This window comes from Arachis hypogaea, chromosome 8 (assembly GCF_003086295.3).
Source record: "Arachis hypogaea cultivar Tifrunner chromosome 8, arahy.Tifrunner.gnm2.J5K5, whole genome shotgun sequence".
NCBI lineage: Eukaryota > Viridiplantae > Streptophyta > Magnoliopsida > Fabales > Fabaceae > Arachis > Arachis hypogaea.
The window spans coordinates 8,444,504-8,516,592 of record NC_092043.1 but is presented as its reverse complement, the minus strand read 5'-3'; the positions used below and the strand labels follow the sequence as shown (position 1 = coordinate 8,516,592).

At 30.2% G+C, this 72,089-nt stretch overlaps 4 protein-coding genes, 3 long non-coding RNA genes and 1 other non-coding gene across 8 annotated transcripts; 2 read left to right on the top strand and 6 right to left on the bottom strand.

The window, feature by feature from the left end:
• Positions 1 to 12,939: 12,939 nt before the first annotated feature.
• Positions 12,940 to 13,619, bottom strand: LOC140174576 (uncharacterized). Its single transcript, XR_011864309.1, has 2 exons — positions 13,330 to 13,619; positions 12,940 to 13,205 (listed from the first exon to the last, which is right to left on the bottom strand). It is a non-coding gene; the product is annotated as an uncharacterized lncRNA (long non-coding RNA).
• A 5,468-nt stretch (positions 13,620 to 19,087) lies between these two features.
• Positions 19,088 to 19,725, bottom strand: LOC140174575 (uncharacterized). Its single transcript, XR_011864308.1, has 2 exons — positions 19,472 to 19,725; positions 19,088 to 19,344 (listed from the first exon to the last, which is right to left on the bottom strand). It is a non-coding gene; the product is annotated as an uncharacterized lncRNA (long non-coding RNA).
• A 4,591-nt stretch (positions 19,726 to 24,316) lies between these two features.
• On the top strand, positions 24,317 to 25,791 carry LOC140174647 (uncharacterized). Its single transcript, XM_072200131.1, has 2 exons — positions 24,317 to 24,623; positions 25,613 to 25,791. Exons 1-2 carry the CDS (start codon positions 24,317 to 24,319, stop codon positions 25,789 to 25,791), a joined length of 486 nt encoding a protein of 161 aa, XP_072056232.1.
• Positions 25,792 to 28,314: 2,523 nt separating this feature from the next.
• Positions 28,315 to 29,059, bottom strand: LOC140174574 (uncharacterized). The gene is made up of 2 exons (XR_011864307.1): positions 28,650 to 29,059; positions 28,315 to 28,528 (listed from the first exon to the last, which is right to left on the bottom strand). It is a non-coding gene; the product is annotated as an uncharacterized lncRNA (long non-coding RNA).
• A 1,170-nt stretch (positions 29,060 to 30,229) lies between these two features.
• Positions 30,230 to 33,650, bottom strand: LOC112705949 (uncharacterized). Its single transcript, XM_025756991.3, has 3 exons — positions 33,430 to 33,650; positions 31,129 to 32,834; positions 30,230 to 30,595 (listed from the first exon to the last, which is right to left on the bottom strand). The coding sequence occupies exons 2-3, from the start codon at positions 32,739 to 32,741 to the stop codon at positions 30,415 to 30,417; spliced, it is 1,794 nt and encodes a 597-aa protein (XP_025612776.1). The 5' UTR covers positions 32,742 to 32,834; positions 33,430 to 33,650; the 3' UTR covers positions 30,230 to 30,414.
• A 202-nt stretch (positions 33,651 to 33,852) lies between these two features.
• TRNAH-GUG (transfer RNA histidin (anticodon GUG)) lies at positions 33,853 to 33,924 on the bottom strand. The gene has a single exon. It is a non-coding gene; the product is annotated as a tRNA-His (tRNA).
• Positions 33,925 to 60,780: 26,856 nt separating this feature from the next.
• LOC112705948 (transcription factor SPEECHLESS) lies at positions 60,781 to 63,576 on the top strand. Its single transcript, XM_025756990.3, has 3 exons — positions 60,781 to 61,393; positions 61,610 to 62,203; positions 63,131 to 63,576. The coding sequence occupies exons 1-3, from the start codon at positions 61,073 to 61,075 to the stop codon at positions 63,194 to 63,196; spliced, it is 981 nt and encodes a 326-aa protein (XP_025612775.1). The 5' UTR covers positions 60,781 to 61,072; the 3' UTR covers positions 63,197 to 63,576.
• A 3,883-nt stretch (positions 63,577 to 67,459) lies between these two features.
• Positions 67,460 to 69,336, bottom strand: LOC112705947 (probable WRKY transcription factor 53). The gene is made up of 3 exons (XM_025756989.3): positions 68,611 to 69,336; positions 68,401 to 68,529; positions 67,460 to 68,280 (listed from the first exon to the last, which is right to left on the bottom strand). The coding sequence occupies exons 1-3, from the start codon at positions 68,937 to 68,939 to the stop codon at positions 67,707 to 67,709; spliced, it is 1,032 nt and encodes a 343-aa protein (XP_025612774.1). The 5' UTR covers positions 68,940 to 69,336; the 3' UTR covers positions 67,460 to 67,706.
• Between the last annotated feature and the right edge of the window lie 2,753 nt (positions 69,337 to 72,089).

Below are 72,089 nucleotides of genomic sequence, written 5' to 3'. Positions count from 1 at the left end.
ACAACATTCAATCTTATCTTAGGGTCAACTAGGCTAAGTATCCAGAAACATTACATATTACATAAAGCAAACCGAAACCATACCTTGGCCGATTCCTAGACGCATCAAACACCAAAACGAAACCACCAAGCTTGATCCAAAGCCTCAACCAACTCCAACAAACACCAAAGCTCAAACTAACAACAAATATTTCACCAAAATCAAAATCTAAGATACACAAAATAACTAAACACAAGGGTTTAGTAGAACCTTACCTTATCCAACGAGAATAGAGGTAAAATTCAATAATTACCCGCTACTAGAGATCACCTAAACAACCAAAACTACAAAATCTACTCAAAACCATAACCTCAAAAACAAAGAAATCTAGGGCACGAAACTAGGAGTTAAGCTTCAAGTTCTTACCAGGTTTTCTTGGATAGAAACATAGAGCTCGACAAGAGCTTCGCGTGGCCATAAACGGCTCGTCAATCAGAGCTCCGGATCAAAAGTTATGGAGCTCGGAAGGAGGGGGTAAATAGTAACCAACCCTCACCTCTCCTCTCTTCTCAATCTGTGCCCCTCTCTCTTTGTGGGGAGGAAAATAAGCTGAAAAGCTCGTTAAGTGAGCTTATATATGTTGGACCTTAGGTCTGGTTTGGGCCCGGTTCAATCCGTTAGTGTTTTTGGTCTGTTTGGCCCACTTTGGACCAAAACCTTTAAGATTAGTGCCCGGTTTTCAATTCTAAATTATTTTTGTCCTTTTAAAATAATAATTTTTTTTAAAATCTTATTTTCCAAAATACGTGGTACTAGACAGATTAGAGCTGGTATTGCCAACTCAAGTGCCAGTACACATTTTTACAAAAACTTTTCGAAAAAGATACATTTTCCAACTCAGAAAAATTCACTTAAATCAAATCTCATATTTATATTTTCAAATTAAAACTTCTGAATTTTGAATCTACTCTGGGCACTAAAATTATTTTATTAAAACAGTTTTACGTGAAAATACGGGTTCTTACATGAATAATTACTAATAAAACTTATTTGTTAAAAAATAATTTATTTATACTAAAAAATATTAAAAGTATTTATATTTTAATATTTACTTAAGTCTTAGTCTATTTTTGTTTAGGCTTTTGATAGTTATCTATCCACTACTGCTGCCACTTTTTTGTTCGGCTGCTCCTGTGGTAATATAATAATCTGCTGCTGCTGAATAGCTGTTCGCTGCCATTGCTACCTCTCTAATTCTGCTTCTTCTGTGCTACCACTTTGCTGCTGTTGTGGAACGGATTAAGACAGTAATTAAGGTTGGTTTATGCAAATTTAAATACATCTATTAATTTGTTATTGATGTTATGCGTGCAACTTAGTGCTTTCTTGAGGCACTCATCACTTTAGGCCCTTCTTTATGCGTTGCTAAAATTCAATTTTTTCTATTATTTTTATTAGTTTAAATTTTTCAGAGATATAAAAAAAATTTCCAAAATGATATACTGGCTTACCCATTGAACCTGCAGAATTCATCAAAGAAGTTAGGAAAATTTCCAAAATTAGTTTAGTTTACTACATCATCCATTTTTCATTTGTAGTTGTTAATTTGTGTTTTTTATTTTGCAGGGCACAGGTCAAAAGAATTTCTCTTGCAATGATGATACATGAAGTTTTTATATCTTGGCATGAAGTACAAGAATTAGATGTTATGACTTTGATTAGGAATTCTAATTCATGTATTAGGAATCTATGAGTAGTTGTTATACTTTGATTTTTAGTATTTTGTTAGAGCATGTTGTTATGTGATCACACACTTATTTTGGTGACTTTATTAGAGCATGTTGTTATGTGATCACACACTTATTTTGGTGACAACTTTATGAAAGTTGGATTACTTGATTTAAAATTATTGGTCATTGACTACATTATAAAATTATCTATGAATTTATGTAAGATTTTATTTACGAAGATTAAAAAGGAATTAGGTTACTGACCATCTTTTTTGTCACGCTTTAAAAGCGTGGCCATCTGGCCATATCTCTGTTTATTGCCACGCTTATAAAGCATGGCCATATCTCCTCTATTACCACGCTTTAAAAGCGTGACAATATTTCGTCTACTGTCACCTTGTAAAAGTGTGGCCATATCTGCTCTATGGCCACGCTGGTAAAGCGTGGCCCTACCCTCCACATACGGTCACGCGTTAAAAGTGTGGCCATATCTCCAACCTACAACCACGCTTTTAAAAGTGGCAATTTGTAAAAAAGTGTGACAAAACAAAAGCGTGGCGACAAAGCAACTGCCACCCTTTCAGAGGTCACCGATTCAAAAGCGTGGCGGTAGCTCAAAAAGCGTGGCAAAATGCTATCGCCACGCTTTTTTTAATTTTTCACCACGCTTTAAAAGTATGGCAATAGAGTGTTTTCTTGTAGTGTAGATGAGACTTTCCATAACCTTATAATTCTTGCCTTTATTTTTCATACTTTCTCATCACATAATCTATCATAGGTGATACTATTAATAAAATCGTAGCTAATGACTACTAGATATGAAAAAATAAAATAAAATAAAAACTATATTTAAATTATGAATTTTCTAAATGACAAACATAAAAAAAAACTTTACTATTATTCATTACAAGTTTTTATTCATTAGTTATGGCTATACTTGCCACAATAATAAAGTTTTTTTTATGGCGATACTTGCCACAATCTACCATATTATTTTTATTCATTAGTTATGGCGATTCTTGCCACAATTACGTTAAAATTCTACTATTATATTTTATTATTAATCTTTATGATTAATTTAATACAGATACTTACTCAGTATATATATATATATATATATATATATATATATATATATATATATATATATATATATATATATATTAATTGTGAATACTTGTTATAATTATTAAAAATTTAATTATTATTTTAAATAAATAAAATAGATAATAATTAAAATTATTTTTTAGTCTTTTATATTCAATATTTACTGTAAATATAAAGAGTACAATAACTAATGAATAAAAATATAAAAATATGAGTAGAAAATAAGTCATATCAATTAAAATTAAACTTATTAAATGATTGAAAATAAATAATATTTGGCAATTATTTTACTATTTAATTAAAATTTATTCTTTTGTAATGAGATTGACCAATGACTTTTTAATTATTTTTATCGTATATTACCTAATAAATTTTAATGAATAATATATAAAATAAGTAAATCAAATAACAATGATTGAAAAGATATTTTTAACAAATTAAATATGAGAAATAGAAATAAAAAAATTGATAAAGAATAATAATTATAGATAAAAATAGTGTTTTTTATTTTGAAGGAAAAAAACACATGAGAAATTATTTAATAACCCGTGTCATGCACGTGATAATGAATTATTTAATAACTCGTACTATGCACGTGATAAGGTTGAAATTATAATTTTAAATTATTTTATTAAAATTAATTTGAATTGTAATAATTTGATTAATAAAAAAATATATTATACGTTCGTTTTTTCTTAATCTAGTGTTAAGTGTGTCAATTCTAATATAGTTATTAATTGTTTTTGTTAATCTACTTTCTCTTTCTAAATTTATGATTGAAATAACAATTATAATATTAATAATTAAACAAATTACTATATTATAATTATTTACGTTTTATTCTTAAAATAAAAAACGTACTATTTCTTTTTTATTAAATGGTTTTCTTATTCATGCTCCCCGTATATATTGATTGTTTAGTTAATGGTTTTTTTTATTCATATGATATATGTATTTATTTTATTTAAATAATTTTAAATTTTTCTTTATTTAAATATACATATATATTAAATCATATATGTTAATTATTTTTTTATTTTTTTATTATGAATATTTTTCTTTGAGCCTACAATCATTCAATAATTTTATTATTCCATTAATATCATTGTACACGTAATAACCTTCATAAATCATAATAATTTTTTTATTTATACATATGTATATATTAATTGTTTAGCTAATAGTTTTTTTATTGTCAAAATATATTTATTTTGTTAAATAATTCTAAATATTTTTTTATTTAGTTTATACATATATATTAATTGTATGCAAATATATTTAAGTCGTATATATTAATTATTTTCTGATCATGATTATTTCTTTTTGAGCCTACAATCATTGAATAATTTTTTTATTTTTTATTATTAGTATCATCATATGTGTAATCTTCATAAATTACAATAGTTTCTTTATTTAGATATATGTATATATTAATTTTGTTAAATAATTTTAAATATTTTTTTATTTATACATATATATATTAATTATGCATAAAAGTATTTAAATCATATATATTAATTATTTTTTGTTATGATTATTTTCTTATATATATATGATTATTTTTTATTCTACAATTATGCAATAATTCTACAATCTGAAATACAAAAAAAGGTTTTATATATATATATATATATATATATATATATATATATATATATATATATATATAAGAAAGAAAATAAACTTAAAAATCAGGAAAAAGAAATTTTATATTAAAAAAATTAAAAATAACATATCCAAGAATAATAGTTGTAATATATAAATTGAGGTAAAAATTTAAATTTCTCTAAAACTAATTTAATCAAATACTAATATTAGAAATAAATTATTTAAAATAATATTTAATCTATTGTAGTCCTTTGATACGTATAGCTTAGAGTCATTTTCGTAACGACAATCAACTGAAAGAATATCATAATTTTGAACATTTAGAATTCATGCCAATTCAGGCCATCCCCTTATTAAATAAGTTTCATCATCCGTTATTCATGAAATGTGGCAAGGTATAAAATTGCCACGCCGAAAAACTAAACAGACCTTTATTTTTCTCAATGGCATTAAATTGATGTAAAAGAAGGCTGGTAATTTTTGAAAAAAATCGCAAAATGTTATAAAATTATTTTAATTACGAAAAGCTTAAAATAAGAAAATTTGAATATATTACCAATCGTTGAAATTACATCTGAGTTTGACACAAATTTACCAAAATTAAACTTAAATTGAGGAAATTCAATCTCATTATGTGCTCCACTTTGAAGATTTCGGGCAGATGTAAAAAGCATGGAGGGAATGGAACTTGAACTTGGCCTACAAAGCTCCATGAAAAATTTCCTCAATTAAAAATTAATCTCCTCCCAAGAAAACTAACTTTACCCACATTCCATTAAGTTGGTCATAATATGTGAGTAGATCCAACAATTCTGTGAATACAACTTGAGATGGTATTTGATGGATGTGGTGCATTGTAAACGATTGCAGCAAAAGACAATCACACTGAAATATTAGATGAAAAGAATAAGTTGGCGTAAGAACAATCATTAAATTATCAAAAGAATAATATATAATAGAATGAGTATATAAAAAATGCTATAAAAAATTATAAATTGTACCTTAAAAGGATCAACTTCGATGCAAAACGAAAAATAATTCTTATTCTATGAAGTAGTCAAGGAAGAATAATAAATTAAAAAATCTGAGTTGACTCTCAGATTTAGGCTCACGAACCACAAAAAATACTATATATATAGCCTTTATTAGGACAAAAATAATTATATAAATAAGTTATTATTAAGTTAATTTTTTATTATTTACATTATACATCATATATTTATCATGATTGAATAAGTCATTATCATATCATATACATTTTTATCATCATTAGAATCATATATTTTTGTTTTAATTTTTTAAGGTAGATTTCAATATTAACTTGGCAGAAATTATGATTAATTTAAAATTATATTACAATGATTGAAAATTAAAATGATTGACAATTAACATAATTATGTATTAAGTGTTGATTTGATGTATAATTATAAAAAATTATTGACAATTACCATAATTATGTATTAAATACTAATTTGATGTATAATGATTGACAATTAATATAATTATACAGAAAATAAAACATACCAACTAAAATTAAATTTGTTTACTAACTGAAACTAGATAGACAATGTTTGACAATTATTTTAATATTTAGTTATTATTATTATTATTATTATTATTATTATTATTATTATTATTATTATTATTATTATTATTATTATTATTATTATTATTATTATTAGTGAGTCATAAACAATTTGTCATTAATTAATAAAATTATTGCATAATGAATGAAAATAAAATGGTATCAATATAATTAAAATGATTAAAAATATTTTCAATTGATAATTAGTTTAATAATTATTAAATATTAATTTTATATAATAAAAATATTTTTTAAATCAGTATAATTATGCATCATTTATTAAATCCTAATTGTAATATAATTGTAATATTGTAATATAATTATAATAAAGATATTTTTCAAAAATAAATTTAAAAGAGAGAATAGTGCTTTTATTTTGAAAAAGAAATAAATTGATGAGAAATTGACACCTCACTTTCATTAGTTGATAATGTATTAAATATTGATTTTATATAATTATAATAAAAATATTTTTTAAATTAATATAATAATACATTATTCATTAAATACTAATTGTAATATAATTATAATTAAGATATTTTTCTAAAATAAATTTAGAAGAGAGAATAGTGCTTTTATTTTGGAGAGAAATTGAATTCATGAAGAATTGACACCTCACTTTCATTAGTTGAAAAAAATCCAATTTTAATATATTAAGTAGATTATTACAAAAACTGTAGTGTTTGATGTCATTCATGAAAGAAAAAGTAGAACAAACCAAGACAGAATAGAGAATATAGCATATTCTAGATATAATAAAAAAATATTAAAGAGTCAATAAAAATTATTATTTTTGTTAACAGATAATGAATAATATTTAAAAATATAGACTAAAAATATGTTGTTTGTAAAATCCGAGAAATTAGTAAATGATTAGTCAATAAATTAATTATTAATTAAGATAATTAGAAATGTGATTTTTATGGTTTAATATGATAGAGAAAATTAAAATAACAATTTCGACACTAATTTAAAAAAAAATTGGCCTAAAATTAAGCCAAATGGGCCGAACCGGACCCGTATTGAGCCCAGGGCCCAAACCCACCTACTCTACCCTATATAAAACCATGCTTTCAGACACTCCTCCCTTCAAGAACAGGGAATCACGCTGAAATGGGGGTATGGGGGAGCAAATAAGAACCCTAAACCCTTCCATTGATTTCAATTGGCCATAACTTTCAATCTGTAGCTCCGATCGTCGCACCGTTTGTGGCCACACATCCGCAGTGACGAGCTCTACAAAGCTCGATATCTTTCAAGATGATAAAATCATATTCTCAGCTCCTATTCTCTCTTCTTCAGTTCGAAAATGTTGAGATTTTGGAGTATTGAGATTTTGGTTAATTTGATGTTTTATGATCAAATTGACTTGAGAAATTGGTAGGTTTTGACTTAATTGAAACACATATATAGTAAGGATCACTACCCTAGTTAATTCCTTAAATTTGTGTATTGTGTATTGAATTTGGGTATGTATGTGTGATATATGTGATATATATATATATATATATGTGTGTGTGTGTGTGTGTTGGAGCTTTAATTGTAAGCTTTGGAACTAGGTGGAGTTTGGGTGACGTGCGTTGGTGATTTTGGACCTTCTGGGACTATGTTTCGTGCTTTGGTGGTGTCTCAGATTATTCGAAAAATCGGCCAAAGTATGATTTTGGTTTCTCGTATTTAATATATAATATTCTGTGAAGACTTAGGCTAGTGGACTATAAGATAGGGATGACAAGCATGTAAATTGATTAGTGTTTGATGATATATATTGAGTTTTGGTTTAAATTGTTGATGCTGAATTTGGAATACTAATTAAAGATTTATTGGTGCTTGTAAAGTGGAGAAGGTGAATGAATATGAATTGTAGTGGTTTAATGGTGATTATTGTGACTAGAGGAATGAGTTATTGGTAAAGAGTTTATGTATGTATTGATGTGTGATTGACTAAAGTAAGGTGATGGAAGCTTTAGTATTATAATTGGTATGATTGTTGTGGTTGGTTATATGTGCAAAGGAAGGAAGAGTTGAGGTTGTTTTATGAAATGGAGGTTTGGATCATTTATGTAAATTTGATTTTTGGATCGAACTTCGGCGAGGTATAACTTGGCTTTCGGACCCTTGAATTATTTGAAACCTATTTTAAATAAAAATCGGTCCGTGAAGTTTACGTCATTCGAAGAACGGAGAAAAATGTTTAAAAAAAAAATTATGCGCGTCGGAGGTTTGGACTTGAAATATGGAATTCTGCAGCTTTTTTAAATTTAGCAAAGTTTTTGGAAAAAACTACGCCCACGCGTATGCGTCACCCACGCGTACGCGTGGCCCCTGTTTCATCAAATCTGGGTTTTTATATTTTAAAGCTAAATTTCAAACTTCTAAACCTTTATTTTCAATGTTTTAGCCCCTAAAGATTAGTTTTAAGTATAATGCTAAGATTAGGCTATGGAAAGCAAAGTTACTTGGAAGTAAAGGAAGGTCTAGAGTAACTGAACTGAGAAGTTAATGATGAGATTGGAGATGACTGTGTGTGGCCGGAACAGCCGAGATGTGTGTGTGACTGGAATAGTCGAGAGGGCGAGATTTGGGTGCGATCCCGATTGCTCGTTAACTTGAAAATGTATTCGAATGGCAAGTTGAGGACAGAAGTTCCCTCTTTTGTCGTAATGAGGGTGTGGGGAAGTGGAAAGGCATTCTCCTTCGTGTTATTTTCCTCACATTCTTCTCTGGTTGCAAGGTGGAAAGGCACGCTTCTTCGATGTGGAAATGCAATCTCCTTCATTTATGATCTTCCTGGAGATGCGCAACCTAGAGACCAATGTCTGGGTTAGCTACCAGATGTGTTGGGTTCTGGCGATATAACCGACATGTGAGGTCACGGCTAGTAGGACAGGGATGCATTATATTGCATTCGTTTGCTTTCTTTGGGTATGCATAATTGTTTTGGGTTTGCCTATTTCATAAATTCTGTTTAATTGATAACTGTGATACTTGTTGTAACTATTCTTTAAATGTATTTGCCTTGTATTTACTTGTGTTTGTGATTGTCTTTCTGTTTTGAGTATCTTAGTGGTGGACGGGTAATAATGTTGATTTGATTTGAAAGGGGCCAGAGGCTGGGTTGAGTTTATTTGGACCGGAGGCCGAACTGGTTTGATTTGGGCCATAGGTCGTAACTGGTTGGGTCAGTGATAAGGGTTACAGTTGAATGAGACAGCGAGTGGATTGTAATTTGAAAGATCAAGTTAGGATTGAGTTAGAACTTTAAGAACCTTGGATATCTACCCTTGCCTATGGTTTCTATTTTAGTTCCTTAAGAATTATAATATGAGTGTCAGCGTTCTAGGATTGCCTCTGGCTTTCCCAGAGCCTTATTTATTATATATGTGGGCACCTTAACCATACTGAGAACCCCCAATTCTCATCCCATACAATATTGTTGTTTTTTAGATGCAGGTTGAGAAGCACCACTCTATATTCTGAAGACTTTAATAAAGCGAAGAACTCTTGGAACTCAGGGGCGTATTTTGCTTATATTTATATATGTATATAACTTCTCAACCTTGTACTTTATGTTTATCCCTCTTAGAGGTGCATGGAGAACTAGGGTTTCTCTGTATATCTATGGTTATGGGTTTTATATATATTTTGTATGTAAATATTTCCTGGCCAGCCTTAGTTTCGCAGGCTGAATTAAGAGTTTGTTATTTTGTATTCTTGACTCTCTACTCTTACTTTCTATATATTTAGGTTTATTATGAACCTTAGTTTTCTTCGTACGCAAATTTTTCGTTTACGTGAGCATTACGATTTTTGTTTTAAACTTTTTTTCACAGGCTCTTCGATATGAATTCTTTTCGACTATTATTATTTTATATTTATACATTTTTACTTTTAGAGATCGTAATACCTTGCCACCTCAACTTTATGACTTAAGTATAAGATTTTATATGGTGGAGTGTTACATTATTAGATTATTAAATTAAAAAATTAAACTAATAACTAAAAATACTAATAAAAAATAATAAATTTTGTTAGTTTTTAAACTTTTTTCATAAAAGAATGATGAATCTGAAGAAAACTTAAAAAAGTCAGTAACAATAACTATATAAAATTATAAACTAACAAAGCTAGAACCGGATACTAAATCCTACATTCCTACGTACAAGAATACAAATAATCATTTTTTGGTATCTAACTGACCTTCAGCTTTTTGACCAATGTTAATAGCAAAAAAAAAAAAAAAAGTTCTATACTGTTATGTGAAATTATTGCGATCAATTTTTATATTTATAAATCATTAGTGGTTAACCAACATGTGTACAAGACTACATCTTTTATTATGTAAAGAAATTCACTAATGCAAAATTCACTCCTCTTGTTGTTCACAAACATATATATATATATATATATGTGTGTAAATTCTACCCAACCCCTTCTAAAATAACATGTAAGTTATCATTTATGATGTGTCACATTTTAATTGGTCATTATCTTAACTATAGTTAGGTTATTTTGTAATTTATTATTTTAGATGGATAATTGTATAATTTTTTAAAATATTAAAATTTTACCCCGTTAATTGAAGCACGTTCTCACGCAATCTCTTTTTATAATGCATCATTTCTTAACGGGTCATTGAATTCTCATGGCTCGTAACTTTTTCGTTCTTCCAGTATAGCCAGCGCCCACTTTATTTTTATCTCTTGTCCTCTCACTCAATCCTTTTTTTGGCCATGACCCATGAATCACTCCTTACCAATATCAACATCATTAATGGTTAGTTCAGTTATTAAATTTTTTTCATTAAAAAAATATATATTTATTTAATTACATGATAGAATATATATTCATATGTAATATATAATATAATAAAATAAATCTATTCAAAATACTTAAAAGTATATTTAAAATTATGAACATATAAATATAATAATAAAATTTGTACTCTAATAAAGTAAACATATTTTTTATCATACATAAATTATTTAAAAAATAAATATATTATTAAAATTAATAATACAAATTTAAAATAATAAAATCCAATTTTTTTACTGTATTTTTTATAATATTTTTATTTTTTTAATTTACAATTTATTAGTATTTTATTATTTAATTAATGATTAAAAAAATTATTTTTATAAAAAATTATTTTTTTATTATCTTATAGAAGAGACCAATATAATAGTTTAAGAAATAACGTAAAAATAAAATTTTAAATAAAAATATTTAATATTAAAATTTTTAAATACAAAAATAATTTGTATAAATATTTAAAAGATAAATATAAATATATACATAAAATAAATAAAACAGATAAAATGGGAGTACTCATGAGAAATAAATAATTATTTTTATCTTCTTTATTTATTTTAAACATATATTTTATATTTATATCTTGAATATTTATACAATTTGTTTTTGTATTTAAAAATTTTAATATTAACTATTTTTTATTTAAAATATCATTTTTACATTAATTTTTAAACTGTTATATTGGTCTCTTCTTTAAGATTATACAAAAAATAATTTCTCATGAAAATAATTTGTTTAATCATTAATTAAATAATAAAATATTAATAAATTAAAAATTAAAAGAATAAAAATATTATAAAAAATACTTGTAAGAAAGTTGAATTTTATTATTTTAAATTTTTGTTATTAATTTTAATAATTTATATTTTTTTAAATAATTTATGTATGATAAACGATATATTTACTTGTTTAGAGTACAAATTTTATTATTATATTTATATATTCCTGATTTTAATTATACTTTAAGTATTCTGAGCAGATTTATTTTATTATATTATATTTTACATATGAATATATATTTTATATATTATTTTTAATGAAAAAAATTTAATAACCGAACTAACCATTAATTATGTTGGTAAGACGTGATCCACGACAAAAAAAAGAAAAGGATTGAGTGAGAGGACAGGAAATAGCAATGAAGTCGACGCTGTCTATAGTGGGAAGAACAGGAAAGTTACAAGCCATGGGAATTCAACGACTCATTAAGGAATGATGCACTGTAGAAAGAGATTGCGTACAACTAAGTCAGCGCTGCTTACCGGGTAGAATTTTAATATTTTAAGAAATTATACAATTACCCATCTAAAATAATAAATTACAAAATAACCTAACTATAGTTAAGATAATAACCAATTAAAGTGTGACACATCATGAAGGGTAACTTACATGTTATTTTAGACGGGGTTGGGTAGAATTCACCATACATATATATATATATATATATATATATATATATATATATATATATATATATATATATATATATATATATATACATCATTTTTTTTCGAATAATACTACGCATCTATGCCTTTTTATAAACTAAATTCAATTAAATTAAACAAAGATTTAGAGTAATATTATTTATAATTGATTTTTATTGATATTAGACCAACTTAATTAAACTTGATTAACAAAAATATTTAGATATATAGCATTATTCTTTTTTTTCTTTTTTCTATTATGTACTAAATGTGATTTAAATTTTTTTATTAGATATGATATTGTATGTTCATTTTATTGGCATGAAGTTTCATGAAAATATTTTTGTTTCAAAAAGCATTATCTTAAATAAAAATTGGTCTCAAGATGGAAAAAATAAAAGAAGAAAGAAAAGAAACCATCAAATGTCATTTTGAATAAGTGTAAAAGAATATTAGTCATCTATTATTCATCGAAATGGAGTTCTATTTAAGAATTTGTCGTTAGTCCATAAATTACTGCATGTATAAGGCGGAATTCGAACTCCACTCCCTACACTTGCTTAAACAACTAAGAAACTAGCACTAGATTAATCTAACTTGGTTAGTGATTCGTTCCTTCTTATTATATATATAGTTAAGTGATTTTAAAGGAACTATAAAAAAAATAGACAAACGAAAATAAGAACAAATAGAGAAGAAGAACAACTTGAATATCATTATTGGAGCTAGAAATACAATCTAGGAATTCATAATCTTTTTGTTTTCAATTGTAGTGTATTTCTCTTGTAAAAAAAGAATGAAAAAATAATTCTTTAGTCAACAAAAATATTCCCATGTGGTGTTACAATAAATAATGTGTCTCTCTTATTATGACCTTCATTTAATGAAAGAGGTAGGTAAACACCAAAGCCACCAACATTAGGACACAAGCAATTGCTTGATCATATGAAGCAGCACCTACATTTTGCAAACAAAAGTATAGATAAATAAATAAAAATTGTGACCAACTAAAACATGATGAATTAATATTAAGATATCAATAAAAATAATAATGAAGAGAAAAATAGGGAAATTAAATTACCACTGTTGTCTGCGGTAAGAAGTTGAGTTTCGTTTGTGGGAATGTGACTAACATCGATAGAAAAAGTAGCGGGTTCTGTAGCAGCTACTATTGAAATAAGAGCTGCAATCATGCCAAGGAAAACTGCCACTCTCATTGAAGATGCCATCTTTCTATTACAAATCTTGATTCTTTATTTATTTTTTATTGTTATTATTCTTTTATTCTTCTCTCTCCCTTTGAAGAAAAGAAAGGAGAGAGAAATCACACACAAAGTTGTAGGAGAAAGATGTGATGAGGGTGGTGAGTTTGAAGAGGTATGTGGAGCTTCTTTTATAGTAACAATTGAGGTTGGATGTAAGGTGTATCCGTAAGTTTGGGAAAGCCTCTTAAAAATTAGGATTTTCTTTACTATTTATTTTGTTTTCCTATTCTTTTGTCTTCAAATGTGGAAAGAGGCCATTTCAATGCCTTTTGTAACTATTTTTTCTTTTTATAATTTTGAAATTTTTTATTAATAAGTTAATATAATACTTTGATTAATTTTAATTTATTAAAATTTTTCTGTTTAACTTATTTTTACTCTCTGATACGTATTCAGAAGATCATTTTCTAATTTTCTCTTATCACTTTCTCTCAATTTTTACACTATTTTTGTTTAGATAATCTAATTACATATATTATATCATATATAATTTAGTCACAAAAAATATTATATATAATTTTATATTAATAATAACTTTTGTTATATATACAACATTGACACACCAAATTAAATTTGGTAAGATTTTTATTTCTTAATCTAGATATTCATTGTCAATTAAGATGATTAATCTCTTGCTGATTTATTATAGATATTTTGAAAAATAACAAGCTAGTTTAGGATTTTAAACTTTTTTTATATATCTAAAATAATGTGAATTTTATGATGTAAAAAAAATTTGGCTCAATTTTTTTTAATATTGGAGTGCTTTTGATGTTATTCCCCATTATTATGTGAATCTATGTTTTATTTGAATATTGAACAGTGGTAGAAATTACTGTCAGCGATTTGTGAAGGAATAGAAAACAAAAAAGAAAAGCTAGAAAGCGGAGAAAGCGATGACTGCACATATATAAGAAATTTTTTTCTTTTTATAGAACAAAATGGACTCAGCCAGGCTCTTTATTGGGTGAACTCATGAAGAAAGAGACAAAACAATTTGCCCAAATCAACCAATCATCCCCCTCTCCTGGCTGCATTGTGGACATTTGTCCTCTCCCCATCAATTCGCCCCCTTAGGTTACCCACACGCTCCTCCCATTTTCTATTCAAGTTTCAAAACTACTCCTAAAATTGGGTCTCTATCTCCAATGCTACACTTGAATTTTTTGGAAATCTTTGCAATTCGCCCCCCCCTTCATTTGGGCTTGATGATTGGATCCGGCGATTTCGGCCCTTTCATTTTTGTTCTCCATAAAACCAGATTACACATTAAATGGCCCATTTCCAACAAATTCACCAATATTGGTCCAATATTTAAAAAAATCGAAAAAAATTCTTCTACATGTGTATGTTTGTGTTGTCAAAAGGGTAGTGTGACAAGTATTTAAAAAAAGAGTAATTGAAGAGATAAGATTTGACATATTGCAGGTAAAATATAGTGTATTTTGTCTTATGTAACATGTAAATGATGTATTGATTAAATAGACTAATTATATTATGTTAATTAATTATTAAAAATAATATTGGGCCTTGTATAATTTTTTTATCTTTGGACTTTTTAAATGTATGCTCTCTCTCTCCAAAAATATTAACTTTACACACAAATTTATTAATATTTATTTATTTTAATATATATCTTTTTTTATGATTTAGATATATTCAGCTTCACAAATATAAAAATGTATCTACATATTTTAACCAACAAAAAACATATAATTTTACGTATTTACATACATTTAAATTAATAGTAATATTTATATATATTTAATTTAAATATTATATTAATATATCTGTTAATATTACTCTGGGTACATATAGATATTTATAAAAAAATATTATTCAAACACCATATATTCTTGACATCTTATAAAAATAGTTTTTTATTAATTATTTATATATTTAAATTATTTTTAATTAATAAAAAAATTTTAGATTTAATTGTTTAAAAAATATTGATGTCAAAACAGTATTTATAATACTACCATTTTTATGGTGTAGAAAGTGAGCATATATGTTTTGAAAGAGTTAATTTTTTTAAGAATGAAAATTGTAACAAGAGATTTTGTTTTTTGTTATAAATGAAAATTAAAAATAAATTTAATTTTAACGCAGTGTTAGTATAAAATAATTTTATATTTACATCTAATAACGTAATACTACATTAACAAAAATAATTACTTTTTAGAGGTAAATACTAAATGGGTATCCGAAAGATTCTGGTACTGACAAAATAGTACATAATTTTTGTTATTGACAAAATAGTCCCTAAAAAATTTTAAAATTTGACAAGCATGCAATGTCCCCGAGCTCGCCGGAGCAAATTTCCGTCTATTAGAATTTAAATTGGACTATATCAATTAGAATCGTTCTTTGGAATGGCTATGGATCATTGGATCGTACACAAGATCCGTTGCATTATATATTCAAAGAATACTTGCATCTTTACTCTTCGTCCTAGTTCGAGTTATATGTGCCTTCAACGCGCCTTTGAGTGATGAAGGAACAGTAGAATAGAGGAAATATAATTCACTCAATAGAAAAGGTATTTTTCAATAGAACGGTGGAACGAAATTAAGTAATAATGATTTGGTAAAAGAATATAAATTTACTTTTTAATATTTACAAAAATTATATAATTATCTATTTTAAAAAAATGTTTAATTATAAAATATCTTACTTCAGTTAAGATGTTAACTCTCACTGAGTTAAATTAACTCAAATTAAAATTAAACATTTAATTAAAATGTGTCACATCATAGAGGCTAATTTACATGTTATTTTAGAGGGAGTTGGGTAGAATTTCTATATATATAAATTTGGTCGAGTTAGAGAATAAAAAATTTAACTAAAACAATAAAAAATACTTGAAAATAATAAAAATAAAAAGTGATCTTATTATAAATATATAATTTTAAATATTATATATATAAAACTTTAAATGTTAATTTTAATAAATAAAAAATATTTATTTTTTATATTTATATGTTTTATATTTTTAATTACGTAAGTTTGATTAGTTTAGATTTTACTAATATAAGTAAATATATAATGTGATAGGCATGTATTTAGAATTATATTATTTTTATTCTGTTTTTCTAAAAAAATTGAAAAAAATAAAAAAAATTAATATTTCCATGTATTATATATAATATTTTAAATAAATTATATTTTCAAAATACTTTGATGAAAAATTATTTTATATAATAATATCTTTAATAAAATTAGTTAATTAATAAATTTTGAATACAATAATCTAATTATTTGTCAAGTAATATAAAATAAAATTTTAATTATTTTATATTTTTATGTTACAGTTTAAAATTTTATTTTAATATAATTTTTTAATATCATAAAAAATTTTTGCATAATAATTAATCTTATTGAATAAAGAATACTCATATTTTTGTATTTATATGTTTTATATTTAATTATTTAAGAATAAAAGATTCTGTTATTATTTAAAGTATTGTGTATTAAAGTACTGTCATTTAAAGCATTTATTTATGTACTAGGATATTCTATATTTATTAGAGTCCATCAATACTCTTCTTTCATATTAATTAACCTTTAATTTTTATATAATCAAATCTAATAGTCTATATAAATGTGGCACATCCAATAAGCACATCATGGTTGTGCTCGTTTTAGACATACCCATTTTTGTCAACCAAGTTTAACTAAGTTGGCTTAAACCCAATAAAAATTACTCACATAATGTGCACATGAATCGCAAAATTTTTCTTTTTCGCATGTTTTCTCTTTATCTTCGTTCTTCTATTGCTGTTGATATTGTTGCATTCTTTTTTCTATTTTTTCTCCTCTTTCTTTTCCTTCAAATGTTTTGCAATATTTTTTATTTCTTTTTTTGTTTGATTGTTTTCTTTTAGTTTTTTATTTTTTTAAAAAGTTAAAAAATAAAAAAAATTATGAAAAGTGACACAAAAAGATGATAAAAAAAGAAAAATTTTGAATTATACAAAATATTTTAAGTTAACATAAAAAATTTATTAATTTTAACACTGAAATTTTTTAACAGTGTTACATAAAATTTTTAACTAATTATAAGTTATCATAAACAAAAGTAACACCAAAATTTTTTAACCACAATGTCAAAATTTCTCTAACAAAAAAGGTTCGTAATTAATTATAAATTATCAAAAATAAAAATAACACTAAAATTTTTCTACCGTTGACACTAAAATTTCTCCAACATATCTTCCTCTTCTATTTTTTTTTCTTTCTCCCATAATGTTCATCTTCTTCTTTTTCATGTTTTATTAGTGATATAAAATTTTTTCTATATCTTCTTATATTTTACTTTAAAATAGAAAATTTTATCTAAACAAATTTGTTTTAAAGTTCAATTGCATACTCCTAAATCCTAAATAATAAAGTGTCTTCCAATATGATATGGAGAGATAAATTCAAACTCTATGTTTATCGTACTAAAATTTTAGTATTTTATATAACAAATTTTAGTATCAGTTTTATTTCATATAAAAATTTTCGGTGTCATTCTTCTTCTTCTTTATATTTTTTTTCTTCATTCTTTTCCTCCATAAATATTTTACAAATATACAAACGAAAATGATAAATAAGAACAAGAAAAAAAGTATAAAAAGAAAAAAAAGATGAAAAAATCAAATAAAAAAATGAGAACAAGGAGAAAAATAAAAAGAAAAAACAAACAAACAAACAAATGTATATATTATAACTTAGTTAAACTTAGTTACATAAAAAAATTAATTGTCTAGAATTATTGAAAAATAAATTGGAATTATTTTCATTATAATAACCATGAAATTTTAAAATCTCATTATTTTAAAGCTTCCATAATATTCATTGTAATATGTTGACAAATTTTTTAATCAACCTGTTCTTATTAAAAAATTGCATCAAGTCAAAAACCTAGAATCTAAAACCTAAATCTTTTATAATAACATATCTTCTTAATACATAGTAACAAATATCATAAGTTAGATTCAAGTATGAACAACGTTTTAATGTACTGAAACCTAATAGGCTATTTTTCAGATGCTTTGTAGTTTATAGATTCAGTTTGCCCTCCATATATATTATAGGCAATAGAAGCCGTTCTATTTTCAAACCTAATGACTTGAGCCGCACGAAATCAATTTAGTTTCCAAAAAAGAAAAAAAAAGTAGGGGTAATGGTAAATTGGCTAAAACTAGCCCTCACCCGTCAAAAAATACAGATTGAATTTTAGCCCGCTAAAAAAATGTCCGCTTGACTCGTGAGCTTTAATGGAATAAGTCGGTGGGCGCCCATGTAATCTTTTTAACATAAACCAAAAAATAAAACTATTTTTATACTTTTTAATTAAATTTTTTGTTCATTTATGAATTTTATTAAGCATTTCTTATAATTATTTGGTTATTAAATTTTATTATTTTGCTTAACCTAATAAAACTTTAAATTTTTTCAAAAAAAAAAAGTTTTAACTACCTATTTGGTGGTGTGGAGTGAACCATTCCAGTGTCCATTTGTCACCGGTAGTTCAAATTTCAAAGAACAAATAAAAATAAAAAATAAAAACAAATAGCAAGTCCAAAATAAAAAAACGAATAAAGAAATATCATTATTGGAGCTAGAAATACAATCTAGGAATCCATATTCTCAATTGTAGCGTATTGCTCTTGTAAAAAAAGAATGAAAAAATAATTCTTTAGTCAACAAAAATATTCCCATGTGGTGTTACAATAAATAATGTGTCTCTCTTATTATGACCTTCATTTAATGAAAGAGGTAGGTAAACACCAAAGCCACCAACATTAGGACACAAGCAATTGCTTGATCATATGAAGCAGCACCTACATTTTGCAAACAAAAGTATAGATAAATTAAAATTGTCACCAATTAGAACATGATGAATTAATAATTTAATATTAAGATATAAAAAATAATAATAAAGAGAAAAATAGGAGGGAAATTAATTACCACTTTTTTCGTCTGTGGTGGTGGGAATGCCAAGGTTGATAGATAAAGTTGCGGGTTCTGAAGCAGCTACTATTGAAATAAGGGTTGCAATCATGCTAAGGAAAACCACCACTCTCATTGAAGAAGCCATCTTTCTATTACAAATGTTAATTGTTTATTTTCTTATTGTTATTGTTGTTTTATTCTTCTCTCTCCCTTTGAAGAAAAGAAAGGAGAGAGAAATCACACAAAAGTTGTAGAAGAAAGATATGATGAGGGTGGTGAGTTTGAAGAGATAGGTGGAGCTTCTTTTATAATAGCAATAATTGAGGTTGGATGTAAGGTGTATTCGCAAGTTTGGGAAAGCCTCTTACAAATTAGAACTTTTTTTTACTATTTAATTTGGTTTCCTATTCTTTTGTCTTCAAATTGGGAAGAGGCTATTTCAATACTTCTTTTTTGTGGCTATTCCCTTTTTCTATACATTTTTAAAATTTTTTATTAGTAAGTTAATACTTACTCATCTAAAAATTGTAGATTAGAGTCTCTTCTTATATTTGAAAAAAAAAAGTTAATACTTTTATTATTATCACTTTTTCATTGAATTTATCTTGTTTATTTTATTTTTGTAATCACACACTCTCTCTTAAATTTTAACACTATTTTTGTTTTGATAATCTAATAATATAGATTTTATCATAATTTTGCATTAATAATAACTTTTATTATATATAATATTCACACCAAATTTAATTTGGTAGAATTTTTTGGTTTACAATAATTAGGATATTCACTATTAACGGATAAAACAATTAATTTAAAATTTAAAATTTTATCTATATATAAAATAAAATTTGAATTTTCAATACTTGGTTAACAAACACAATCCTAGATTAAACTTGGTAGATTTAAGTAATCTCTAGAAATATGTAGTTGCAAATTGCATTTAACGTTACATAGAGATATAGAATATAGATAGATATATTGATGTAAAAATTTATAACAAACTAAACTAAATAAGAGAAATCTCTCTAGTTTGCTCTTGAAACTAAACATTGGTATTTCTCAACTATTTAGATTTTAGTAATAATTAAAAAAAAACATGTTATTCTAGTCTCCTAAATTTGGTTTAATTACTCTATTGGTCCATATGGTTTTACAAAATTTTCAATTAGATCCCTATATTTTTTTTAATTGGATCCCTGTACCAAATTTTTTTTCAATTAAGTCCTTTTTGGTAGTAATTAGCTTAATTGTATAGAGATCCAACTAAAAAAAATTGGTGCAGGGACTCAAATAAAAGGAAAATAAAAAAGTGTAGGGACTCAGTTGAAAAAAAAATTGGGACAGGGACCCAATTAAAAAGAAAAAGAAAGTATAGAGACCTAATTAAAAATTTTGCGAAACTATAGAGACGAACAGAGTAATTAAACGCCTAAATTATCAACAGCACTTATAGGTCAAGCTTAGAATAAAATGAGTGTTTTATTTCACCTCTTGTAGCAAAGTATAAGAAAGAGAATAACGGAATTAGACGGGAGTGAGCACTCTAATACAAGCAATTCTACTAAGGAGAAGTTAGTTACAGAAGATGCATCATAAATACAAAATAGAAGGATTATGTAGGGTAGCTTGAGCCTGGTATGGTGCCATTCTATCATTTTGTTCCTCCCTCTTCTGATTATATCGAATCCTTTGTATCTGTTCTAATTAATTCTTCCCTTCGTTCAAATCCTCATGCACAACGAACATCACTGCATTTCTGCTTCACTTTACTTTCTTAGTTCATACCACTATTTCATTGGTTTATTTCTCTTCAAGTAATACTACAAACTCATATAGTTTTAATTTTTTTGTAATTACTTTTCTAAATCATCAATATAACATCACTTTTCCATCTGCATTATTAAGTACCTTCCATTTGGTACTTTCATTGCCATGGCAGACAACACCATAATGAAGGGTTTGGAGGCCAATGTCAAGAAGCTGTTTCAGATGATGGAGTCGATGATGGAAGAGAACATATATGAGCGAGCTTGATTGAAGGAAGCAACTGATCTAAAATTCGAGTTTCTCCAAGGTTTCATTTCCTAACTCGCTAATGAGTCATCTCAGGCTCGATCGGTTGTTTTGGGTTCTCACCATGGTGCGAACTTCGGAGGGGATCATTCTTGGCATGGAACTGCGCAACCCAGGAAGGTAAACTCCGACTTGGCCAAATTTGATGGATTTGATGCTTTAGCTTAATTTCTGTTGATCAATATTTTGATTTCTTCGAGGTTCCTGAGGAGGAACAAGTGGGTCTCATTACGATGCACATGCATGTCGGGTATGGCAATCCCATGGTTTCAAATGATGCAGCGTACATCACCTTTTCATTCTTGGACCCCCATTGAAGAAATCAATTGAAATTGATTTTGGTCCTTCACTGTTCGAATCACGGAGAGAACTTCGTTTCAAACTCCAACAGCAAGGGTTGGTTTCTGATTATTATGCAGAATTTGTGGCATTGGCTAAAAGATCCCACATTGATCCCCCGGATGCTTTGAGGGATTGTTTCATCAGTGGGTTATAATAGGACATTAGGCACGAGGTCAAGACGCAGTGTTCGCCTTCTTGATGAGGGTCGTGAGCTTAGCCCATTTATATGAGGACAAGTTCTCCCCCAATCTGCGTACCACTACAGCACCAGCTTCGTTCCGCTCTGTTAACCCTCAGACCCTCGCTATAACTCAACCTAAGCCTTCTCTGTGTACTGGCTCACCTCTATTATTGCCAACGCCATCCCAACGATCTTCAGCTTCTTCTCCACGAAATCCGATTCGCATGTTATTCTTAGCTGATATTCAAGCTAAGAGAGCCAAATGCTTGTGTTATTGGTGTGATGAGAAGTACACAACTCTCCATATAAATTCCTAAATCAACACTTCATGTTATTTCAACTTGGAAAAGATGAAGTCCCGGATGTGGAACAGCAAGCTGCGATTGATGAGGTAGTAGATCTTTTCCTACAGACCCTTAAGCAACAAGTAACTGACCATCACCTATCCTACAATGCCATGCATGATATCTCTGGTTCGTCCACTATCTGAATCAGAGCTCTCCTTCAAGGGTTAGAGGTTCGGGCTCTATTGGATGGAGGCAGCTCTGATAGTTTATTTCAGCCTCAAATAGCCAAATTCTTGAACATCCCAGTGCAGCCTGCCTCTGGTGTGAGGCTGATAGTAGAAAATTTTGGCATTATGGATGTTGAGGGTTATATTCCCTATCTGGAGGTCACAATGAGCAGATGCAAAGTCACTATTCCACATGTCTTTATGCTACATGTTGCTATAGGTGACTTGGTGATTTGTTCCCCTTGGCTCAAGCAACTAAAAACACACATTGTGGACTATGATGCTGCATTTCTCAGATTTTTTCATAATGGAGAGTTTTTTACAGTGCATGGTGAGAAGAATTCCACCCCGGAACAAGCTTAGTATCACCACACTCTATCTTTTCTCAACACTAATGCAATTGAGGAAGTTTTCACAGTAGAAGTTCAGCAACCTGCACAGAATCCAGTTACTCCCCTGTCGTTTTCTCCTACCTTGGAGCCTATTTTTGCTGAACTTCTCTAAAAGTATCAAATAGTGTTTCAGTAGCCTACATATCTTCCCCCACAATGATTGCATGATCACTCTATTCCCTTGGTAGATAAGGCAACACCAATTCGAGTTAGACTGTATCGATACCCTCACCACTATAAGACTCAAATTGAGTGCATGATTCAAGAGATGCTTAAAGATGGCATCATTTAGCCAAGCATATCCCCTTCTCATCGCCAATCCTTTTGGTCAAGAAAAAGGATGGCTCTTGGAGATTCTATACTGACTACCATGCTTTGAATAATATTACAGTCAAGGATCGATTTCCCATTCCCATAGTGAATGAATTTATCGATGAGTTACTTGGAGCAAAAATTTTTTCAAAGTTGAATCTCAGATCAGGTTATCACTAGATTTTGGTAAAACTGGAGGATAGATATAAGACCGCATTTCGCACACATCAAGGACATTACGAAATGGCCAGTAATGCCACTTGGATTAACAAATGCACCAGCCACCTTCCAACACCTCATGAATGATATCTTTCAGCCATTTTTAAGAAAGTTTGTCCTTGTGTTCTTCGATGACATATTGATCTACAGTCCTTCAACTTTTCAGCACTTATCACATTTGGAGATCATGTTGCAAAAATTACAGAAGGAATCCTTTATTTGCCAAGATGTCAAAATGCTTGTTTGCCGTGTCAAAAATTGACTATCCGGGTCACACCATCACTGAGAAGGGTGTCCACATGGAAAAGGATAAAGTTCAGGTCGTAATAGCTTAGCCGACATCTGAGAACCTCAAACAACTTTGGGGATTTCTCGGGTTGACAGGTTACCATAGGCGCTTCGTCAAAGGCTACGCTTCTCTTGCATCTCCTCTCACAGATTTGTTGGAGCAAGATGCCTTCTAGTGGAGCTCAGTTGCTACTCATGCCTTTGACTCATTAAAGAGGGTAATTACTTCCGAACCAGTTTTAGCTCTTCCCAACTTTGATCAACATTTTATAGTGGAAAATGATGCTTTTAGTACGGGAATTGGAGCGGTGCTATTGCAAGCTAAACACCCAATCGCTTTCTTTTCTATGTTATCTACTAACAAGCAGCACTAGTCAACATGTATTCGCAAATTCTATGATGTGACTGAAGCAGTAGCCAAGTTCTGCCATTACTTATTGCGAAAAAAATTCATTATGCGTATAGATCAGCAAAGCTTAAAGACTCTGGGAGATCAGACCTTGCACACCCCTGACTAGCAAAAGTGGGTACACAAGCTCATGGAGTATGACTTTGAGATTCAATATAAACCTGGTAAGGAGAACACTGCTGTTGATGCCCTTTCACGCAGCTTCGTGGCTGCTTGGTCTTGCCCGAAATTAGAATGGTTTAATACATTGAAGTGCAAAATTGAGGCTGACAACGAACTGAAGGAGCTTTGGGAGAATTGTGAGAAAGGCTCACCAAAGGACCTCAACTATTATATTCATAATGGAGTGCTGCTATGGAGGAATAGGTTGGTGGCTCCAAAAGGGAGTTCATTGATGCAAGTAATTTTGCACGAATACCATGATGCCATGATTGGAGGTCATTCTGGCATTACCAAGACTGTGGAACGAATTTGCTCTACCTTCTATTGGCCGAATATGCAAAGAGATATAAGAGCTTATGTTCTTTCCTACTCCACTTGCCAGCCCACCAAAACAGAGGCCCGACTACCTACAGGATAGCTCTAACCTCTCCCAATACCATCACAGGTGTGGGAGGCTATCTGCATAGATTTTATCGCTTCTCTTCCACAGTTTTATGAGTATATGGTCATTATGGTGATCATTGATAGATTGACCAAATTTGCTCATTTTATACCCTTGAAATATGACTTTAACAATCGTTTAGTGGCAAAGGTATTCATCAGGAATATTGTCAAACTCCATGAATTTCTTAGATCCATTGTCTTGGATAGGGACCAGATCTTTATGAGTCACTTTTGGTGGAGATTATTTAAGTTGCAAACCACTACTTTATCCATGAGCTCATCATACCACCTACAAACGGACAGAAAAAATGAAGTTGTGAACAAGACATTGGAGATGTATCTTCATTGCTTCTGTTTCGAGAATCCCAGGTTATGGTTCAATATGCTACCTTGGGCCCAGTATTGGTACAACACTTCTCATCACAGAAGCATCAAAATGTCCCCTTACATGGCTCTATATGGTTGTGCCTCCCAAATCTCATTAGATATGAGTTCTCTCCTGCTGACGAACCATCATTGCAAGTGTTGCTAACCAATCGGAACACGCTGATTGAACAGCTTAAGGCCAACCTCAATCATGCCCAATAATATCTGAAGATGTTTGCTGATAAAAATCGTCGAGAGGCTGAATTTGAAGAGAATGATATGGTACTGGTTCGTTTATAGCCTTACCGTCAACACTCAGTGGCTTTGAGAAAAAATCAAAAGTTGGGAATGAGATAATTTGAACCATTTTGCATTGTCAAGAAACTTAGCTTGGTAGCCTATAAACTCAAACTTCCTCTAGAGGCTAAGATTCATAATGTGTTCTATATTTCAGTGTTAAAGAGATTCCGTAATAATGATATGTACTTGCCATTGCCTCTACAGACTAGTGCCAAGGGTCCTATACTTGAGCATTCTCGGGTTCTAGGATTTTGCATCATTCTCAAACATGGAAAACCAGAAAAACAGGTCCATGTGCAGTGGAGAATTGGAGACACTGCAGAAATATCATGAGAACCAATTGCAAACGTGACTAGACTACACCCTTCTCTCAACCATGAGAATATGGTTGATCTAAATGGAGAGGGTAATGTAAGAAAGAGAATAACGAAATTGGATGGGAGTGAGCACTCTAATGCAAGCAATTCTTCTAAGAGGAAGTTAGTTACAGAGCAAAGATATATGGCTGCTGACCTACCTCCTTCGGACGTGCATAGAAGGACGCATCATAAATACAAAATGGAAGAATTATGTAGGTAGCTTGAGCCTGGTATCGTGCCATTCTATCATTCTATTCCTCCCTCTTCTGATTACATCAAATTCTTTGTATTTGATCCAATTAATTCTTCTCTTCGTTCAAGTCTTCATGCACAACGAGTATCACTGTGTTTTTGCTTCACTTTCCTTTCTTAGTTCATACCACTGTTTTATTGGTTTATTTTTCTTCCAGTAATACTACAAACTCATATAGTTCCAATTTCCTTGTAATTACTCTTCTAGATCATCAACACAATATCACTTTTCTATCTACTTTATTAAGTACCTTCAACACAACAAAGCTAAACATAATTTCACATCAATAATAGCAATGATTCCAGAGAAATATTTTATTCCATGGATTGTAATTTAGCTTCTTCGAACTTTTAGAAAAGTACTAGTATATATTACTGTTTCAAGGTATTACCTAAAATTAAGATGGATTTTGGTTTGGATTTAAAGTTCAAACTCCTTTGAGTGATGGTTTCGACTTGTTTGTCGAAATAGTGGTTTATCCAACATCCTTGTCTGGACAGTGGTAGAGGATATTTATAGGAGACTCTGATATTCAAATTAGCAAATGTTTAAATAAATTTTAAGTAATATTAGACTAGAGAAAATACCTGAATATTGAAGTATTTATAAGATAGCGTAACAATATATGACTTAATTATTTTTTTAGAAATAACTTTTAAAAATCATAAGTAATCATTCTGTTTTAGAGTGAGAAGTTCAATCCATGTTTAGGTTGGTTATCACTTGAAAGGTGATAACCACATTAATAGAAAAATGTCTGACTTTTTCTTCAAGTTGAGGATTATGAATCTCGGAGACTCATATCTAAGCTGGTCTAATCTATGTGGATAAGATTGCATGAGTTATTTTTGATACTACTGGACCGACTTTATGGTGCCAAATTTCGAATATATATTGTATATTAGAAGGGAATGTGGGTTGGTCTCATATTTTGCAGGTTCAAGTAAAAATAATTACCGTTATAAAAGTTATTTTATCCGAGTGACAAAAGATATTAATTAATGGTTTAAAAAATTTTTTTATAAGCTCACCAAAAAACAAAAATATATTGTCTTTAAACAAAAATTATATTTATTTTTATGACTCAATTTATCTCCTCTTGAGTAAGTAAAAAAAAATCAAAATTTTAAGTGAAATTGAAAACATAAATTAAGTATATAAAATATAAAATTATAATAATATTTAAATTATAAAATCGATTGATTTATCTAAAATTATAATATCAAAAAATTTTAAGAGTTGAATCAAAATTTTAACTTCTATATTCTTATCGACCAATATTTACCTTAATTGTGAGAATCCTTCTCTATCTATCCCTATTTTGTATTTTTTAAGGATTGTTATTAATTGTTAGTGAATTTCGATTAAAGAAAAAAAAATCCCAAGAATAAAAAAAAGAAAAAAAAAAACTACTTTCTTTAAGTCCATAATTAACTAGCATTTCTTTTTTCTTTTAGTTATACTTTTTATATAAAATAACAACTCAAACCCCAAACCCATTCAAGTTTTCTATTTTGTTGGCTTATTGATGATTTAAAAAAAAAAGTTGATATCCTAGCAAATTAAAACCATTAGCAAATACACACCATTAGAGCCTATGAATGTGTTTTATTATTATTATTATTATTATTATTATTATTATTATTATTATTGTTATTATGAGGGAAGAAAAAGAAAAAAATATTAAAATTAAACAAGTGAGAAGAAACATTCCGATATTGAGGCTTAGGTTTTGTGGAGATTTATATACTATAATGCACAGACACTAATATGAATACAGAATACGATGACATGCAAATTTTAAAATTTTATAAGACACAAGAACACATATACATATAAAATATAAAGTATTTTTTAGATAAATTATAATGATATTTTGATATTTTATTGATATTAAAATATAAATTAATTTTTTAATTATTTGTAATATCTTATTTTAATTATATCAAGTATTTAAAATATTTTTTATTTTAATAAATAATAATATATATTATATCTAAATTTATTTTAATAATATATATTAAGAATAAGACTGGATACGCTGATACGTGATGATATATACGTGTGTTTAAGCTTGTTTGAAAAAGATTTTTTTTATTTTTTATTAAGACACAGTAGACACGCGTGTCGAACGAATGTTAGTAAGTATTGTGTCCGATTTTATAGTTTATATATATAAGTTGGACACGTTTACCAAGAGTGAAAGATAATATAGGTGAACGAACACATAGAAATACAAATAAATAAAGGAAAATAAACAATTAGAATATCATTATTGGAACTACAAATACAATCCAGGTATCCATAATTTTTTGTATATTCCTGTTGTAAAAAAATTAAAAAATAAAAAAATAATTCTTTGTGGATTCCTCAGCCTTCATTTAGTGAAAGATGTAGGTGAACACCAAAGCCAGCAACATTAGGACATAAGCAATTGCTTGATCATATGAGGCAGCACCTACATTTTGCAAACAATAACATAAGATAAATAAAAATTGTAACAACCTAGAACATCATGAATTAATATTAAGATATCAATAAAAATAATAATGAAGAGAAAAATAGGGAAATTAAATTACCACTGTTGTCTGCGGTAAGAAGTTGAGTTTCGTTTGTGGGAATGTGACTAACATCGATAGAAAAAGTAGCGGGTTCTGTAGCAGCTACTATTGAAATAAGAGCTGCAATCATGCCAAGGAAAACTGCCACTCTCATTGAAGATGCCATCTTTCTATTACAAATCTTGATTCTTTATTTATTTTTTATTGTTATTATTCTTTTATTCTTCTCTCTCCCTTTGAAGAAAAGAAAGGAGAGAGAAATCACACACAAAGTTGTAGGAGAAAGATGTGATGAGGGTGGTGAGTTTGAAGAGGTATGTGGAGCTTCTTTTATAATAAAAATTGAGATTTGATGTAAGGTGTATCCGCAAGTTTAGGAAAGCCTCTTAAAAATTAGGATTTTCTTTACTATTTATTTTGTTTTCCTATTCTTTTGTCTTCAAATGTGGAAAGAGGCCATTTCAATGCCTTTCTAGCTATTTTTTCTTTTTATAATTTTGAAATTTTTTATTAATAAGTTAATATAATACTTTGATTAATTTTAATTTATTAAAATTTTTCTGTTTAACTTATTTTTACTCTCTGATACGTATTCAGAAGATCATTTTCTAATTTTCTCTTATTACTCTCTCTCAATTTTTACACTATTTTTGTTTAGATAATCTAATTACATATATTATATCATATATAATTTAGTCACAAAAAAATATTATATAATTTTATATTAATAATAACTTTTGTTATATATACAACATTGACACACCAAATTAAATTTGGTAAGATTTTTATTTCATAATCTAGATATTCATTGTCAATTACGATGATTAATCTCTCGTTGATTTATTATAGATATTTTGAAAAATAACAAGCTAGTTTAGGATTCTAAACTTTTTTTATATATCTAAAATAATGTGAATTTTATGATGTAAAAAGAAAAATTTGGCTCATTTTTTTAATATTCCTTGCTCTCTCTCCCCATTGCAGCAACAATCTCAACAGCAACAGTAACCTCAACTGCAAAAGCATCATCAAGTTTTCTGAAGCCTTACAAATTTTCTTTACTATTTTTTATACTTTTTCTATTCTTTGGCCTTCAAATGTGGAGAAAGGCTACTTCAATACTTTTTTTTTTTTTACTATTTCCATGATTTATTAAAGATTTGTTAGACTTCTCGTCAGGCTACACCAGGATTCAAATCTTGAAGTGGAATATAAAATCCTTTCTAATATGTGAGTGTGTAGTGTAAGAACAAAAAAAAAAAGGAGGATAGATAGATAGATGTTGATGTCAAAAACATTTGTAACAAACTAATTTAAACAAGAAAAATCTTTAGTTTGCTCTTGAAACTAAAAATGGCTATTGCTTTGAGCTATTTAGAATTTCATACTAATAAAGTCCTGGAGAAAAATTGAGATCAAACCAAATCGATCTATATGTTTTGTGATTTTAATCGTTTTTTATTTAGATTAAATAGCATTTGAACAGCCTTACCAATAAAACATTAATTCCCTTATCTCCTTTTTCCTTTATTCTATTAATGATTGCTATATGCTATCATTTAAAACAAAAAATCCCTAACATAGCCTAAGACTTTAGGTAGACCAAACATCTAATGATTGCAAATTGCAGGTTAAGTTTACATGTAGATAGATGGATATGGATACAGATGAAGGGTTAAAGACCATACTCAAAATATATACAGAGGAACCAAAACAGGAATACTTGCTTTCATTATAGACAACTCCATTTCCCAAAGTACAAAGGATTCCATAGCAGCCAGTGTCAAGAAAAAAAAAGACACTCTTTGTTCTTGTAGATCTCATATAATTGTCTTGAGTACCGATTGGCCAGAGTTCTGCACAGTTCAACTGCTTGGGGATCATATTCCTTCAATTCCTTCACACTCTTCTTCAAACCACCAAGAGGATCTCCATTAGTGAGGAACTCAGCCAAAGTACTACCTCTGTAAGTGAAAGGAAAAGTGTTAGAAACCTGCCAATGTCCATGAACAAGCATAGATATATAGAATCCACATGATTGGGGGGTTTAGTTCAAATTGCTGCAACTAACACGAATTCGATTCAATATTCAGTTTTGAGTTTTGATAGATGTACTCATTTTCCCTCATATATTGAGCCAACTTACTCTCCTTTATCATTAGATGGGCTGGGGAACTGAAATCATTAGGTTGCAAACCTCGTCTCGTGGCGAATGAAAAAGAGATGACTTGGTGTATGAAAAAGTGCGAGTACCAAAAACATTTCTGTTACCTACTATGAAGCCATGACACAAAATACTGTTCAAAAAGAAATAGAAACTGAGTATTTTATCCAGAAATAGACTACCAAAGTACCAAGCTCTCAACATATGATTCCCTATTCCCTTCAACACTTAAGAGCAGGAAATTAACTAAAAACAAAGTACTTTAGCAAGGACATTTTAAGATATGAAGTTAAATGAAGCAGTAAAACAGGGTCAAATAGGTTTTGTGACAACCTGTGAGCATCAAACTTGCTGAATCCCCGCTGGTTGGAATACATTGATCCCCTGCTCATCTGTTCCTCAGATGTTTGTTGTAGATAAAGAGCACAGACAGCCTTCATACACAGTTCAGGATCCTTTCCAAATGCTGCAAGCATGTCAGCTTCATACTCCCACTTCGATTTGTGGTCTTTCCTCCTCTGAATTTGTGATAGTATCATCCCAAAGTCCACTTTCCTATCAGTTTCTTCCTGGGAATCAGAGCATGAGTCATCATCAGGTACATCTTGTGAGTTACTGGTATCAGAGTCTCCATCATCGTTAGATACAGTGTGCGACTTGCTTGATGCATCATCACAATTAGATACATCGGAATCATCAACAATAAAATCACTCAAGCCTTCATCTTCAGAGTCTGACAAATCTTCCTCTGATTCGCAAGAATTTGTTGCGATACTTTCTCGATGTTTGGCCTTTTTAGATCTATTTGAAGACTTTTTACACTCTTGTTCTCTTGCACATTTTCTAAGAGGCACTAGGCGCCGTCGAGGTGTTGCAGTGCCTATAGTCTTGTTATATGCAAAAGTAGTAGTTGTCGCCGAACTATTAATGTCACATTTAACTTGCTCTGATCCTGCTTTCGGAATATGCATCCTCTTAAGCTTACTAATCGGCATATCATCATCATCATCATCATCATCATCACAATCATTGGCATCATCATGTTCAGACTCACTTGTGACAACATTACAAGTTCGTTTCCTCTTAAGGGTGGCAACAAAAGGAACATCTTCACCAGCACTCAAATCTTTTTCATTGTTTCCACCATCAATGTTAGACATCTTTTCAATTTCGGCTACAAAACATGTTGGAACAGAAATATTTCCACCACCCTGAGTTAGTACAGGTGAGGTTTGGATAATATTAGGTTCATCATCACTGTCAGTGATATCAATTACACATACTGAAGCAGGTTTTGCACCAAGAGGCGTGGATGGAGCCATCCTTTTGCAGGGACTCTCTTCATTTAGAAATTTCAACTGTTTTCTGGCTTGTCTTGCCGGATGAAATCTAGAATTTGAGATTGGTCCTTGATGTGAACCAACTGTAGCAGTAGTCCAGTTGCTTGCTTCCTGTTTCTCGTTTCTTTCATGGCCCCTTCCTAGCTCCAATTGTATGGCCCGTAATTCCATTTTCTTGTAATTATCTTTCCATACCTCAGCCTCACTCTCGGCCCTTTTCTTCTCACATTCCAAAACCTTATTTTCAATCATTAGCTGAACAACCTCATTATCATCTGTCAAGCTGTCAATTGTTGCTTCCCCTCTCTCTTTTTCATAGCTAATTTGTTTTTCCTCTTTGTGCTTCTCACTAGAAACCGTCAAAACCTTCAACTCCTCTTCAGCAGCAAATTTATCTGCTCCCAGTGCCTTAAGTTTAGCTTCGAGTGCTTCACATTGACTATGTTTCCTTTGAAGCTCAAATTCTAACTCAGCACACCTCCCTTCAGCTTTCTTGCTTCTCTCTTCCAATTCGTTACACCGACAATTTTTTGACACAATGCTGACCACGTCATTGAGGTTTAGCATTTCTTTATCGACTTTCATCTTCTTTGTACCTATCTCCATCCACGGACAACAATCCAACCCCAAAATATCTTCAATGTGCAATTCTCTTTTCTTTCAAACAACCTTACTCATATGATTCCAGTCTCATAAACCCTGCATTCAAAATTTTGAGATATTAGAAGAATTCATGAATTACACAGTATGGTTGAAAATTTATCAAATTGTAAGATGCTCTAATAGTCAGTACCTACACACCACACCCAAATATTTACTGTTAAAATTCATGGATTAGACTTTATGTTCACTATGAACTCATCCCAGAACTTTTTTTTATTCCAAAGGGAACATTCCGATCTTAAGTCAAACCACATTTCATCTAATTTTATAATTTTACACTTTAATCCCCAAATCCCTTTTTCCCATGCTCACAATTTTTCCCCACATCACTCCTTAGAATTCACACACAATTCTTTTGCAGAACCCCATGCCATGCACACCACACCGCACATACAAAACCCCGCGCATAAAGTTCCAATTTTGCCCTTTCAACCTAATGTCAGTGTGTTTCTTCACATACTATCGTAAACCTCATGGAATTCAATTCAAGCTACATTGACACCCTAATAAGTAATAACCAACGAGCTCAAGGTTCTTGTTTGCAGAACATAAAACATCAAAACACAAAATAGTGAAGTTCGTATAAAACAAAATATAGAGACACAAAACAAAAAAAGGTGAACGAACTTACATACGAGTGTTGGTAGGAATCGAGAGAGATGGAAAGTAACTGTGTAAATGAAGGTTGAAAGAATGAAGTGAGTGATTCTTTTGTGAAGTTCCAGAAGCATAGTATTTGTTGCAGGGAACATTGGCGTGTAAATGGAGACAATAAAAGAGTGAACAACGGAAAACGGAAAATGAAAAACAGCGACACCGAAATGGCAGAAAGAACGGCATGTGACGTGTACCATCTAAGTGCTTCCCACGTTACCATGTTCAAAAGCAGTTTTGGGCTTAGCTTTGATTCCTGAGGCCCAAACATGATGGTATCCAATTAAATGGGCTAGATCTGGCCCATAAAGAAAAGGCCTAATGCCGAAACTAAAGTAACTAGTATCTGGCCCAAAAAGGAGATTGAAAAAAAAAATTAAAATGAAAGCAATAAAACATTTGTGGCTGCTGGGATTCGAGCCCAGGTCTCCACGGCCACAACGTGGAATTCTTACCACTAAACTACAGCCACTTCTTGAAATCTTTCTCCGACTCAAATCATTTTAAACTATAGTTATAAACATTAAAAAAATAATTATAACAAAAAATGGAGAAACTAATAAACAATTAAGTAGGAATATTATGACAAGGTATTGTTGAATGAGGAATATAATGCATTGTTCATGTAATAACTACGCTTCGTATGTATACATCTCGTTTTGCACTTTATGTGATAGCTACCAATGATCAAATCCAAAAGAAACCTATATAATAACTACAAAATATCTATAATAGGAGAAAATTCAGTAAGAGCCCAAGGAAAAGGAGATATATTGTAGTGAAATCAAAGTCCCCATATGTTTGAAACATTCCCATGGCTAACAATAATAATAATCAAAACAAAAACACAAGACACTAATAACCATAATTGTTATCTCACTAGTCACCATCACCTACCCAAAAGAATCATTTTCTTTTTAATCTTATTACGTGAAAACCCGACATGCCAACGAAGCCAGGTACACTTTCCATGGCCACATTTATGTTGCTCTTGTGTTTCTGATGTGAGAAACATGCATGCTTCACAATTTCGAAAGATTGCGCGTGAGCCCCACCCACTACAACCTTGTCTCATCTTTCATAACTCGGCAATAGTACTATTTGTGGAGTATGATATATCATATATTCGTATGTGGTGTCACCATGTGAAATTGCAGGCATATGTTAACATTAGAAATTCGAGTAAATTTGTATTCATATGAATGATAGTTAAATATTATTTAACATATTTGATTAAATTATTATCTATTGTTTTTAATCATATTACGTATACTCTTAAATCAATTATTAATATAAAACACATGTTAAAATATAAAATATATATTAAAAATGAGTTAAATAATATATATATTTGTATATAAATATATTATGTCTATTTTAGTAGTTCATTTTGATGTACAAATAATATTTTTTATTATTTTTAGAGTTTAGTTTTGATACACTGATAATATAAAGTATTTTATATAATCGTAAAATCACATTTGTTCTTTTAGATAACTATTCACATGATTAATATGAAAAGCAGTTATTCTTACGGGTAATAAATCAAAATTAAATTCTTATTTTTAACTATCAATTTCATACGTAAGCAACGAGTTTTTACCTAAGTTAATTTCTATGCAAAGAGAAAAAAAGTGTTCCCAAATTGTTATGAGACACCTACAAAACTTATTTGATGATTGAAATAGGAATTTTTGTTTTTGTCTATCTAGATATAGCGTTCTTCTGTAGTGATAACTGCGAACATTGGCACATATATATAGAGAGACTAATTGAATTATATACTACTAAAAGACAATACAGAAGAACAAAAAGGTTGATGCATATGTATTTCTTTTAGCTCTGGTTTCTACGGTAGTGTTCATTCATTTGTACAATTTTACTGTGAATTACTGAACTTTTCTGACTGCATTGTAACTGCAATTCCTGCATATGAGGCTTAAACTAGCATGTCCAGCGTCCAATGTTGATCCTGCTGAGAAAAACAACACATTATTGTTACAAACTTGTTTGCTTGCTTTTAATTATGCAATGTCTTTTATTAGTAATAACAACCAAACAAGACCGACCACCACATAAAACAACAAAAATAATCATATGCATAATAGTCATACATGTAACACGATACTTTGCATCATTCGTTGGCTATTTTCCATGATAAAGTGGAGCAAAATTTTTCTTTTTTTTTTCTTTTGATAAAGTAGCATGGTTAACTAATGTATGAATAGATTTTAGTATTTGGTGACAGTTCATTTTATTTGTTAAATTAAAAGTAGTTAACTAAATTTGATCAAATAAACAATAAACGTAATTTTAGTGTTTGGTCAAACAATAAATCAATAATGAGAGATATAGTATCTAAAATTAATATAATTTTATAATTATTCTAACAATAATTAATTAATATCAAATAAAATAATTTTAAATTCTTTAGACTGAACTTTTATTGTCTCAAAAATATTATTAAAAACCTTCCATGTGTTGCATGCTAATTGTTCAGCTACATTACTTCATTAAAAGGCTTTTTTTTACTCCACTTTAATAATGTTAAATAATAATTTTTTCTGTTATATGGTATTAATAATACATGCAAATTCAATAAAAAATTTAACTGTGTTAAAATATTACATATAACGTATGAAAATTCAAAAATATTAGAAGATTAGCACTTTTAGTAAAAAATTCGCAAAATTAATTAATATTAACTTAAAAAAAACAAATAAAAAAATGATAAAAACGTATATATACAATCGTCTTCATATAAAGTTAATAGTTTAAAATAATTATATGATTTGATATATTTGATTAAATTGTTATTTAATCGTATCCAATTATCAATTTTTTATAAAAATAATTAAATAAGTGAGTTTTTTTAAATATTAGTGATTTAATAGTTTTTTAAAAAATGAAATACTTTAATAGAATTGTGTGTAGCAAATATTAAGCTTAAACGGTCAAAGGAAATGGGATGGGGACATGGCAATCTAGGATGGGGCATGCAAATCTAACAAAGAATCAAACCTTATGAAGCCCAGTGGGAGCTCACTCTGACCTCAAACATATCCATCATATGCACAATTACCATTATGCCCCCTTCCTCCTTCATCGCCAGCGGACAAATAGGGGGCGAGAGAGAGAAAAAGGGAAATATGAGACGTTACATTTTATTTTGGTTGTCAAAAAATAAATAAATAAGCAGTAATGTTTTGCTCATACATTGCGTGGGTAGCAATGAATGTGTTCTCAGATTTTGGGATATATGAATGAAGTTTAATTTTCTTAGGAAGGGAAGGGCCCCATCACATTAATTAACATTTTCATTTTTCATATTTGTAATCTTGATGGTATATATTTTTAAATTTTGTCCCACATTATTATATTATATTCCCTGTTTAAATTGTGTTGGCAGCCCCATAAATGATTGAGACAGATTATATATGCTTGAATTTAAGTTGCTTTATTTTGATAGCATCTTCATAGATTATATATCATCATCATTCATCACTAGCCTAGTAGCCTCTAGAACTAGCTATATTTAGATCCATTAGACTAATTAGTTCTAAGCCCGTAACCATGGAAAGATTCCAAAACAGAAAAATGCCAATTATGCCACTGACATTGAACTATTGAAGAAACTATACTCTGCACTTGTCTACAGCAAAATATAAACGTACCTAAAAATCAACTATAAGAGAAAACTATTTATAATGAATGTAGGAGAATCTGAAGCAAGTGTTAAAAAGGTCTACTATTGCAACTTCCTAATATAATGCCATAATCCAATAAGTTTGTATTACATAGCAAAACATATATATGGTAGGATGATTATTTTTGTTGTCTACGGTATTTGTCGATGCAGTAGGTCAATGACTAATTCGTTATTAGATAATGAATTGTTATATGTACAAAATAGAATTTAAATTTCTGACACTTGTTTAAAGAGACTAGTGAGTTAGTTACTAAATTAACCGACATAAGTTGATTATAGTTGGATGATTATATATCTACATAATTTAATTTGTCAAAATCCATTTCATACAAATATTTTGGCAGCATGCATGCAATGCAAATTAAACCTCCTTAGGTATGATCTTAAACGATAGCATAGCATAGTAGTATTTAATTGGGTTATTTAAAATGGAAGGAGTGATATATATCTGAAAAAGTAAGGGAAAGAGAAAGGGACAGATGGTAGTTGAGGGGGGTAAATGTGAAAATTGATGTATGATAGGAAAATAGTGGACGCATTTGGAGGGGGAGTAAATGTGATAAAAACAAAGAAAGAAACAAAAGCATGCATGATAGAAAGTTGAATAGTGACGAAAACGCACTCCCATGCAATGCAATTAGTGAGTAGTAGTAGATAGGTAGTACCATCCACACTGCCACACACTGACCCCGAATAATAGCAAGAGAGAGAGGCTTAGCTTATTGCATTGGTAATTTCTTCTTCAAAAATCATCGTGAACACGGAGATGCCGTGCTACCACATTAATAATATTCATGCCTCTCTCTTAGAATGTGAATTGAGACAAGTTGCAGATCTTTGCCTCCAGTACCATGCATCGTCATCACTAACGTTTGCATGCCATACAAACACATTCTTTCTCTGCTCCCACCCTCCTCATTTATTTCATCAACACCACATTTTCTTCACTTTCTCCGCCCTCCCTTTCTATTCTTTTTCTCCCATTGCTTTCTACCTACACACAAATATGTAACCATCTAAATCAAACCAAAATAAATTAGTCAAAAAAATAGTTAAAATTTATTTTATTTAACATTTATTAATAGAGAGTCGTTCATATAAAGATGCTTAAAAAGTCTTTTTTTAAAAATATTTTTTAATAATTAAAATTTAACTTATATAATTAATTAAACTGTGTTCTTTTTGTCAAAATTAGACCAAACAAATTGGTTTGACCGAAAAATCGATAAACCAAATCTTGAATCGATCTAAATTAATATTCTTTTTATAAAAATGACTATAATACTCTAATTATAAAAAATGACTAAAATACTCTTATTTTATATATATATATATATATTAATTTTAAAAAATCTAAATTCTAATCCTACGATAGCATAGAGAGAAGAGTTGAGTTAGGATTTTAGATTTTTCAATATATATATAGAGAAAAGTATTTTAAGTCATTTTTTATAATAGGAATATCGTAGTTATTTTTATAAAAAAATGTTAATTTAGATCGATTTAAATTTTAATTTACCGATTTTTTAGTTAAATTGATTTGTTTAATCTAATTTTAACAAAAATAATACAATTTAATCGATTATATATATTAAATTTTAATTATTAAAAAATATCTTTAAAAAAATATTTTAGGTATTTTTATGTCACTGACTCCTTCCTAACCGCTCATACTTCAAAGAATACTACTTGTTCGTTCTCATGATGCTTTTAATTTGGGAGACAAGAAGTTAGTTAATTATACGTACGAATTAGTTACACTGTGAATTCAAAAAGCTCCGCAATGTAATTACTAACGTATTTAAACGAATAATGTTAGCTAATCAACTTTTTTCAGCCAAAACATTAGTAAATATTTTAGAGTGTTTCGAATCCTATATAATGTAATTATTTTAGTCCAATTAATTTTACTTTTCTTACCTTTTTGTCTTTAGTTTATTTTTTCCAAAATTATTCTTACTTGATAATAAATTCATTTGTTACTATCCAAAAGCTCTCAAAAAAGGTTAGTTCCTGTATAGTCTAAAGTTCTTTCTTAACATAATAGCAGTCTCTGGATATTTTTTTTTTTTCTCGACAAAGATGAGTCTTCTTCTGGCATGCTAGAGGAAGCCCAAAAACTTTAATTGCTAAAAACTTAAAAATATATACATAAATAATTAATATCTTTTTACTTGTCTTATACTAAATTCTTTTTAAAGTAAACGAGAATCAAACTTTATAGATTGTCAAAGTTCTATATACTATATTATAAAACTAATAAAAAGAGATATATGAATGATTATATATTTCTAAAATTTTAAAAAAAATTTCTAAAAAAATACAGGTTCATGAAATTCTGGTTCAAATATATATAAATATTTATAACACTACTACTATTAGAAGAATCACTTTTAACAATAAAAATAATCCTAAAAAGTATATAATTGTCGCAAAAATATAGTTAAATAAAGCATGTAGCAGTCATTATATATGTTATTGTCATTAAAAGTTTATCTCTAAAAAGTTCTTTATTTTTTAAAGTGTAAATGCATGGTTTTGGAAAAAGAGGAAAACCTAATGAAGAAAGAAGTTAAAAGGACAACACATATGAATATGATACATCTCAGCGATTTTTATGGAGTGTGGTCTGGTAACTGGTAAGAGGTAATGATATTGATATCATCATGGTAACTGGCTGCTAAGAGACTTGATGACTTCGTCTCGGAACATTCTCCTATATATAACGGTTTTTCCGTAAAGACAAAGCAAAAACACTTTCATACCATAATATGTTCAAATCTTTGATGTTTGATTCCCCCTCCCAGCCATAAAGAATCGAAGTTGTATGTATATATAACCTGACTTGAACTTTTAAACTTCTGTCATCTATCTCTGCCATGGCCCCTCCATTAATATATATCTTAACCTCCTCCTTCTTCTTTAATTTGTTACATAAAGTTCCCTTTTTAGTTGCTACTATCGCTGTATTATTATTATTATTATTATTTTAAAATTAGGAGTGAGACTCAAATTCGTAATCTTCAAATAAATATAGAGAGATTATATCATTTGAGTTATAGTTCGTTGACTATTATTGATATATTATTATTAACTCATCAATTTCATATATATATATATGGTTAGCATAAAGAATCCATAACCTCTAAATATAAAAAGACTATATCATTTGAGTTATAATTCATTGACTATTATCACTATATTGTTAATTTCATATATATATATATATATATACACATGGTCAGCATAAAGAGCTTTCGCTCTGACATTTAATCATATATACCCAAAATGAATTTAGAAAAATCATAAAAGAGACGAGAGTATATATATATATATATATAAAGTCATCTCACTAAAAAGTATTAAAATATGTGTGGAACCTATGAGATCGAGAAAGGTAAGAGAAGTAGTATTTTTCGTTATTTTAAAATTTTAAATTTATCAATAATAACGACTGTGCCAAATTTTATAAAAGATTTTGTTTTGAATCTTATTTATTGAGCTTAACTTGTGAGTGATTGATATAAAAATTTTAATATATTAAACAGGGAATTAGTAAATTCATGAGCTAGATTCTGATTATGGCATTAGCAATCAATTCTAAAAATTAAAAAAAAAAGAAAATTCGATTCTTGACAAATTAGATGAATGATAAATCTAATTTTGTCACTTGACAATTGACAGCAACATGCATTATTCTCGATCAAAGAACAAAATTTAAAAAATCATATACAAAAAGAAAAGATTCTTCCTTAATTTGATTCTTAAGCTGCACAAACTATAGGCACAATTTCTAAAAAGTATTCACAATAAATACAACAAGATTTTAATGTGTGTTCTTGAATTCTAGTTTCGGTGAAGAATTCTACTACTCTTAAGATATGACAAACTTTTCAAGTACATGTTGTTGAGATCACCAAATCAAAGATTAAACAATTGAGAAATAAAAAGGTACGGGGAGACAATAATAATATTAGTGTACAAAGTGTACAATAGGGATAAAAAAAGATTAAAATTATATGATAATTGATTTAATTAATTTTTTATAATTACTCATTTTGAATTCAAATATTAGGGTCAGTCTTTTTTAAAATTAACCCTAATTCTAATTCTCTCTCAGCGCCGTTCTTCTTCTTCTTTTCTTTCAACGCCAGCGTCCCGTCCTCTTCTCTCACGTTGCCACCCTCCACCGCACCAACCCCCCTACCCCCTGCGTCACCCTCCTCAATCGCACCTCAGGGGACGCGTCCTCCCTCATGTCGCCCTTCACCATGCTGTCGTGACATCGGCCATCGTTAGCACGGCCGTTGAAACTCGCCACCCCCACTGCTCGATGACCTCTTCCCTGCTTGCCAACGGCCTTATTACGATCCTATTTTCCCTGACTAACATCCACCAACACGGTAATCTCCTCTTTGCAATGCTGTTTCAATTTTTATGTTTTTCGTGGCATTAATTTTTCAGGTTTAAATAAAAGTGTGTTGGATATTTTGTGCTTATTTTTTATGTTTTGGAGTTTTTTTTTATGAGGTTGGATGTTTAATTTATTCATGTTGAATTTTTTTTCCATGAATGGAACTTACAGAAACTATTATTTTGTGGCTTTCAGAAGACCAAAGCTTTTGGGATAATATTGAAGAAGAGCCATGGTCTTTGGGTCTTCTTGGTCTCCAACAGGTATCAAATTAGGATTGTTTGCTTATTTTATGGATGAATATTCATTGATGAAGTGATTAACTAATCATTAAAAATACCTATTAAAAATACCTATTGCAAACTAATCATGTGTGGAGTAATATGGATTGTTCACTAAGCGAATGAGATAGATTGTATATGCATCACATTTGTCAAGAGTTGTCTGGTAGAATAATATGGTTAGTAACTGAAAGCAATAATCCCTCGCTAAACCAATTGGGAACTATTTATAGTTAATGCTTAATGTCTCTGTTTAAGTTGCATTTCCTAGCAAACTTTTATATAATACATAAAAAAATTGTGTTAATAAGTAGTCAATAGATAACACAAAATTTTGTCTAAATAAATATACATTTGATGTGTGGTTGAATTTTCATTCATTCTCTAACAGTTGGGAAGTGATATTGGACATTTTTATACTGCAGATATGGAGATCAGGCTGCTGAGGCAACAAAAGAAGGATTTGGTGCTGCTGGTCATTGCTTTGAGTGCTGCTTGGACTGCTGTTAAGATTAGAAAAGCTCTTAACTTTAAGAGTGCTCTTAAATCTACCTCCCTGCCCAAAATTGGTATTAAAGTTGCAGTTGAGGAATTCAAAGTCAAAAGTTCCAAGTAATTATGCGAAGATTAGTTCAGTTTAATTTTATGTAAAACTTATATCAGTTTTCCATTACCAACTTTTTTCTCCAAGAGAACATGAGATGTTGAGAACATAAACATATTATTTGTTATTTTTAGTGTATTCATTTATATGTGTAAAGTGTGGCTATTGTATTTATTTCTCTTGTGGCATAAAAGCAAAAGAAATCTTAATTAGTTTCTATTTTCATTGTCACTTAAGATAGTTACACATAATTTTTTCATGTTATTTTTTTGTGTTTGGATTTACTCAAATTGATATAGATATGAAATTTATTATCACCTAATCTTAGTACATTACTTTTTCTAGTGTGATACTTTTGCACTTTGATTTTTAACTTTATTGTTAACTATCTTTGGCTACTCTTTTTTCACCTAATCTTATTTATTCAATATTTTCTTATGCGATATTTTATATTGTGATATTGATGCTGATTCATACTGAATACTCATTTGATTCTGACTGGCTCTTTTCTTTTATGTCGGTTGAAACAATGATATAAATAATAGGAATATGTGACATTTAAGTTTGCAAAATAAATATTAAATTGTATTTTTCTTTAAACCATTTAAACTAAATCGGATGTTAATTTTACTATAATTACGGATAATTTTTTTCATTCTAAAGTAAATAGTTATTTTGGGTATACTATTTGTAATACAATTTATTATCCTGTTGTGTTGATGTAAATAAAAAAATTAAAAGAAAAACTAAAATAGGCCAAATGTTTATTTTACTAGGTAAGCCGATGGTTAGTTTCATTCTAATTTGGATATTTATTTGATTTTGATTGAATTTAACATAATTTTACCTGATTAGAAGACTTTGTTTAAAAATATTGTGAGCGTGGTGCCTATTATAAATTGAAATTTTACTAACACGCTTAATCTTATTTAAGTTAATCATTTTCTTAAAATATAAATTAATAAATTATAAAATATATGTCACTATTAAATTAAGTGTCTAATAAATAAAAAAATTAATTGGTGTGTTTAGAACTTGTGGTCAATCCAAAATAGATCGGGTGTTCATTTTACTAGTTAGGCAAATAATTATTTTCATTATAATTTGGATGTTTATTTGATTTGGACTTAGTTTAACATTATTTTTTCTGATTTTGCAACAATAAAATCATCCAAGTAAAAAAAAATGAAGCATCCATATATTTGGGTCTGGACTTTGAGGGTAAAACGTGGAAAAATTTGGACCTTCTTCTCATGCTAATTTTGGAACTTTTAATTTTTTTGTCTCTAGAGTAAAATATTTTCTTTACTCAAGAATAACATATATAAGTGCACTCTATATTATAAAGAGTCATTAGTGTGAATTGTAACAAATAAAAAATGATCCAATGGAATGCATGCAGAATAAGAGGAACCAAATTTAAAATAATTTGAGAAGCCAAATTTTTGTGACCCAAAAGTTGATAAAATGTTTGAAATCTCAGAAGTATCACTGGAAGTAGAGTTCTCAAAATTGATATTATAGAAAGACAACTTATTGAATAATCCAACAAAAAGTCCCACAATATGTAGATAGCAGTGGATGTCAGTATTATTTAGGTACATAATATATTTGTGACACAGTAAATTAGTTCCAGGAGATTCATAATACGTTGCAAAATATGCATCACCAGATAAAGCTGTATCAGAATGTTGATCAAATTCATTACTTGGTCCAAAAACAAACTCTTCTCCAACTACACTAATAGGAGAAGATAAATTTCCAGAGAAAAGGACTAAAAAGCTGTCTTTTTCATCTTTCTTTTCAGAAATAGAGACCTCTAAAGATCTTATACCAAGAAATAACTATTGAAATTTCGTGAAACTATATCTGCAAATTAAAAATACCCAACTCAAATTAACAAAACTCAACCCATATTCAGAAACATATAGATATAGGTCGTCTCTAGATGAACTACAATTAGTTTCAATCAATAATTTAAGCTAAAAAAATGTATAACCAATTACAAGATAAGAAAGTTTTTTTACATGTTATTTCACACATTTTCACATAACTGAAAGTAACTACGGGGTGAAATGTTTGGTAAACCAATTGTTATTTACAAATCCATAAACTAAAACAAGCAAAAGATCAATCACTCAACTGAAACAAACATTAATTTATTGAATGAAACTCAACTATCCGTATACATTGTAATATAATTATCTATCTTATTTCGAATAACCATTCACTAGGTCAACTAACAAAAAATTTGTTTAAATCAGTCCAATATTTCAAACTCCAACCATGGTGTACAGAAGCAGAACAATCAAGTAACTCAGCCAAATTCATTGCATGAACATCTAGTTATTAGCTAAACCTTTAGTCATCAAGTATAAAAAATTTCAATCACCAATCTAAGCAATTTAAGAAAATAATTAGTAATTTGTGCTCAACTAAATATGTGTTCAAGTGTTCAATAAACTCACAATCTAAAACAAACAGCAATCACTAGCATGAAAACCAACCATCCAGATACATAATAAAGAAATCATCCACATTATGGTACTAACTAAATTGATATTTAAAATTATGAAGGCTGCAATACAAAAAAGAAGGAAACCAGCCACATCCACAATTTGTTGACATAAGTCCAATATTTAAAAATCAACGATTGTGTACACAAGCATAGCAAGCAAGTAACTCAGCCAAATCCATTGCATGAATATTTAGTTATCAGCTAAACCCTTAGTCATCAAGTATAAAATTTTCAATCACCAATCTAAACAATTTAAGAAAACAATCAGTAATATGTGCGCAACTAAATATGATGCAAAAAAATCAATTACTTAGCACAAAAAAACAAGAATCGCTAGAATGAAAATCAACCATCCGGATATGTAGTAAAATAATCATCCATGTTGAATCAAACAAAGATCGACTACGATCAAATAAATTAAGTGACTTCGCATTCAAAAGTCCATACCACATACCAAAATTACTGTACTAACTAAGCCAAAATTTGACAAAATTTTGAATGTTGAAATAGAAAAACCAAGTAAACCAGCAACAGCAACAATCTGTTCAATAGAGTCTAATTTTTCACAATACAAGTTTGGTGTATAGTCAAGTAACACATCAGAATTCATTGAATAAAAATCTAGTTATCAACCAAACCTTTAGTCACCACCTAACCTTTTGATGCACCGATGAGGGTGGAGAGCTCTGCCGATAGGGGAATTTTGGGAGTGACGATGATGCCACTAGGAAGCTGTGTGGCCACTAGGAAGCTGTACAGCGACGTAGATGTGCGTTAAGGAGGACAGCGACGCCGTTGGATATGGGGTGTTCTGGCCGAACTGGTATTAGGGATGTTTACTTTGGGAATTTTTTTTACCTTTTTTTCTTGTACTGGGCCAAAATTACATCCCATTGTACACATTGTCAATATTTTTCATTGTCTCCCTAGTGGAGTTCTTGAAAAATTAACTCAAGAATATGAAAAAAAAACTCAATTTTAGAATATCTCTCTCATATAAAAAAACTGATAGATTCACTCATTGTAATTGGATATCAGATTACAAATAAAGATTACCTTATTGTTTATCAAGGTCTTCCAGAAGATTACTCAAGCTGCATTACTCTTATGCAAGCCAAGTCATAATTATTTAGTATAAAACAGGTTAAAAATTTGCTACTCTCTCACGAAGATACTATTGTTAATTTTAGACAAGTCTCACTCTCTATAGGATAACCAAATCTTGCTCAGAATTTGCCTCTCACACAAAGTGGTTATTCTCGTGGCTATGGTGGACGAAAAGGAACTTATGGAGGTCGATTTTTTAGAGGAGGAAGGAGTTCTTGACAACTCAATAATCATCAATTCTGCCAAGTTTGTGGCAAACCAGGTTACATTGCTCATAATTTAATTATTATGTTAGTCTCTATAATTTTATTGAATTTTCAATTAGGTTTTTATACTTTTTTTTTCTTTTCAAATGATTCCTTATACCATGTCAGCTTTTGTAATTAAGTCCCTGTCATGACAAAAACGTTAAAATTAATGGAATAATCAATTAAATAAAACGAATATGTCTATCATTTGACTGAATATTTTTTATACTTTAACAGAATATTCTATTAATTCCAATATTTTTGTCACGGTAGAGACTTAGTTACAAAATCTGATATAGTATAGGGACCCAATTTAAAAGAAAAAAAGTATAAGGACCTAATTAAAAATTCAGTGAAGCTATAAAGACCGACGGAGGAATTAAACCTTGTTTTTTTTGTGTGATCACAACTATCAAGATTCTAATCAATCCAGTAATTCTTCGTCCTCTAATTTCAATCAAATCAACCTCCTCCACATTCTAGTGCTTTTCATCAACCACAATCCTTTCTTACAACACTTATCATTTCAGATTCATCATTGTATGCAGACTCATGTGCTAGCCATCACCTGAATCATGATAGCTCAAGCTTGATTTCTGCACCAGATTATACTAGTCCAAATTAGTTTTATCTTGCAAATGGTTCAGGTATTAGTATAAATCAACCTCCTCCGCATTCTAGTGCTTTTCATCAACCACAATCCTTTCTTACAACACCTATAATTTCAAATTCATCATTGTATGCAGACTCATGTGCTAGCCATCACCTGAATCATGATAGCTCAAGCTTGATTTCTGCACCAGATTATACTAGTCCAAATTAGTTTTATCTTGCAAATGGTTCAGGTATTAGTATAAATCAAGTTAGTAATTTCTTCTTATCTAATTCTACCGATAAAATAAATTTTTGTTAAATAACCTACTACATATACTTAAAATTGCAAAAAATTTGATTAGTGTTTCATAATTCTACTTAGACAATGGTGTTTATTTTGAATTTTATCCATTTCACTGTCTTGTAAAATCTCAAGTATTCAAGAAAGATCTCCTTCAAGGAATACTTAAGAATGGTCTATATACTTTTGACAGTCTTAGCATTCGTAGGCCTTTAATTACATAATGATTTTAAATTTTTTTTGGCTATTTGTAAAACAAATCTTGAACTATGGTATAAAAAGTTTGGACATCTCTCATCTGGTATTATTCAATTTGTCTTTGTTCATTGTAATATTACTTTCAATACAAATAAAAATGACAATGATTCATTTGTGTGTGAAGCATGTTGTATAAAAAAAAATACACACTTTATCTTTTAATAATTATAAAACTTTTTGTGAAATTCCACTTCAACTTGTCTATATTGATGTTTGAGATCCTGCTCCAACTTAATCAAGATAAGGCTTTAGTTACTACATGAGCTTGATTGATGCTCATACCAGGTATTGCTATTTATGTTTGTTAACTTCAAAGTGACAAGTTTTTGAAAGCTTTAAACAATACAAATGTCTTATAGAGAGATGAACTGGACATTTCATCAAATTTATCCAAATTGATAATGCTAAAGAATTTTTGTCTCATGATTTTAAAATCTTTGTACAATCTAATGGTATATCCTATTGATTAGCTTGCACTCATACACATTAGCAGTAAGGAGTGATTGAAAGGAAGCATAAACATATCACTGAGATAGGCTTTACATGCTTTGCTACTGCTAAAATGGCATTGATTCATTGAAAAGATGCTTATTTTACTGTTACTTTCTTAATTAATAAACTTCCAACTAAATTGCTAAAATTAAAATCGCCCTTTAAAATGCTACATGGTTACAAACTTGATTACTCTATATTAAGGATCTTTAGTTGTGCCTAATATCTTCACATTAGACCTTTCAATAAACATGAAATGGATTACAGATATGAAGTTCTTAAGCTATGATCCACAATCAAAAGGTTTAAATGTCTAAATAAACAAGAAAAAAATTATAGTTGCTAAAAATTTTATTTTTGATGAAAAATTGTTTTCTTATTCTGCTATGTTTGAAAATGCACTAACTCTTTTTATTCATGTACTATAAAATTAGTTACTCTTTCACTTATATCTTATATTCCAGAAACTGTATCTCATATTACAACCTCTCCTTCTACAATTACTAATTCCAATTCTACTCTTTCTACCACTACGAACATTTCATCTATCCAAAATCAACCTATTTCTATAGCTACTAATAACAATTTTACTCTCTCTACCACTAGCTACTAATACTTCATTTGTCCAAGATCATCCTATCCCTATCTGCCATTCCTATTTCTAGCATTGAAATTCAATTGCCAACCACATCTCAGACTCACTCATCTTTACCCTCTTCTCAAAATATTCACCCTATGCATACAATATGTAGAACTGGAAGACTCAAACCTAGAGTCTTAGCTACCACTCTCTCTAAATCAGATTTAATTAACAATGTTCTAGGGAACATCCCTCAGGCTATTAATTGTTTATATTGGTATAAGACTATGTAAGAGAAGTATAATGCATTAATGCACAATCAAACCTGACACTTAGTTCAGAGTAAAACCTCACTCCGGCTCTAGAAAAATGCGCAAAATCTCTATCCGCCTCTTAAGGAAAGTATAATGTCATCATGACCTCTGTCCATCACTTCTGCTAGACAATCTGGCCCTTGTGCGAAACTCTCTGGCAACAAGAAGCAGCAACGTTCCTACGTGTCAAGTAACGTTACTACGTGTCAGCTGCAGTTTCTATGGGACAGTTTGCCCCCTACACACTCAACAAAATGTTGGTATTTTATTGTGATGAAAAGGGACTAAATTCACTCACTCTCTTCGTTACTGAAAGGATTGGAAATCCTAACAAGGAAGATAAGCTTCACAAAGCAATTGTCAGCTTCAATTAGGTGTTCATGGAGAACTATCAAAAGATTGATGCGTTGTGGAGAAGCTAAAGTGGACACCATCGAAATGGAGAGGAAGAAAAAGTTCGAACATCTACATTGCAATTGTGGATGTTATGCAATCCTGTTCGAAACTGGAACTAGATTAAACTCTAATATGTTGTTTTTGGGCTGCTACTACTTTAAGGTAAGTAAGCATTTATCTGAATCTAATTTTTGGTACTTGTATTATATTATAATATTATTTTTTTGTTATTTGTAGATTCCACAACAACACTGTAAATACTTCAAATGGCTTGATGGGATGATTGCAGAAAATATTAATTTCAAATTGGACGGTGTTGGCACGGGAGAGCAAAAAACTGATGTGCAAAGTAAATTATCAAAGATAGAAGAGAGACTGATGAAATTAGAATTGCGGCTACAAAATGGAGTGCAGATTAAAACAAGAGTTTCATTGTTAGGATTTTGGAGTGTCTTAGGATTTATAATCTTCTATGCTACTACTGTGAAGTTTGTGTTGTGTCAATTGTATGAGTTATGTGGAACTATTTTGATACATAGCATTTAGTGCTATTGTTTAAGCAATTAATTTAAGATTTTGTAATTTTGATGGAGACTTATTGAAGCAACATACAATGTTATGTAATTTTAGTTGAATTATGTATGAAGTCATTGAATTTTGCTTCAACTTGCTCAATAGACTAATATTTTAAACCTGTTAACATTGATAGATAATTCAAAAGCACAATACATCATTAGCTATTAGTTTTTGGTAATTTTAGTGCATTGTCATAAACCCTAAAACATACCAAAATAACCATCTATAGTGTTATGTCATGTCTAATAAGCATGACCATAAATGGACATGGCAACAAAAGTCATAACTAACAATCCAAAATAAACACAAATAACTACATCACATCATCCTTGGAATAGCAAAATAAAAACTTATATTAAGCAAGTCCTAGCCTTCACTTCTTCCTTAGAGGATTGAAAACTTCTGGTGCGGTGGAGTTAGATGGTGCCTTTAAGCTTGAGGATTCATTGAGACCTAGAGTTGGGATAAATTGGAAAAGCCTTGCTACTGTGTAGAGCTTATAGCTCTCAATGCCTCTGAAAAAATGCCATTGTTGTTACTTGGTTTAAAAGGTGATGGTTTGGATAATGGTGTGACACAATGAAAGCTCAAATTGGACAAGCATGGCCTCACAATAGACTATTTTTCTCTCCATGGTCTTACTATTGGTGTGATTCCTGGTGGTATATCATTGTAAGTTGTGAAATTGGGTTGAGGATTAACAATGACCTCTTGAGCCTGGTAAATAATTCAAATCAATGACAAATTTCAATTATTAAATTCACAAATACTATGAGATTGATATATTATATTCCAATACCTCAGTTGATGGTGCAGATGGAGAGATCTCACCTTCTCATTGTTTGTTGTTGTAGCATTGTAATTCCCCTTTTTGGTTGTTTCTTCTTCTGCTTCTTAGCTTTAGCCTATATGCACAATCAATTTTAAATTTTAGGTTTAATATTTTTGTAAAGTTCCAAACTCAAAAGTATATACAAGAAGATCTTACAATAAGATCAATTGCTTCACTCGCTAGTGGTGCACCATTTGTCACATCTAGATTAACTACATTTGGACCTCAAACATTTCTAGCTGGAAGCACATCAAGATATTGCAAACAGATAAAATAAAGACAATTAAACCCTAATCTACATTTTTCAGACTACTAAACCCCTTAAGATTTTGATAAGGGACTCTTAAAACTCTGTGAATTTTATGAGAAAGACAATTAAAACCACAAACTCTATAAACTTAGGTCTACATGGTACCTATTGGATTGGTTGTTGTTGTCATGTTGGATTGATAGTAGTCTCAATAATTTTTTGTTTCTTTCTCTTCTGTTTACAGTTGGGATTCTTTGGAGCTCTTTTGCATATTTTTTAATAGTGAACTTTTTTTTTTCACACTTACTGTATGTAACCTGGAATGACCTCTTCACCTTTGTGCCATTGTTCTTAGCCAACTGACTCTCAGATACTTTATCCACTTTTCTTCTTAATACTAGATGTCTAGGAGGTCTCTTGATCAATGGTGCTTATGGCTTGCAGTCAGCTAGTGATGTCTTTTGTCAGTATTGCTCACTATTCACAGGCTTGATGGTGATCTCATAAGTCTTCTGAATGTCATCCATGGTAAGCCACTCATGAACAAAGTCTTTCAGTTTAAGATTTAATTTGTGGAGTCTAGAAATAGCAGCTACAGCATGCTTGCATGACAAACCTAAGCAATCATAGTATATGCATTAAAAAATATCAATAGTTTAAATTACAATTCATATTCATGCATAATAAATCTTAGTTACAAAATTTTAATTTCATACCTGTTAATTGTCATGCATTACAGGTGCATGTTTTTTTCCTAAAGTTAACACCAACTTTGTGATTCCGCATTTGAACCTCAAATATGACTCTATCATCATCACCTGTTCATTCAGCATTCTATTTATTACTTTCTAGTTTAATAATCTTATCTAGCCTCTGCTGTTGAACTGGAGCCAACTTTCCAGTATAGTTCATCAACTTCTTCTTATGGAAGGTCATCTTTCTCATAAGATAATATCTTAGGTTTTCACACATGGTAAAAATGGGCTTACTTCAATAATCCACAATTTTCGCATTCCAGACTTTACACATATTATTTGTGATCTTGTCAACCTTAGGATAGTGTGAAAAATGACTCTTGGTCCACACAGCAGGTTCGAATTTTGACATATACTCCTAGGCTAGCAGATTAATCCCATTCAACTTATCCATTATAGCTTTAAACTCTGCATGAGTTGTACTCTATACACATTGCCAAACAAGCCCTTTTGATTGCTTGTCTTTCCACTACTTCACAAAATTCTTCCAAATATGGAGGACACAATTTCTATGGTGAGCCTAAGGCATCACTGATTCCATGGCACTTAGCAAATCCTATATGAGACAACAAAACAATAATAATAAAATTAACAAACATACCTATACGAGATAATAAAGGAATAATGAAATTAACAAACATAAACAACTTTAGTAATAATTACCTTTTGTTGGTCAGTAATAAAATTCCAACCAAACTCTATAAATGACCCTAAATCATGTTCTAGACAATGCAGAAACCATTTTCATGTCTCGATCCACTCAGTGCCTACCACAGCAAATGCAGTCACAAAAAGTGATTATTTGCATCTTGACCAACTACAGACAAAAGCTGACCACCAAAATATCTCTTGAGAAAGCAACCATATAAACCAATAAAAGGACAACAACCAGCTTTAAACCCATGCTTGCATGTATCTAGGGATATGTAGAACTTATCAAATAGTGGTGGTGCTTCGGGTTGTGGGATTAATGCCACCAAAATTGTTGAACTTGGGTTGCTTCGAATGATCTCATTCAAATAGTCCCGAATCTTGGCATATTGTTCCCTTTCATTCCCTATTATTTCTTCTCTTGCTGTCTTTAATACTCTAGTTATCATTTTCCATTTATATGCACATTATAGTCCTACTTTATGTGCTCCATTGGTTCTTTGGGGGTTAGCATTGGCTGTGTTGCCATCCTCTTTACCAACTTGCTAGTTATCCACGCTCTAGTGGCCATGTTACTTGTCAAGTTTCTTCCACATGTGTGCTCCTTTTGATAAGTCTTCACTTAAAAACAAAGCTTATGGCTATTCCGCGAGGTAAAAATTAGCCAAGGGTAACTATCTTCAGCACACTTAGCCTTAATTCTCAATGGTTCATTTTTCAAGTACTACAACTCCTTTCCTTCAGATACAAACATGTCCTTGAGAGCTAATTTGAACTGAGCCATTGTGTCAAACAATTGTCCTACCTCAAATTCAATATTCCCATAATCAATTTCATCGTCATACTCTGGATACCTTGGTCTTCCCTCATCATCAGATGAAATAGGAGAGTTAAAAGCTTCAGACGCATATACATAAGGATCATCATTATCACTATCCACCTCCTCAACAATTGGGTCTGAGTTGGGCTTATCTCCGTTAACATCTCATAGACTTTCTATACTGATATTTGGACCTCCACAATCATCATTCGGGCTTTCTGCTGTTGTAGTTCCAATATTCTGCCAATCCATAACATCTGGTTGAGTTAAAATATATCTTTTAGTCTTGTCCACATATCTTTTTGCTGCCTTCTTCTTCTGAGTCCTGGGAGAGAGACCTACAACCTCTTTTGTTGTGACATTCTTCTTTTTTGGAGTTACATTCTTCTTTTTTGGAGTGACATTTCTCTTATTTGCAGTAATATTCTTCTTTTCTAGAGTTAAATCTTTCTTTTTTGTTGTTAATTTCTTCTTCCTTGGAGTTGAAACCTTACAACTACTATTATTATCAGATTCAAAACCAGGTAGATGAAGCTTGTAAGATTTATCCTCTTCACTCTCATAACCATCATCACTAAATGAGTCAGTATCTATTCCCATATTAGTAGCAGCCTCCAACAACTTTGAATTACTTACAACATAATCACAATAGATATACAGCTTATCAATCTCCATGTTAGCCATTTTGTTATTACACATCTCCTTAATCTCTTTGTCTCCTTTCAAAATGTGGAGTCCAAACTCAATATCCCTTGCAATGGGATCTAACCAATAGATCTCTTTGTAAGTTTAGTAACCCAACCCCTTAAGCATTTTCACCAAGTCTCTAAACTTCACCAAGTCTATGTCCAACTTAGGAAACTTGTGAACCTTACCATTCATATAGTTGAGCACACCATCCTCATTTCTTTCAAACCATCCTCCATGGTGAAACACATACACAATTTCATAAGCCATCTACAACATAGTAATAGTAAATTAAACTAAACTCTAATAAAATCAATTTTTAACTAACTCATGATACTTGACTCAACGTTAATTAGAAATTGCTAATTTATTTTTATTACTTGATTTTTACCCTTAACCCTAAAAACAAAACATATTTGTTGCCCTAACAACACGTTAGTCACTAACTCCAAATTGCATTCTAAAAAATAGAGCAAATAGCCTACCTCTTGTTGCTCGAACAACACGTTACCACAGTGTCACGATAACATCAGCCCTTCCCTGACACTACACTATCACGTCGCCGTTCGTTCTCTGTCACTGTGTCTCTTGCTGGATACTGGCGCAAAAGAAGGTGATGCCTTAGGGTTTTCTATAATTTGTAGCGTGAAGAAGGGAGATGAATGGAAGAGTTTGGCTATATAATGCTTCTGATATCAAATGTAACATTTTTTGCTATATAACACTTCACTAATGTTAGCGTTTTGCTTAGGGGTTGATTTCTCCCATACAATGTATCCAATGACACATAGGTACAATCTCTTACATGTAGAAATATTACCATCCACGTAGATTTGTCTCTGCCTCCTATGAACAGAAACTTTGATGAAAGGGCTTTGATATCTAACGAAAGTGATGGATAAGGGTCGCGATGAGATTATACTTTCTTAAGGGGCGAAAAAGGGTTTCGTAAAATTGTCAGGGGCTGGGGTGAAGTTTCACTCCTTAGTTCATTTCTCACCTAATGTAATTATTGTGGGATATAAGTGGAATTTTTCTATGAAATAAGCTCCTAATAACACTGTCAAAAAGTGTAAAACTCATTTAGCAGCAAAGATATGCCACCAAGTTAAGGAAATTGATTATTCCAGATTTTTAGTCCTGTGATACAGGCCATTACTATTAGAATTATACTCTCTATTGCACTGGCTAAGGGATGGATTTTGTGCTAGTTTGACTTCAATAGCGCATTTCTAAATGAAAATTTGCTTGAGAATGTCTACATGTCACAACTACCAGATTTTATCTCATCGGACTTTTCTCTTGTTTGTAAATTAGATAAAGCTATATATGACTTGAAACAAGCACCTCGTACATGGTTCAATAAATTGCGTACCACTCTTCACAAGTTTGATTTTAACAATACTAAATCAGACTCAATATTATTTGTTAGATTTACTGCTCATTCTACTATATTCTTACTTGCATATGTTGATGATATAGTAATTACAAGAGATAACAATGATGAAATTCAAATACTTATCAATCAGTTAAATTCATTATTCTCTTTAAAGATTTTGGGAGCGTTGCATTATGTTTTGAGTTTAGAATTCAACTTTCTATCAAATGGTGATTTACATATTTCACAGGCTAAGTATATCAATGAATTATTACAAAACATCACTATAAGTCACTCCAATCTCATGCCTACCCCTATGATGCCCTCTTCAAAATTGACTTTACAAGGTACTGATTTGTTTGAAAATCCTATACCTATATAAATCAATTGTAGATGGTCTTCAATATGTCATTCTCACCCATCTTAAAATCTCATATTCAATGAATCGGGTTAGTAAATTTATGCATCAACCACAAGAACATCATTGGAAAATCATTAAGAGAATTCTACGCTATCTAACTGGTATGAAAAATCATGGAATACAATTGATAAAGTGTTATGATTTTTGTCTATTGGCCTTTGCAGATGTTGATTGGGGTCACAAATGTTGATGTTCGACAATCTCCAAGCGGCTATTATGTTTTTCTAGGTAGTAATCCAATCTTTTAGAGTAGCCGTAAGCAACAAGTAGTTAGTAGATCCTTAACAGAGGTAGAGTATCATTGCTTGGCTGAGACGACAACATAACTTATATGGATTCAGAAGCTTTTTGAAGAAATTCGAGTTCATTCACTTATTGCCCCCACAATTTTCTGCGATAGTTTTGAAGTTGTATTTTTAGCAGAGAATCATGTGCTTCATAACAGGAGCAAATACTTTGAAGTAGATGTTCACTTCATTCTAGATAGAATTTCTAAAGGCTAGCTTCATGTCGTTCATATTCCCTCTTATGTTCAAGTTGCTGATGTTTTTACAAAAATTCTTCTAGCAACTATATTCAATGAGTTTATGTCCAAACTAAGGGTGGTGTTTTTGAAAACCTCCTTTAGTTTGAGGGGTATAGAAAATAGAAGTATATCAGATGTTATTTACAGTGTATAAATAACAAAGATTCATCTCATTTTGTAACTAACTTCATATGACATCAATAATAGATTCTATTCAACTCTTCTCTCTTTCTGATTTTCGTTGCAAGGTTCCTCTATTCTTTTTGCTCTCAGTAACACTCATTGAACCATTCTTTCAAAAATAAACCACCAAAATCATCTACTATATATTTGTATATAAATATATGTGATATTTAATTTATTTTTAATGTGTATTTTATATTTTAATATATATTTTATATTAGTGTCTGATGATTTTGTTAGCTGATTATACTATTGATAGGCAAAATTATGATTTCTGATAATGGCATTCATGTTCGTTCTCTCCCTAGTAATGGCGCCAAAAACTTGGTGCATGATACCATGGTCCAAACATAACTTCACAACTTCACACAACTAACTAGCAAGTGCACTGGGTCGTCCAAGTAATAAACCTTACGTGAGTAAGGGTCGATCCCACGGAGATTATTGGTATGAAGCAAGCTATGGTCATCTTATAAATATCAGTTAGGCGGATAATAATTGGTTATGGAGTTTTCGAATAATAATAATAAATAAACAGAAAATAAAGATAGAAATACTTATGTAAATCATTGGTGGGAATTTCAGATAGGCGTATGAAGATGCTGTGCTCCTTTTGAATCTCTGCTTTCCTACTGCCTTCATCCAATCCTTCTTACTCCTTTCCATGGCAAGCCGTATGTAGGGCATCACCATTGTCAATGGCTACATCCCATCCTCTCAGTGAAAAAGGTCCAAATGCTCTGTCACGGCACGGCTAATCATCTGTCGGTTCTCGATTATGTCGGAATAGAATCCATTGATTCTTTTGCGTTTGTCATCACGCTCAACAATCGCGAGTTTGAAGCTCGTCACAGTCATTCGATCTCTGAATCCTACTCGGAATACCACAGACAAGGTTTAGACTTTCCGGATTCTCATGAATGCCGCCATCAATTCTAGCTTATACCACGAAGACTCTAATTAAGGAATCTAAGAGATATATGCTCGGTCTAAGGTAGAACAAGGGTGGTTGTCAGTCACGCATTCATAGGTGAGAATGATGATGAGTGTCACGGATCATCACATTCGTCATGGCGAAGTGCAACGAATATCTTAGAACAGGAATAAACTGAATTGAATAGAAAATAGTAGTAATTGTATTAAAATTTGAGGTACAGCAGAGCTCCACACCCTTAATCTATGGTGTGTAGAAACTCCACTATTGAAAATACATAAGTGATGAAGGTCCAGGCATGGCCGAATGGCCAGCCCCTAAAACGTGATCACAGGATCAAAAATACAATCCAGGATCCAGCATGTCTAATACAATAATAAAATGTCTTATTTATACTAGACTAGCTACTAGGGTTTACAGAAGTAAGTAATTGATGCAGAAATCTACTTCCGGGGTCCACTTGGTGTGTGCTTAGGCTGAGCTTGAGCTTACACGTGCAGAGGCTTCTTTTGGAGTTGAACGCCAAGTTGTAACGTATTTTTGGCGTTCAACTCTGGTTCGTGACGTGTTTCTGGCGTTTGACTCCAGAATGCAGCATGGAACTGGCGTTGAGCGCCAGTTTACGTCGTCTGATCTCGAATAAAGTATGGACTATTATATATTGCTGGAAAGCTCCGGATGTTTACTTTCCAACGCCGTTGAGAGTGCGCCACTTGGAGTTCTGTAGCTCCAGAAAATCTATTTCGAGTGCAGGGAGGTCAGAATCCAACAGCATCAGCAGTCCTTTGTCAGCCTTCTTATTAGAGTTTTGCTCAGGTCCCTCAATTTCAGCCAGAAAATACCTGAAATCATAGAAAAACACACAAACTCATAGTAAAGTCCAGAAATGTGAATTTTACATAAAAACTAATGAAAACATCCCTAAAAGTAGCTAGATCCTACTAAAAATTACCTAAAAATAATACGAAAAAACGTATAAATTATCCGCTCATCAACTATACACCTAATATGATTAGTATATAATTAAATGTTAATATTAAAAACTTTTATAGCCCAATAATACACATTCTTTTATGCTTAATTTGAAAAATAAAAATATTATTTATACATTAGAATTAGCTATCAAATTAATCATCATATATTTATGTATAAATATATGTATTATTTAACTTTTTTTAATATATATTTTATATTTTAATATGTATATTATATCAATAGCTAATTTTAATGTATACCTACCTAATATAATTATTTAAAAAAATATTAGAAAGTCAACATTTTAATGAAAAAAAGTTAGCTAGCTAGAGTTAGTGCAAAACAAATACAATAAAAAATATCGATCATCTTTTTTTTTTAAATTTAAATTCATGAAATATTATATTATTATATTATATAGATATCTTTCCCCAATCGCAGACCATTAGGATCCACATATTAATCCCGCCGAATTCATACCGTGGATAACAAGAGCGGTCGTTGTCACCTAGAAAGGTTTATAATAAGGTTCCAAAAGGGATAATTAAATGGCTACACAACAAATACCTATCTAAGTTCTAAATAAATAAAATGGGGTTATCAAATTTATCTTATTTTTCAAATTTGAGTTATAGACAAATTTAGGATATAGTTACATATTTCGAGTTGTGTTATTAACTAAATGGCTAGTATTAAGTAATTAGATATATATCTCATATTATTAGTTTAAATTTTTAGAAAAAGTAATTTTACAATAAATAATATTATGATAACGAGACACACATGAAAGAGATTGTTTAACAGTCTATACGCGTTAACAGTTCATTATTCAAACATGCATATATATAGTAAGTAAAATGAACTTCAACTTGGGAGAAATTATTATAAGGAATAGGTACGACGAAGTAGCCAATTAAAACTGATCGATCAATTCTTCATGTAACAAAAACACCTGTGATGATTTTTAATGAAAAATTCATTAATAATTAATAGTACTCGATTTACTAATAAATTAAGTATAATCAATGAAGTATTATTAATGATATGCAAAGTGTCTATCAATTCAGTAGTAGTAGTAGTGTGTAAATTGAGTGCATCATCAGTAAAAATAAATTGAAGGGACATTAATTCATCAAGTTTTTTAAATCTTTTACTGCATACTACTGCTCATTCCCAAAAAATTAAAAACATGTCAGTGAAATATTAATGAATAAGAGCAGAAGTATTTATTATTATGAATGGCGATTGCAACACGATAGATATCATCATCGACCTCCATTCTCTCTCTCTCTCTCTCTCTCTTGTGTACCTAATTGCCAAAAACAATTCTCTCATTGGTGATGATTAATAACTTACACTTGCATTGCTTCTAAGGGGCAATGTATATACCTATTTTTTTTTATGATTTAAATGTTTCTCATTATACCTAATTCTTCTTGTTGGTTGCATCGACCTATTCTCGTGTAGTGCACCATAATTATATGTATGCTATACATCATGAAAACTTTGTTTGTATGTGGTTATGAATATTAGGTTGTTAAATATACTCTCGATCATTTATAAAACAATTTTTCATTTTTTTGGAGTTAAATCGACTCTCCCAACTAATTATAAAAGTCTTTCTATGTATACATACAAATGCATATATAAATCAACCATAATATATATAATCAATTACCCAATTAAGTATCAATATAAAATATATATTAAAAATAAATTTATTAATATATATATTTATACACAAATAAATAATAAGTAATTTGGTGACTGCTTTTTTTAATGCACATAGTACTTTTGATAAATCAATATAAGATTGCAGTTATATTGTAAAACAATTTGCACACATGGATTCGTTATGTAATTTTGTTTTGAAGTTTAAATTCAAAAAAGAAGACGTATAAATAATTATATCTCTAACGTAATTTTTTAAATAAGAGTCGTATTTTTAGTTTGTTTGAATCTTTGGATAGATTTTTTTTATCTTATACTATTTTTTTAAAGGATAACAAGAATTGACTTTAAGATTTTTTTATTATAAAAATTCTAATACTACACGATGAAACCACTTCTCTTACAAATTTAAATTAATAAAAAAACGCATAAATAATTATACTTTTAATAAATTAAAAAAAACATTCACACCGGATTATATTTTTAATTACTCGTACGGTTTTCATAATTTTAAATAAAAATATCTTCACATAAATGAAAATGATAATTAAAAATGGTTAAATAATTTAATAAATATGATTATTCAAATTTTAATTAAATTAGATTAGTCAACTGGTTAATTTATTTGTTTTCGTCTAAACAAACGTGGTTGAGAATTTGACACAAAATGTTATATCATTTTAAAATTTGAAATATTTTGTTTAATTAAAATGAGATCTAAATTATGTTTTTTATAATCTGATTTTGTTAGTGTAAAAGTTCAAATAATAGTAGCAGTAATTTGATAAAACCCTTATTAAGCCCTCAAGTGTGACAAACATATATAAAAAGATTTAACATCTTTCATTCAATCAGTTATCCAGTTACTCTCGTCCAACGGTTCTCTTAGCTTTCTGAATTCAATTGTTCATCATCACTAGTAGTAGTTTTTGATATCCTGCATAGCAGTCTGATTCTGATTGATATCAGTAGTGTTCTTGGGACTCCTGCCCTCCTTCATGATTCCCCTGTGAGATCCAACGGACCATTCCCATTGTTAAGTCCCTATCACTACTACCACTCCCTCAATAAAATCACCCCTTTTTTCTCTCTTCATCTTCACAAACCTCACTTCTTTCTCTTATTACCATCTTTGGCGGGGGATCATGGATGATAACAACTTATCAGATATCTTCCAAGACAAAGACTTTGGTGGAGACGATCTCTTCGCCATCTTGGAAAGCCTCGATGACTTCCCTCCCACCAACACCGGACAATTTTCCACCCTACTTGAATCATCATCACTGCCCTCGCCTCCAACCAAACGACGGAAACTACTTGTTCCGCCGCCACCGCCTTCTCCCAACGCCGCCGAGGATGGACAACAAAGGATGTCTCATATCACGGTCGAGCGCAACCGTAGAAAGCAGATGAACGAGCATTTGTCCGTCCTCAGATCCCTCATGCCTTGCTTTTACGTCAAGCGAGTAAGAAGTCTTAGAAATATAATCATTTATATAATTTTTTTAAGTGAAAACTGAAATTAATAATTTAGACAAACTTATCAAATTATTTAACATCTGGCAATTATCAACGAATTTTATAACTGAGTTTCCACCTTTTTTTTTTCTCTTTTTTGAGTGATTTGATAAAAGGAATCAATAACTGACTCTATCTATCTATGATTGGTGGTTCATAATAAGGGTGATCAAGCATCCATAATTGGAGGGGTGGTTGATTACATCAACGAGTTGCAACAAGTTCTTCAAGCACTTGAAGCAAAGAAACAAAGAAAAGTTTACACTGATCATGTTCTAAGCCCTAGGCTCGTCTCAAGCCCAAGGACTTCACTATCACTACCACTCAGCCCACGGAAACCACCCTTGAGCCCTAGGCTAAGCCTGCCCATAAGCCCAAGGACTCCTCAACCAGGTAGCCCATACAGGCCGCCAGCGCCCTGCAGGCTGTTGCAGCCAGCGGCCACCGCGGCCGCAGCAGCAAGCAGTTACATTTCACCGGCGGCGTCGATATCGAACTCTCTTGAGCCATCTCCAACCACGTCTTCCGCCTCCTCCATCAATGATGACATCAACGAGCTCGTTGCGAATTCAAAATCTGCCATGGCTGAGGTTGAGGTCAAGTTCTCGGGTCCTCACCTTCTTCTGAAAACGGTGTCGCAGCGAATTCCCGGGCAAGCATTGAAGATCATTTCAGCGCTTGAAGATCTTGCGCTTGAAATTCTTCAAGTCAATATCAGCACTGCTGATGAAACCATGCTTAACTCATTCACTATCAAGGTACGTTTTCTTTTTTCTTTTTTAAATAATACAATGTAATATAATATCTTTCTTTCTATCTAATTGTTTTGCACTTAGTTAAAACTTAAAAGTGGTCCATCCCTTAAGAAAAAAAGTAGTAAGAAATATAATGCAATGAAGGTAAAATAATCATGAAGAAAAAGAAAGGAGTCACAGTCATTTCACATGCATCCAATTTAGAATGAACAATGAAAGATGAGAACAACAGAGTGCATTTTAGGTTCGTTAACTATTTAAAATTAAAATTAAATTTAATTAATTTAAATTTTAATTTTTAAAATTAAAATTAACTTTATTTTTTAACCTATTATTTAAGTTGTTCAAAAAAACATAAATACTTAGTGATTTGCATAAGCCTTTATCTTATCTCTTCCTAAACATTCAATTCTTTAATAGTAAAAATTATTTTACATATTCCAGTGTAAAAGTGTTAGCTTTGAAGCTCTTACTACTCTGATTAAAAAGCAAGTATCTATAGAACCTTCAGCAAACTAAATATTGGTCACGGTAATAATAACTAATGAAGTAACAACAAATTTTTCTTTTGATGGTAATAGTAGGTTTGTACAGTTCCCTAGTAACACCCAACACTTTTATTATGTCTCCATATGATGCAATATTTATTACATTAACATATAAATAACATAACGCATGTATTGAGATAGGATAGGATACCGATTAATAACGACTGTGTAATTTTATCTTTTTTTTTTTTTCACTATATATGTCGGGGAGACAAGGGGTGGATACGTTATGAATCCTTGCAGACATTTGTCCTTAATTATATGAAAAGACATAATAAATTAAATTGGTTTTAATTCAAAGAAATGTTATTTTTGAAGCTTATGATTGAGTTTGTATAGGTTTTCATTAATGACAATATATATGGTATTGTTGTTTGTATAGATTGGAATTGAATGCCAACTCAGTGCGGACGAACTAGCCCAACAAATCCAGCAAACATTCTGCTAGCGAGATTATTATTATTATTATTATATATGCACTATTGAATTGTTACTTTTCAAACGGGTCCATTATTATTTTCCAAACCAACATCTCCTGTCTATTTTTTACTATCTTTTTTACTGTGTTTATGTACGTAGCTGTACTAATGAACAGAGAACGTGGGAAAAGAGTCATTTATTATTAGTTTACATGCAATTTTATTTTAATTCTTTTTCCCATTTTCTTCCCTTTAACATGAGGCTACAGTAGGGATTATTATTAAATTCATTGCTAGATTGTAGTTTATGTATTAGTTAGTGTACTTTAATATAACCAGTGTAGAGTGATGACTCTCTTGTAATTCTTCACCACTGTACTACTGTGTTAACCAGCTTTAATTTCATTTCGTCAATTCTTTATTTTTGTTCCAAAATTGAAATACAGAAGCAGTGTTAGCACATACCGTAGAGTGAATTGTTAGCATATACAGAAAATTTTGGTGAAATTAAATTTGCGTGACTGTTCTTTAATTAACTTCAATAAATAAATATTACAAAAAAAGATTACATACATTGGACTGAAAAAGAATAAAATTAAAGGAATATGGATTCTCTCATGTTGATTTAAACAATGACATTATCATATTTACATCTCTATTATTGATTTAGCTGTTTAAGAAAAATAATAAATAATCGAGAGTAAGTTTTTGTCTTTTTAGATGAATTTCATTAATTAATAGAATAAGTACAAAATATTCTAATTTCTGTTCTTGTTAGACTTAGCAAAAGTTCATCGAACCAGCTTATTTAATCCATAAAAAAAAAGATCAAACCTAAAAATTGAGTCCATAAAAAAATATCCGCGTAAACTCTTTTCGTTTAACTTGTAGATTTTGACAGAACGGATTGAATTAATTAGCATCCGAATGTATATATATATTTTTTACATAAAGTAAAAGAATTAAATATATATTTTATTTTTAAATTAATTTTTTTTTAAGTTTATGAATTTTATCGAATATTTCGTAAACCTAATTGATTATGTAGTTATAAATTTTATTTTTTATTTTAAATAATTTGATAAAAAAAATTAAAAGAATATGGTGAGCAGCACGCAAAAAAGAAGGCACAAGCTAAAACTTTGGACCGCGTATTCGGCCCACTTATTGGCGGAGCAGGAGCCAATTTTTCTGTTTGCCACTCTTGTTTCTTATATCTTAGATGAAACTAACTTTTAGGCTTAACTAGTAGCTCACTTTTATATAAATAAACTTATCATTTCTACCTATAAATATTTCGAATAATGTTAACAAATTTACTAACAAAAAATAAAACTGGTTGTGTATACATGAAAGATGGATTTCGATTGATAAAGCTATTGAAATCCTAAAATTTTTTAAAAAATTCTAAAATATTCCTCCTAACCTAACCTACACTAACTCCTAATTCTTAACCCTTCATCACTATCACCCCAATCTCAAATCCTTTGCCACCATCACTTAAATATCTTTCCTCGTCTAATTCTTATTCCTAGCTATCACTAGGCCACCACCACCATTGTCGCAGTCACCCCACCACCACCAATGGTCGTCTATTTCTCTTTATTACCACCGTCATACTGTTACAGAGTTCTCATTGGTTCTTCTACGACTTCATCTTTTATTCGCTTCTCCTGACAAAAAATTTCACCACACTCTTCTCACCACGACGAACCATTTTTGAATTGGTAGGGCCAAGAATTTTTTTTTTTGCTTATAGTTTTCAAGTTTTGTCCATTTTAGGATTAATCCAAGACAATTAGGGTTAGTAATCATACCAAGTGAGAATTTTTCAAGCATGGCTAGAGTTGCATATTCATTTAGTGTTCATAATTTCTCAACTTCAATTGAAAACCACGCAAATGACACTAATTTTTGAGAGGGTTTACGTGTGGGGTGGCGTGTATTTGAAGCCACATGTGATGGAGAGAGCTAGGAAGAAAAAAGTGGAGCTGAGAATAAATAAAGTAGAATAGAGTTTAAACTCCATATTATAATTCTATTAGCAAGTTTAAATTCTCTCTAAAACTCAATCCTATTTTATTCGTAGATTGAGAATTTCTTAATCTTAATCCTATTCGCACTTTAAAATTTTACATCTGATCCTACTCGATTCTACCTACAACAAATCAATATTTTTAATCAAACTCAATATTTAATCATTTCATATTTCATAAATATACTAATAAAATAAAAAATATAAAATTAAGTTTATATTAAAATTAAAAATAAAATTATAATAATAAAATTCATATTAAAATTATAAAAGAGAGAAGATGTAGATTCAATTTCCATTAACTTTATATGCATGTATAATAATTTTTAATTATGCAGTATAATATATCAGAAGTACGGATAAATAGAGAAGAATTAAGCATAAACCCGCACCAGATCCTATTTATAGCTCAATTCAATCCGCTACGAGTCGGATTACCAACCCTACCTAAATGTATTTGGATTAGATTGAATAGTATCAAATAAAATTAGTATTGTCAGCTCTAGAGAAGAGTACTTCTACCACAAAGAAGAATGAGGGTTTTGTGAATGTGAATGTTAGTGTGGTATGGAAAAGGTAAAAATTGAGGACATGAAAAAGACGGCAAGGAAGGATTTGGATAATGATAGTGAAGGGTTGTGATTGAAATAGTGACAATGAAAAGTTGGAGATTAGAAATTAACAGTGAAGTAAGTTAGGTCAAGACTCAAGAGGAGTAGTTTAAAAATTTTGAATTATTTTTTGATATTTGAGTAATTTTGTTAAATGAAATTAATTTTTTATAAATATAAATTTTTTTTTCAACGTTCTAAATTAAATATTTGTGGATAAAAATAATAATTTATTTTTTATATATATAAAAAAGATTCTTTAAAATAAAAATATCTGTAAAATAATAATAAAAGATTAATTACGGTTAAATTTACAACTTTTATTATACGTTAATCTTATAATTTTGATTTAAAATTGATTAGATGTTTCATTTTTTTTTCACTTTCAAAAAATTTTGACCACCCTAAACTTTTGATAACAACCCTTGTAATTTTGTTTTTGGACATCAACCTGTGTGTTTATATGTCTAAGTTGACTTGAAAGACCAATTAAACTCTTAAAATAGTTTAAACCTGCATTTATTTTTTTATAAAGTAATACCAAACTAAACAGAGAAGAGCCGCTTCAATAATTAATTTATAACCAGGACAAAAAAAAAATAAGAAAAGATTATGAAGATAGCAAATCCAAGGCCCACTCTATTGGATTTCATGAGTGGTATAGTTCAGAACAACACATCAAATTTGAAGCCCATATATCATTGAACTTGTTAGCAATATTGAGCCTTAATTCCATTCATGGTCAACCCCCATTCATGGTGGAAAAGGAACAGTTTGGGGACTTAATTAATTGACCGATAATAAAGATTGATTTCCTTTTGAAATAAGTAAAATGAGACCAGTTCAACGACAAACTTTCAGTTAAAGGTCTATGATAGTAATAATTATTCATTTGTTTATTTATTTTTAAAATAATAGTAACATTTTATTCACAAAATTTATCATATAATCCCCTCTTCCTTATTTATCAGCATAATTAAGTAGCACAAATTTCATACATTTTTACGAAGGAAAAGTATAGGGTACCAACATATTATCTGCCAATTTATTGCCAACAATAATTAATTATTATATTTTAAACACATATATAAAGAGACACATCCAGAAAATATATCTATAAAGACACTTCTATTAAACACAGCCATAAAAAATACATTTTTATTAGACACATCCACGAAGACACATCCATTAAACATAGTTATACATAAGAGTTGGCAGATGTTGGCAGAAATGCTGTTGGTAACGTAGCAGAACCGTTTTACGAATCATAAAAAAATTAGGCTGATTCTTTCTTGAAACCTTAATTAAGAACATCAAAACACTAAATTGACAAAATTTGGAAAGAAATACTAATGCATTATTGTCTTTTTTCTAGTAAAGCTAAAATTCTTCTATCCAAAGTCGAAGTCAAAATTAAAAAAAAGGATAAAAGTACATTTAAAAAAGATAAAAAATTTTATATGTATTCTAAAGATATATTTTAAAAATACTATAAAAATGATTTTATTAAAAATAATTTTTTTATACTTTCAATACATTAAATTTATTCAAATTTTTTAATTATTATTATGTTAAAAAATATCTTTAAAATACAAAATAACTAAGTTGTACCTTGAGTTGCCTATGAGAAGAAACGAAAAGTTACCTTAGAACAAAATAATATTAGAATTATATTTCACATTATATTCCTAAGGTACAAGTAGTTAAAGATTCTTAAAAACAAATACATGGAAATACAAAGTTTTTCCTTCCTAGAAGCCAGAAAAGTCTGCAACTTCATAGCAGATAAAAGAAAGAAATTAAAATACAACTCTATTATTTTAATTTCTTAATTTTTATTCACTACTTCTCAGAATTGTGAATAGTCAAAATCATTTCTTCTAAAAACTTAAACTAAGGAAAAAATTGTGGGTTACCGAATGTGAAGTTGTTATGACCGTCCAAATCAAATTGGTCAAAGGAAAAGTCTAATCCAACGGTTGGTGAGTTTGAATTTGAAGCAGAGATCATATCATTGATCTGATTCCCAGAAGTCATTGAGAATTGGCTTATCCCAGAAGTAGCAGGGGACATATAGGAAGGAAAATTATTATCACCAAGCATAGGTTGAGGTTGTGGTGGTGGTGTTTGTGATGAGAAAACATGGTTTGAATTACTAGGGAAGTTGAAGGAAGAACAGTTATCCAGATTCTCTGTTTGGACCCTCAACCCTGCTCTGAGGTTCAAGAGTAATTCATTCATCATAGGTGGTTGTTGGTCAAGGCTTTGCAGAACATTATTGTTTGTGTTCCTTGGACTAGTTGTGGGTGCAGGAAGTGAAGCACTGTTGGATGATGATGAAGCCATGGTGCATGTGTGTGATCCTCGGTATGTGATTTCGAACATGTTGGGGTCTTCATCGGATCTTTGCACTTGCTTTGTTGCCAAGCATCCTTGAACATTTCTGTGTGTGCACCTATAGTACCCTCTGCATACACGTATGTACACAAACTTTATAAAATATTTAATTCTAAATTTACTAAGATTATAAAATAGAATAAAATAGTGGTATATAAAAAATGTTACAGTGGAGTTTAATTTACTATACCTTGGATAGGTGGCTTCAAGAATGTCTTTCTGGCCGTATTTTCTCCAACTGTATCCATCGTCAAGAGGCCCTTCCACTCCCATTCCCGGACCAACTCGAATCTGTTTTGTCCATCTTGGCAAACTCTTCCTGGAAAACTAACTTGCATCATGTTATTCACGCATGCCACGTGTAATTTGTTAAATGCTACTGTTAGTATAATTTTTGTACCTTTTTTTGGAAGCATTGGGATCGTGATCCCTTAAATCTCTATCGGAGTCTTCACTGCCGGCGCTCAAAGGTGGAGACTCTTGGGACATTCTGATTGCAGGTGAGATTGAGGGGTCCACGGCGGCGGCGGGTGGCGGTGTCCATTTGAGGATGTGGAGGGCGTTTTCAAAAGCAGAGATAATGTTTTGGATCAACAAGTCACGGGTTTCATGGGGAGTGGAAGCCACGTGAAGATGGATTTGGAGCTGTCTCGCCAGTTCCAAACCTTGTACTAGCTCCTCTCTCAACTTCTTCGTTTCTCCCAATCCCATCATCATCATCTTCTCCATTATTATTATTATGCCACAGAATAAATGGCTCTTCGTTTTTAAGTAACAACAATGAGCATGGAGATGATATATGTATATAGGAGAAAAATAAAGTGTGGGAAAACAGAGAAAATAGGTAATGGAAATGAAGAAAGTTTAATTTGACCAAGAGAAAAAGAAAGAAAAAGAGACGAGTGAGAGAGATTTTCTTTGCTCGGACTAGTCTTTGGTCATAGAATGGCACAAGGATATGACCACTTCTACGCACATATTAACACCCTTATTTTATTTCTCGTTGACCCCTCATATCATATATCATTCATTTCTTTTTCTTGCATCAAATCATTACTCTTATCTTAAGTCTCCCATCCGCAGTTAAAACTTAAAACAACAAATAAATAAGTTACAAGAGTATTATAATGTAGTTGTGGAGGTTTAAAAATATGAAGAAAAGAAGGTCAAAGTTTATGCACCGAGGAGACTAGGAATCTTCAAACAATGTTCCGCGTCGTTACTAGGAGAGTCTAGGGCCACTACTGTGCTACTCTTGCTGCTTGCATTTTACGTTTCGAACCCTACCAGCTTCTCATGCCACGTCATCCTGCCACGTCTACACCCGTCACTCTTACCTTCCATAATTAGGGTTTTTTTCTTGCTATTTTTGGTAAGACACTAATAAAAAACCTAACTACATATAAATCAATTCAAAAATATTAAATATATATTAAAAATTAATCATTAAATTAATTATTATGTATTTATGTAAAAAATAAAGATAATAACTAAATTTTTAAAGAGAATATGCATTATGTACATTTATTTTTATAATATTCTTTTTTTTATTATTCTAAAACAAACAATCTTCATCACTATTTTTTCCCAACTTTCTTCTTCATCTTAGCATTATCCTTTCTTATTACTTAGGAATCTAGATACTTAACTTTCCATTCCTAATAATAATATACCTCTGTCTAAAGAAAATTCTTAATTATTAGTTTATTACATTTCAATTTATATTTTTTAATTTTTAGCATCTACGCAATCCAACATAATTAACAATGATAAGAACTATATACCTATTTTTAATGATAAGAACTAAGGTTGAATATACGGTGAACAAACAGTATAAAAATAGGACATAGTAAAAAAAAATATTAGGTGAATAAATTATCTTTGTAATTAAATTTAATTAATTTTTTTAACTAAAATTAAAAAAAAAATAAATAGGTCACTGACTTTTGTCCTGCAAATATTTTTATCTTTGACCATTTAAAAATACTTTTAAACCCCTTACTTCTTTTAAAGTTAGACATATTAGTCCATTCATTCAAATGGCTCCACCAGATCTAACGAAAAAGTCTGACGTGACTCCCGTTCTAATGACCTGGCGTTACAGGTGCACAAGTGGCATATAAGTGGAAAAATGGTTTTTAAAATTGGACAAATAAGTTTCTCTCCCTCAAAACTACATGATTCCGAGTGGCAGCCCTAATCATTAAATTGATTGCATTTGTTCGTGTAGGCTGGTGGTGAGAAGTTCTAGCTACATCAACAATGGCCACCAATGGAGCATCATCAACCTCAAGAAGAAGCATAGATAGAGTAAGATAAGAAAATTCAGCCTCAAACTCAATTTCATGTGTTGTGCATGCTGGAGACCTAAACGACGGTGTTATCCCGAGGTGCTTCTGTGGAGTTTGTGCAATAATATTTGTCGAGGATCATTAGCAACCCTAATAGAATCTTCTTGAGTTACGCATTCTATAAGGTAAGTTAAAAAATTTGTTTTGGTTTGATTTGAAATGGTTTTAGATAGTAGATAATTTTGGAAATTTTGACAGAAAAAGCAACCGCATTGCAAATTTTTTGTTTGAGTCAATGAACATCTTGCTAGAATTAGAAGCAATGGTTGCATCTCTGATAAAATGCACTTGAGTGAAAAAGATGTTGAAGTTGTTGAAGAGGAAGAGAAACTAGATGTCTGGATCATAGGATGGTTGTTTTGGAGGAGAAGATTATTGCTTTAGGGAAGAAGAAAAATTCATTAGCTTGGTGTATTAGGATAATTGTATGTGTTGTTTATGTTGCTTTTTATGTATGTAATGCTTGAGAAACAGAAATCAAAAAAGAAAATAGGTTGTTCTAGATTTTTGTTGTGTATTGAAATATGCCATTTAGACTATTATGTATCCTGTAATCTAAATACAATTCAAACTATAATATCAGTATGATATTCAAATTATGTTGTCAATATTTAAAGAAACATTGAAACATTGAAAAAATAGACTTAAAAATTATATACATAAACTTCAAAAGTTGATGTTTAATAACATAAACAAGTTTGTCATAGGCAAAGTATCCTAAACTTCATAAATGAAAGCTTCCCAAAAAAAACAAGTCTCCTGAAGTGCATAATTTTATGAAACTTAACATCATAAAAGTAAGCCTCAAACACATAATATAAATCTTAATATGCAAATATGCAAAAATAAGTCTACTAATTAAAATGCACATTTTAAATTTCCTAAAAGTTATTACAAGACATAATGGGATGGCCAAAATCACATACTTCTTCACTTTTTTGGATTGATAGAGGATAGATTAAGGATAAATTTAAACAATCTTATTGTGGCAGTACTTGCTGCTTCCAATGTTTCCTTGATAGCTGTTGTACTTGATCCTGGGATGACTTGAAGTTAAGGTGGATGTGGGCCAACCGTAGGTTGATGTGGGTGTGAAGCACTTTGAACTTGAGACTGTGGTGGTCCCAGTTGAATTAGAGGTGGGAGTAGACAGGAGAAAGTGGAGCTGATGGTTTGAATATCTTTTTCTTAGACCTCATCTTTGATGAATTATGTTGAACTTTTTGGTGGATTATGGATAGAACTTTGATTGAAGGTTTAAATGGAGTTCTTCTGGTTACAAGACTTGACCTGATTTAGTGTGCCACTGGAGCTATTGTTGCAGGTTATAATATTGCTGCCACAGGGATTGAAGGACTTGTGGTCACAACACTTGAGACTTGGTTAAAAAATTCAGAAAATAGCAAATATAAATACTAGAATTGTGAAAAGTGCATAAAACAGCGACTGAAAGCACATAAGAAATGCACAAAATGGTAAAAGAAAAGTTACATGCAAAGTACCAAGTAAGAAATGCACATTAGTAAGT

Bases quoted from the DNA above. Each gene is read 5' to 3' on its own strand.
- LOC112705948 (XM_025756990.3), top strand. From the start codon at position 61,073: ATGGATGATAACAACTTATCAGATATCTTCCAAGACAAAGACTTTGGT. The intron at 61,394-61,609 runs GTAAGAAGTCTT...GTTCATAATAAG, and splicing joins CTTGCTTTTACGTCAAGCGA to GGTGATCAAGCATCCATAAT. The intron at 62,204-63,130 runs GTACGTTTTCTT...TTGTTTGTATAG, and splicing joins TTAACTCATTCACTATCAAG to ATTGGAATTGAATGCCAACT.
- LOC140174647 (XM_072200131.1), top strand. From the start codon at position 24,317: ATGGAGTATGACTTTGAGATTCAATATAAACCTGGTAAGGAGAACACT. The intron at 24,624-25,612 runs GTCATTCTGGCA...TCTATATTTCAG, and splicing joins CCATGATGCCATGATTGGAG to TGTTAAAGAGATTCCGTAAT.
- LOC112705949 (XM_025756991.3), bottom strand. From the start codon at position 32,741: ATGGAGATAGGTACAAAGAAGATGAAAGTCGATAAAGAAATGCTAAAC. The intron at 30,596-31,128 runs GTTGTCACAAAA...TTTCACTTACAG, and splicing joins AGCAAGTTTGATGCTCACAG to AGGTAGTACTTTGGCTGAGT.
- LOC112705947 (XM_025756989.3), bottom strand. From the start codon at position 68,939: ATGGAGAAGATGATGATGATGGGATTGGGAGAAACGAAGAAGTTGAGA. The intron at 68,530-68,610 runs GTACAAAAATTA...TTAGTTTTCCAG, and splicing joins CCCAATGCTTCCAAAAAAAG to GAAGAGTTTGCCAAGATGGA. The intron at 68,281-68,400 runs GTATAGTAAATT...ACGTGTATGCAG, and splicing joins CTTGAAGCCACCTATCCAAG to AGGGTACTATAGGTGCACAC.